This window comes from Pistacia vera, unplaced genomic scaffold, assembly GCF_008641045.1.
Source record: "Pistacia vera cultivar Batoury unplaced genomic scaffold, PisVer_v2 Contig549, whole genome shotgun sequence".
NCBI classification, from domain to species: domain Eukaryota; kingdom Viridiplantae; phylum Streptophyta; class Magnoliopsida; order Sapindales; family Anacardiaceae; genus Pistacia; species Pistacia vera.
In genome coordinates, this window is record NW_022196389.1 from 990,863 (window position 1) to 1,051,810 (window position 60,948).

The 60,948-nt window shown below is 38.5% G+C and overlaps 5 protein-coding genes across 5 annotated transcripts; 2 read left to right on the top strand and 3 right to left on the bottom strand.

The window, feature by feature from the left end:
* Positions 1-15,243: 15,243 nt before the first annotated feature.
* On the bottom strand, positions 15,244-16,308 carry LOC116107866. Its single transcript, XM_031394145.1, has 2 exons — positions 16,031-16,308; positions 15,244-15,913 (listed from the first exon to the last, which is right to left on the bottom strand). The coding sequence occupies exons 1-2, from the start codon at positions 16,306-16,308 to the stop codon at positions 15,244-15,246; spliced, it is 948 nt and encodes a 315-aa protein (XP_031250005.1).
* A 16,263-nt stretch (positions 16,309-32,571) lies between these two features.
* LOC116107867 (codeine O-demethylase-like) lies at positions 32,572-38,521 on the top strand. Its single transcript, XM_031394146.1, has 4 exons — positions 32,572-32,845; positions 37,404-37,653; positions 37,800-38,119; positions 38,193-38,521. Exons 1-4 carry the CDS (start codon positions 32,702-32,704, stop codon positions 38,427-38,429), a joined length of 951 nt encoding a protein of 316 aa, XP_031250006.1. The 5' UTR covers positions 32,572-32,701; the 3' UTR covers positions 38,430-38,521.
* Positions 38,522-44,047: 5,526 nt separating this feature from the next.
* Positions 44,048-44,590, bottom strand: LOC116107869 (arogenate dehydrogenase 2, chloroplastic-like). Its single transcript, XM_031394147.1, has one exon. The coding sequence runs from the start codon at positions 44,588-44,590 to the stop codon at positions 44,048-44,050; it is 543 nt and encodes a 180-aa protein (XP_031250007.1).
* A 3,381-nt stretch (positions 44,591-47,971) lies between these two features.
* Positions 47,972-49,539, top strand: LOC116107839 (codeine O-demethylase-like). The gene is made up of 4 exons (XM_031394124.1): positions 47,972-48,299; positions 48,433-48,680; positions 48,817-49,138; positions 49,212-49,539. Exons 1-4 carry the CDS (start codon positions 48,048-48,050, stop codon positions 49,446-49,448), a joined length of 1,059 nt encoding a protein of 352 aa, XP_031249984.1. The 5' UTR covers positions 47,972-48,047; the 3' UTR covers positions 49,449-49,539.
* A 1,583-nt stretch (positions 49,540-51,122) lies between these two features.
* LOC116107838 (pyrophosphate-energized vacuolar membrane proton pump-like) lies at positions 51,123-60,730 on the bottom strand. The gene is given in 14 exon segments (XM_031394123.1): positions 51,123-51,401; positions 51,698-52,955; positions 53,873-53,917; positions 55,222-55,402; positions 55,490-55,549; positions 55,646-56,056; positions 56,444-56,774; positions 57,137-57,223; positions 57,752-58,131; positions 58,214-58,788; positions 60,485-60,499; positions 60,502-60,538; positions 60,540-60,649; positions 60,652-60,730. Coding segments are annotated over 13 exon segments (3,561 nt in total). The 3' UTR covers positions 51,123-51,401; positions 51,698-51,705.
* Between the last annotated feature and the right edge of the window lie 218 nt (positions 60,731-60,948).

The window sequence follows — 60,948 nt, forward strand, 5'->3', positions numbered from 1 at the left end:
AGAATGTAAATTTCCAATTGTAGTCGTGTCAGAAATTTATCCTATAAGGCAGTAACCTACGATAGGACGTAAGAGGATGCAAATGGGTAAGTTATCTTTACTCTCTACATTTTTAGGATCGCGGTTTGGGTCTCTTTTTGGTATCCCTTCCTATTTCTCCTCTAACCTATCTTATTCTCTCTATCCACCGCATATAAATCCTATATATCACTCGTTATGATATTTCTTCTCCCTCTCTTATTCGCCTCCTTCAGACCTCAGGAGAAACAATTATTATCTATCAGACATTAATAACCCTGGAGTTTTGTCACCAACAATTTCACAAAAACAAAAAAAAATCAAGAGTCTACTAGAAATGGCCTCTAAACGGTTTAGTCCACAAAAAAAGAAACATAATGAATGACAAACAGGATGTGAAATGTAAATCTATCACAAATTGAGATAGGTTTAATCTAAAAACACAAACTCATACCTTCGTTAGGCCTATTAACTACAGCTATAAGATTAACAGCTTAATAAACTTTGGGTGTTCTCACGAGGCATTTTCAGGTCCCATGACTGCTTCATAGATTTCAATGGCAATGAACTACCATAGTGACATCCGCCATATCCGCATTCAATTTACAGCAACCGCAATATTTAAACACACGACCATCTTTGTTCTTGACGCAATGTTTTCATTTTAACGGATACCACAGCTGGGATTCCATTGACCAACCCCTGTTGGCAATCCTATTTCTTTAGATATATTCTGTGGGGAAAACCTATCTCTGATGCTCTTAATTGACATGTATGTGATGAAAGAAGCATTCGGCTGCTTTGAAGTCCGTTCGACGCCAACTTAGGACTAGATCAAAGCCGCACTATGGAAAAGGAGGCATAATGAGTGCGTCTGATGCTCGTGGGTTGTCTGATGTCACTCAACAACATATGCGTACAGGGGGTTGAGAGACCCCCGGATACGGTGCGAGTCTTAAGTCAACGCTTGAACTACAGAAAGGAGCAAGTATCCAGAAAGGTGGACGAACCGAAACATATGGAGAAAAAAAGACCTACCCAAAAAACCGTTGAAATATAACGCTCAAATAAGATTGATCTAAGAGGGGAGAAAAGAAGAAGGCTCTTGTGGCGGTGTGAAAGTATCAATGAGGCATTCAGTGACTAACATAAAAATTGGGGACGCATGTCCCATTGTCACCAATAACGGCATAGCTTGAATAGATTCCACTAGCGGCGACCATTATTGTCTAGTTAAGTCAGAACCATTCCACAAGTTCCCCCTCCGTGATACAGCTTTTTGCTACATGTACATTTCACCAAAAATAATCCTCAAACTGTACAAGATCTCTACATTGCCCATCCCAATCCACCTGCAATGCTGTCACCGGGGGGGTCCATATGTCTTTACAACAGAGACAGATCACTATCGTCTCTGAATCAGAACTGAGCTTCATTCTTCAATCACTGCCCTCCCCCCCATCACCAGCATCCTATCAAATCGAACCATGGATAAAAAGATGCATAAACCGAAAGAGAGCAAAGAAAAAAAGGGGACTGAACTTTTTCGTATCGTACCCAATATAGGAGAGAATAAAAGGCAGATTTTGGGAGTGACCCAGCCTGGAGGCACTAATTTGCAGGAATCTTGCTCCGTATCAACAAGCGTAATTACAAAATCAACGTCCTAAAGTTTTTTCACTTAAACTTCAATTTCGCGGTTTTGGACGAACAAAATTGCTGAAGCTCATTCCAAACATCATGATATGCATTTTCTGCCTTCATTAGGTAAGCTGCATGAACTAGGACAGTGTGGAGCTGGTTCAAGTCGTTCTTGCGACATAATATCTCATCAAACCCCTTATTATAAGGAGGGAAAAGATTGTCAACAAGGAACTTTATTTTGGTATGGAAAGCGGGGGGGGGAAGTCGACTTGATGTCTTGTAGGACGCACTGGCCAAACCACAATGCGCGTCTTACATGGGACGACATTTGGCAGTCACCCCTTTTTATGTGCGCTCCCTAAATACTGACAACTAAATACAATTTGGTTGCCAGGTCTAGTTGTCCATTTTTACACAGGAGCCAACTTGATCAAAACTATAGTTAGCCAGCATTTTGGCCCGGGGTTGTCCATGAAGAAAAACCTTCTGAATAAAGGTCGCAAGCATTTCGAATCTCCCTGGTTTTTACATAAGCGCCTCATGAGGCATTCAAAACTCAGGACTGCTCCGGCGACTGCAATTATTATTTTACTAATAGCATTAACATTTCCATGCTTCCAAAACAACATCCGTCTGCAAAGTCCCAATGGAAAATGTTAGTATGTCCAGGCAATCAGCGTAAAACATCGGTGTAAGGGTGCTGGGTCTTTTTATCTCATCCTCACCAACCTAAATTCATCCTGATAAAAAGGGTTTCAATATTTTCACCTTAGCTATAAGGCAAAAAAGCCAGTAATCAAGCTGTTAAATATGTCATCACGCGAAAAAGAAAAAAATCAGGTCGCGGGGTGGGGTGAAGTGGTCACTGACCCTGAAATCATGTCTCTCGATAAAGACTAAACTACTAAGCTATCGATTGACCTAGCTTGATTCTTGCAATACCAATTGATTAAGTACTGAGCAAGGAGCAACGCTGGTTAAGGTCCTATAACCCCTTTCTAGTTCTAGAATCACACCTCTTGGGTGCATCAACCACACTAAGTCTAATCTCTCAGAAGCAAATGAACGTTATGCATAATGAAAAAAAATGCATAGGAGTAAGTAACTAAAAATGTTTAGAGACCAACACCCTCTCTGATCATATTTTCTCCAACAATAGTTGTCTAGCCGTCTCACCAATCCACCTTACAAGGCCATCATTATCATCTATAGGAGGTAACAAGCAATTTGGCCTACAAATAACACCAGATTCCTGTATTGGGGTTTCCATTAACCATCTCTTCAGCCTCTTAATGGCAACACTTACTTTTCTCTGTTTTAACCAATCCAGACCAATCAAGTGTTGCAGGAAAGTGATCACATTAGCCGCTAACAACCAACAGCAACCATTTGCATTAAACATTCCCTTGATCTCCATATCGTTTCTCTCTACACACAGCCTGTAATCAAACACTTAAATTTCACGGTATTGGGCTAAAACCCACTTCACACCGCCCCAAAACCGGCAAACCGCTCGAAACCGAAACCTTTCAATAATTACAGAACCATTGTAGGCGCAAATATATCAAGGGGGGGCGTGGGACATTAAATCTGATGACACCAGAAGATTATTTTCAACCGGGCTTAGGTCTGGAAATCACTTCAATATACGACGGAGCTCTTCTGGTGCCAGCCTAGAACGCTGATAATACCTCTATGTCATGTGGCGCGGAATAGAGGAGGATAGGTGAACAGGGACTCGGGGAAGGAAAAAAGGATGATGGGGAGGGAGTAGGGGGGTGAAAAAGTGAAGTGTGCAATTGAAGAATGGGTTTCGATTAAGTCATGCATACAAAAGTACATGCTCCTTCAGAGTTAAAGCTAAAGACCTGATTCGACGACTTTTCTTTTCGAATTAATTTAGCAAGTGAGGATCGTTTCAAAGGATACAGGGGTTTTTTGAAAGAATATATGAGGGGGGGGACGAAACTATCTCATTTTTGGAGCTTGTAAGATTTGGTGGTGGTTGTATAATATGAGCTAGACTAATAATAAAACATTAAGCTTTCGAAGATGGTTTTTGAGAGCTTAAGACGAACGAATGGGATCCTGATCTCATAAGGCCCATGATGAAAGAGTGTTTTTTGGGGGTTTGTTTTTTAATGAGCTAACTAAAGTAAGTCATTGCAAGGCAAATGCTTTACAGGAGATAAATGTTTGACAAATTATACAAACAAACAAACAAACACCTTAATAAAGGTTTTTCAAAAATTTGGCAACTTAATCTCAGGAGGGGTGTATACCATCCTTGGGTTCCTAGGTGGTGGGCCAAAGCACCTTTATATTTTCGAAAAATTGTTCACTTGAAGGTTACCAATGTATCCAACGTCAGAGGGGTTTTTGTTCAGTTTGAGGTGGAGCTTCTGTTATTAATGTGCTGTCTTATAAACATTTGGTAATCTCTGTTATGATCCCAATGCTTGGGAAAAATGTGGAAACAATGAATCTCCAGATCAAAACTAAATTCTAAAAACCATTTACAAATTCTGACACCAAGTTTGACCTAGGCTTTCACTTATAGCGTTTTCAGAGTGTTTTTTCAGTTTGAGGTGAGCTTCTCAATTATGAATGTTGCTTCTTATACCATTGTAATTCTCTGTTTATTGACCCCAATTGCCTGTAAACTTTGGAACAATGAGTATCCCTGCAAAACTAAATTCTAAAAACAGTTACAGGAGTCAATGATCTTGACCACATTTTGGGTTAGGACCACATAGCTGGTATCCAATGATAGAATTTAAAAAACATCACAAAATAGCATGACTAGCCAGAAGCGAGTTTTCGCAATATCCCTGGTTAATACCATCGGTGGGGGTGAAACCTCCAAACAAGATAAAAAAAAGAAAAACACATGACAAAGAAAGCATTTCAAAGGGTCCATGGGCGATAGTAGTGTGCGTGTATTGGGTATTTAAAAAGCACACGTATGAAACATTTCCCTTCATTCCAGAAGTCACACATCGCATAGTTCTATGGGTGCGAAATCCATAAAATAAAAACATGTCTATGTATCCAAGAATAAGGTAAACTATTAATTTGCATCTCACTAACATTTCTATGCGTCCTTTTACATTGCTTTAAAGAAAAAATACAAGATTAAACCAAATTGTAATATATTTATATGTGGGCACGAGTTAGCCTAATTCCCCGATCTGGTAGGGAAATCTTCTGTTGAATATAAAGACGTGCCGGGAAACTGGAAAAAAACGGGGGAGGCAAAATAAAAAGGGTTCGTGATCGGAAGGGGGTCAAGTGGGGGGGAAAAAAAAAAATGAAGTACATAAAAAAAAGTTCTTTAGTTTCTTTGCAGATACGGGTCGTGTGAGTTAAGATTAATATTGTAAAAACAACATTAAGGTGCCCAGTGCGGTGCCTTTCTAGTTAAAACATATTCAGCGGAGCAAATACCCAACTAGCTAAACACAACACATCTACTGTATCAATTTGTTATTGTTTTATTTATGAGGTGGTGCGGTGGAGACTAATTCTTAATGGTGTGGTCCAAAGGCAAAAAAAAAGGGGGAAACGGGGGCGGAGCAAAAAAAATAAAAAAGAAGTCGAGGGGGGGGCGGGGGAAACAGGGGGAAAACGCGCAGTCTGTAATCAAAAAAATAAGTCAAATGAAGTGTCATAATAGAGGCCTATAACGAGTCCAAAATAATAGAATGGAATCAATTAGAAAGAGAAAATTGTAGAGCTATAAGGAACGTTTCTAGTCTTTCAATGCATCATATTCTATTATCTAAGTCTAGAGAATTAATGACAATATTAGATAGACCTTGACTTGTTTTCCTCGGTCCACAATATAAAATATTGGTAGCATGCTATGGAGCTGGACTTCTTTCAATTAAATTTTAAGTCTAAATAATTATCCAAATGGTGTGAAATAAGGGACAGCTGGTTATGGGGAGGAGTCATATAGTGTTGTTTACACACCTTCGTTTGTTGTGTAATTGATTACCACATGGGGTTCCTCTTAATCTTAGCGGGGTTTAATCCTAGTGGAACCCAAGCAAATTTGTTAGATAGAGAGTCAATTGATAGAATTTAAGGTAAAAAATCTTATGCGAGGCATAAAGGGCTGGGGGGGGAGCGGATTGCAAAATATGTCGGGTAAGGGGCGTTTCCGGATAACTACACGACAAGCACTCGCAAAGTGAACTAGAGTACACACGCATCTCCCAAGGAGGGGCGTGAGGGTAGGGGACGGAAGAAGCCCCCTTGTTTTAAACAACCGCACGAATAAAAAGCGGGGAAGGGCAGGTACTACTCAACGAAGGGGGGGGGACACCTGTTAGATATGGTTAGTGCGAGAAGGAGACGGAATAGGAAAGCGAAAAGCAACGGGACAAATCAGCGACGCTTAGCGAATAAATAAATGGGAGGTCAGTGGTCTGGACAGTTACAACGCTACAAAAGAAGGGCACTAGTGGCAAAGCAACATTAATAAACGAACAGACCCTCAAGAGGACGGAACAGACCACTGATCATCAAGGTGGGGGGGAGGGACGCTACGATACCCTGCTCTCTCCAGGACTCGCTGCCTATTCCTTGCATTCAAAGGGACACGGATGGAGCCGTACCCTCGCATGACACACCAGTATTGTTCCGACAAGATTAGTATCTTTGGATCTGACAGGGGAGGGGCACGCCAGGTTGATACACAAGTGGGGGGCAAAAAAAAAATGTGTGGGCGGTGAACACGGGAAAAAAAAGGGGGCAGTGTAGCAGGATGAGGGCGAATTCGCATCTAGTCGAATTGACCCCTGACCTACGAAAGCGCGAAGCAAACGTGATTTATTTTAAAAAATAACATATTAATAATCAGGAAGAACGCGGTGTAAATACTATAATAACCGCACAGTATAAATTGGGACGAAATTGTTCCCATAAACGCGAGTGTCAAATTAGTCCTCAAATTAAAGAGTTTATTTAGTATTTCAAAATGCAAGGCAGGGAAAGGTAGGCCAAAAAATTACCATTATATCCATAAAAACTTGTGATATGAAAAGGGGGGAAAAAAAAGGAGAGAAGATCTCCAAAACAACATAGACCTATACAAATTACAAATTACCCTTATATACTTTTGGAAATATTACAAAACCCGCCCTAAGGGAAAACGCTATGTGACTGCGACATCGAAAAAGAAAACAAGCTGGAAAATCTTAGATACGCGTCGCTTCGGCACACGAATTCTGGGTCTGCAGATGATCTGACGGCGTGATAACCAAGAGTGACTGAAAACGACCAGAAAAAAGGTAACGGGAAAACAGAGCAATTGCGACGAATGCAGAAATTGGGCCGAGAGGAACGGAAACAAAAGGGGAGCGTAGACACTCAGGAGGAACGTGAGTTCTTTCGGGGGGGGGTTATACACGATGTCATAAGTCAGAAGCGGTGTGCTGAAGAGAAAAGTGGAACCTCTGGAAAGTAGAGGGCCCTGAGGCAGGCTAACAATCGACAAAGACAAGCGACCTACAAGTGTATTGAAGCGACGAACAATAATCATAGCTGGCTCTTTCAGAGCAGACACGGAGACAAGCTGAGTATAGAGGATGTATAGGCATGGGGACGCGTAAAAAAGCGTGTGCGAGAACCTCGATGGCTGAAGCTCAGATGGAGGTGGACTAAAAACTCTCTCTCGGGATCACGCGATAAACACATGGCGTTGTCCACAGGCGCCGGAAGAAAAAAGGTCCTGGGAAAGGTAAAAAAAAGCTGTGGGTAAGGAAGAAAAAAAAACAATATAATCCGGCATAAGCCCCCCAGTACATCGCCAATAGACCAGGCCCGGCGTTCCTGTGTATTTATGGTGCGGTGTATCCAATCTCAGACCGTGACACCCTAGAGAGGGGCTTTAATGAATCTACAGTATATGGATTCGGCACACCTAACTACAATTCTGCATATGTTTAGCTCCTAGATAAGAGACACAACTCCCCTAAGGGAAAGCACCAAATAAACCGGGCACACGAGGACGTCAGAAAGTGGGGGTCGAAAAAGAAAAACAAACTACTTTTAGAGGGTACTGCGGTGCATCTCGAGACGGAGAGGATGAAGCGGATTTGCTCGAATGGCGATATTAGCTGTGTACACACAAAGGCACACACATGACCCTAGACGACAGGGGAGGAGGAAAAGGAATGGGCCGGACAGGGGTAGATCCCGCACAAAAGATAAATAAATGAGTCAGTAAACGGTAACCAGCAACAAACTTCGGCCTTGATCTCAGTGGGGTGATTGCATAGCTATAACGGAACATTAAATGCAACCAACACCGTCTACCGTGGCGATTGGAAAGGGGGCATGAGAGGTGGGACAAAAATAAAAAAACAAATAAAAAAAAAATACTGGTATTAATTTAATCTCCTTTCTACACAATTTCTTTAAGGTGCTCACAAACAATTAACTTTAAGCATGCATTCAAGCTGATTAACTTATATTGCAAAGCAAGAAAGACCATAAGAAATTGGAAATTATAAACAAAAATGAAACACAAGGGTGTTTTGTTGAGGAACCAACTTGGGACCTACAACAGCTTAAGACTGACAAAGGGATTACTCTCTATAGAGCGCTATCTTCACATGTACAGGGTTTCAATCAGCTCAAAAGAAAAAGACCCAAATTCCTACAAGAAAGGGAGCACCAACCCCTCCCAGTATAGTAAAAAGCAAGAGTATAACCATGAGAAAAAGATTTAAAAAAAACACAAACAACCCTAAAAGAGGGCTCTACCTATTAATTATCGATTTGCATGTAATTTTTGTCGCGAGGGGGGGGGGAAGAATCTCCTCAAAAGTCTCGGTAAGCGGGATCCACACAAGCACCACAGGAAAAAAAGACAAGTAAAATATCGCAGCTCTTGATTCTCAAGTCATGAATCTTGAAAGTCAAAATATGACGAATCACAAATAAAAAACAAAGCATAGACCTCTCAAAAATCGCAAAAAGAGGTATCGGGGGCGTGGGGGGGGTCGATCGAAGAAAGGGACAAGACAAAACAAAAAAAGAGATCGCATGGGGGGGAAAAAAATGAGAACGTCGACCGTCCATACAGTTGTTCGACAGACTAAGGGATAACCTTATCTCGAACATCTCGGAGGGATAAGAAATCAAATCTGACGATCCCAATGCAATCACTAAAATCACGAAATCGCTTACCAAGCTGATGGCAATCCCAGATTTCTCTCTACTTCCTTTGGTGTAAACTTGTATAAATACCCCTTCAAATATGAGAAGGGGTTAGCAAATTCCAAATATGAGACTTTGGGTGTGAAGTTAGAAGACACTTGTTCCAGGGAGGCGACATGGGAAAGAGCCCATGGGGGAACAAGTTAATAATGGTCGTGGGGGGAATCTTGCATATGACTTAGTACATAAAAGAAACAAAAAATGAAACATAATTCATGATCACTTAAACCCTTTCAAGTACTCATTAAAATTAAGAAGAATATCATACATACCATGGAATACATTTAATTATTCATGGAGATTATGTAAATATTCCGTTCCGAAAATAAAAGTGAAACATTAGATCTTTTTTGAGATTGGTACTAATCTGATCTAACATGTACAAAGCGAAAACCTCATTCTCGATTAAAAATTTATGAAGCATCCAATGAATTAGAAGCATCAATAGAATCATAAGAGTCTAAGTGAAACAAACATAATCATATGAGATACGGAATACTCATTCAAAACAGACAATAAAAATGAATTATTGTGTCAGAAATTTTAATCGGCGAGCATACGATGATATTCTTCATATCTTCCTAGACATTTTTCAGACCAAAGACATTTTTTCAATTTTCCACAAGCATGAGATGCGAAGGCCATTGTGTTTCAGTACACAAACTCATAGATGCTCTAGGATCTATCTTCCTGCATTAGGATTTTCATCTTGACAAATAGTAAAATGTTCTCCGCTAGAATAGATCAATAGGTACAGAAAAGGAAAGAACCTAAAGTTACATGTGAGTATTCAATGTTATTTTAGACCAAGAATAGACCACCAACCTAATAGTTTTCATGATCTTGTTGGATCCTATACCATTGGTCATTTGTCACATAAAAAGGACTGATCGCCATCTAATTGGCTAAAATTTCTTTGAATCTTGGGTAAGTATTGAGGCTATCCTCATCACAAGTTGGATTTCGCAGGAAACATATTAGAACTTTACCCTTTGAATAAATGGGTATAAACTTTGACATATCGGAAAATTTACAAGAAGGATACTGATATAGATTGATCTCGACCAGATTCCAACATGATGCTTCCTCTCACATATCTCAACACTCTCTTGTGCTGCCTAAAATGCAGCACACTTGGGTGCTTATAAACCTGGAAAGATCGCTTGCTATGAACATGAGATCAGGCTTAGTAGTTGTGAATACAACAAACAGCCCCAGACTTTTGTATTTCCCTTCATCCGCTCTCTCTGCACCATCATTTTTACTCAACTTAGGTTAGCAACCAGAGGTGTATCTACTGGTTTACAACTTTCCATGCAAATCTTTTCAATACCTCTTTCATACCTCTGCTGGCACACGAAAATTCCATTTGGGGCTGACTTATCTCCGTGCCAAAAGTAAGTCATGCCTCAAGTTTCATTTCAAACTCATATTCATGGCTGTCTTGAACAAATTAGTTCTTAGAATTCTCCAAGTAATCAGAGGTCTCAACATATAAAGAAACTACTTCAGTCTACTTTCTGTCTTCCTAACATAAAGTGTGTTTCATTAGGACTTCTAACATATCAAGGCTGCTTAGATAATCATTCACTGAGCTCTAGGTCCTGCTTTAGGCCATAAAGCTTCTTCACAGTACACTTTATCTTCTTCACCCCTTTACTTGATAACCTTCAGGTTCTCCACAAAGATTTCCTTACTCAACCCATTTAGGAAGCCGATTTAACATCAAGCTGGAAAATTCCAGCCAAATTGGGGCCCATAGCAGAAGAAGTAACTGTATAGTCATGTCTAGCCACCGGAGCATGTGTCAGAAAAGTCCACCCCTTGTTGCTGTGCAAAGCCTTAGCCACAATCTTGTTTTATGTTTATGACTGATCCATCGATTAACCTTCAACTTGTAAATCCATTTTACTTGGATTATTTTCCTATTTTGGTCTTCAACAATTCCAGTTGTTTTTCTCTATCTTGATATCCTCCGACTTCATTCCTCCAGCTTCTATCAGCAGCTTAGCATAACCTTTGGTTCAACCATGCCATTATACTCCTTGCATATACGTCAACCAGGTTCTAGTCCCCTAACCGAAGGCTCTTATCCTCTTCATTTCAGCTTCTTCAATCAGATTCTCGGTTGGCTGCTACAGTTGCAGTCTACATCAATCTTCTTATCCTCCCAATTCCAAACTGCATTTTCATCCACTTTTATCCCTTGTAATCACAATTTCTTTGACTCAGGGATGTACACTCTGTAACCTTTGGATGTGCTGTTGTATCCTATGAATATACATCTCCCTTGTCATCAAGTTTAGTTCTTTTGCTTGCTGGAACTATAACATAACATATACTCCCAAATGTCTTCAAGTTGCCCAATGCTAGTTTAATTCCACTCCAGCCTCACGGGAGTTTGGCTCTTGATTGCTTTAGTTGGCATCGTGCAGGAGATAGACTCTTGTATTGAAAGCCTCACCAGAATTCTTGGGAAGCTTCTTCTCTACCATCATACACCTTGTCATCTCCTATGATGGTTCTGTTTTTCTTTCATTGACCCCATTCTGCTATGGGGTGTAAGGAGTGGTAACTGGTGCCTATTCCAGCCTCTTGACAGATTGAACAAATTTTTTGATGTGTATTCTGTTCATATCACTCTTATGGCTTTGATCATTGTTCCAGCTTGATTCTCCACTAGCAAGATTTGAACTTTCTGAACTATAGCAGCTACTTCATTTTTCTGCTTCAGAAGTAACCCATGTCATGCGTGTGAAGCATCTAATAAGAGCACAAAGTACTTGCTCCCACTCATGGTTTCAGCTTGCATAGGGCCACAAACATCAGTTGTCAGCTGGAGTTTTCCAGTTGCTCTCCAGGCCTTATCCAAGGAAAGGTGGCCTCTTAGCTTACCAAGTTGGCAAGTACTGTAGAGGCTTTTCTTCTCTTCAATCTCAGGTAGGTCCAGAACCATATTTTTGTTCCTTAACTCTTTGAGACCATTATAGTGAAAATGGCCAAGTCTTTGTCCAAAATTTCAATTCTTCCAGCCTAGATGACAGGCTAAGTTGCTGGTTTTTCCACTCAACCGAGAAGCTTTTTCCAACATTTTCATAACATTAATTCATTTCCTTCAGCATCTAATATAGTACACCTGTTTTGAAATGTAGAGAATAACCCTCTTCTAACATTTGCCAACACTCAAAAGTTTTGACTAATTTTTAGGCACATAAGACTTTGAGGGATAATTTTAGTACCTGCCAAATTGGACACCACATCTCCTATGCCTTTGACTCCACAACATCACATTTCCAATTTTAACTTTGGAATTAAGTTGTCCAAGTTGATGAACTTTGCAAGTCTGCAACCATGTGGTTGTTGCAGCCACTGTCATCACCAGGCTTCATTTGATTTGTGTTGTGTAAACGGAGGCCTAAAGAGTTGTTCAGCCTCCTGACTTTGCTACTGATCTTCTCCAACCCGAGCTTGCTGTGTTGCTGGCTTCCTTGTTTCTTACAACCTTTTCTATGTGTTCAAATTGTTTGCACCTCTACATTGTATCCCTGGTCTATACCAGCACCTCCTCTCCGAATGTCCCTTTTTTTGCAGTGAGTTCATTTTCTATGTTTGTTTGTAGTTATTTATTTTTCCCTTTTTTTGGTTGTTTTCACAATGAATAACTTCAAAGTTGGCATATGCCAGATTATTAATTTCAATATGATGGATAAATACAAATTAAAGTGCTAAATCCCATCTATAAAGTAATGCTTTTGACAGAGAGGAAAAGTGTATGAAAAAATAAAAGTGATTGTAAAGAGTACCCTATAGCTGGTTGACCATGAGTTAGGAGTTGGATTTTACCTTCAGCTTTCTTACTTCGATCTCTTTGGCTGGGGAGAGTCCGGCGATGAGAGCCTTGTATTCGGCTCCATTGTTGGTGCACTTGAATCTACATCGTATGGCCCGTTGGATGATATCTCCTTCTAGTGTAGCAGGTACAACACCAAGCCCGCTCCCAGTCACGTTACTTGAGCCATCCACTGAGAGAGCCCACTTTGAAGGCGATCTACTATTCATGCACAATAACTCTTTTTCCGCTTGGACGGTGGTGTTTGGGCTGAAATCAGCAATAAAGTGTGCCAATGCTTGGGATTTGACGGCGGTGCATGGTCGGAAAGATATGTCGAATTCACTAAGCTGTACGGTCCATTGTGTGAGTCAGCCTGAGAACTCTGGCTTATGGAGTATCTTCTTCAGTGGGAAGGAGGCGAGTACGACTATGGAGTGGCATTGAAAGTATGGTCTGAGCTTCCTGGACGCATGGACGAGGGCGAGTGCCAGTTTCTCCAGCTGATTGTATTGTGTCTCCACATCGACGAGTGATTTGCTTACATAGTAAACTGGTAACTGCTTCGCATTATCTTCCCGAACTAACACTGCTGAGATTGCTATCTCTAAGACTGTCAGGTAGGTGTAAAGCTTTTCTCCAACCACAGGCTTGGAAAGGAGCGAGGGAGAGGTTAGGTAACTCTTTAACTGTTGCAAGGCCTCCTCGCGGGTGGGGGTCCAATCAAACTTCTTGGATTTCTTTAGTGTGAGGAAGAAATAGTGGCACTTATCAGTGGATCTGGAGATGAAGCGGCTCAAGACGGCTACTCAGCCTATGACGCGCTAGATGTCTTTGATGCAAGCTAGTGATGGTATGTTAAGGATCGCCTGGATTTGGTCAAGGTTGGCTTCTATCCCACGCTGAGTTACCATGTATCCCAAGAATTTTCCTGATGAAACCCTGAACGAATATTTGGCTGGATTCAACTTCATGTTATACTTTCTTAAGACGGCGAACACCTGGCCGAGGTAGTCGAGGTGTTGCTTTGCCATGAGGGACTTGACGAGCATGTTGTTGATGTATACTTCCATGGTGTCCCCAAGGTGTTCGGCGAACATTCTGTTGACTAGCAACTGGTAGGTAGCCCCAGCGTTCTTGAGGCCAAACAATATCACTTTGTAATTAATAGTAGGTCCCCCTCTCCGTGATAAAGGTTATTTTCTCCTGGTCGTCCGCATGCATCAAAATCTGGTTATACCCTAAGAAGGCATCCATGAAGCTTAGGAGTTTGTGACCTGCTGTCGCATCGATCATCATGTCGATAAGTGGGAGTGGGAAAGAGTCCTTAAGGCATGCTTTGTTTAAATACGTGAAGTCTATGCAGACCCTCCACTTTCCTTTCTTTTCCTTCACGACTACAACATTTGCTAGCCAGTTAGGATAGTGGACTTCTCTGATCAGCCCATTATTCAGTAGTTTATCAATCTCCTCATTGACAATCCGGTTGTGTTCTGGTGCGAATTTTCTTCGCTTCTACTTTATTAGAGGGTGATCTGGATCTACTCGGAGGTGGTGGAGGATTGCCTCGGGCTGACTCCTATCATGTCTGCATAGGACCAGGCGAAGCAGTCCTGGTTTTGTTTAAGGAATTCTATGAGTTGCTCTCTTATCTAGGGCCCGGGGTGAGAGCCAACCTAGGTCTTTCGGTTGGGGTGGTTCAGGTGTATCTGTGTTTCATCCAATTCCTCTATGGATAGTTGATCTGGCTCAGTCGAAGGGGTTCGATGAGACTGTGGTTGCTATGAAGCATGGCCTTTGCTTTTGAAGGTATTTTTGTAGCAGTCTCTGGAAGCCTTAGGATAGCCCTTAATTTCTCTTACTCCCCATTTCGTTGGAAACCTTATAGCTCGGTGGAAGGTGGATGGAACAGCTCGCAGTCATGGATCCAAGGTCACCTCAAGATAACGTTGTATGGTGAAGGGCAATCGAGCATAAGGAAAATGGTTTGCTTGTTGACTCAGCTAGTGTAAACAGGCAGAGCGATTTCTCTGATGGTGTACTTCTGCTTGGAACTGAACCCGACTAGTATGTTTGGTCATCTGCTGATGTTTGTTTCATCTAGTCCTATGGCCTTCTTCAAGGAAGAGAATGTTTGCCGAGGATCCTCCGTCTATGAATACTCTCTTGACCAGGATGTTGACAATCTGGAGGGAGATGACTAGAGCATCATGATGAGGGGTGGCAAGGGTCACTGACTCGTCATTTTCAAACTGAATTACCTAGTTGGTGTGCGACTAAGAGGGCAGATGGATGGATTTGACTTCAAGGTAATGGTTGGCTTGGGCATAGTGCTTGGCCGAGGAATAGCTTACTCCAGTGATCTCTGACCCTTTAGAGATAATAGAGCAGAACCCCTTTGGTGTAGGTTCTCATGGAGAAGGAGATGTTTTCTTCGAGCTTCTCTGGGTGACTATATTCCTCTCTTTATCCGTCAATAGATCTCAGAGATGTCCCCTCTTCACTAGTAATGCGACTTCCAATCATAGGGCGATGCAATTTGTAGTGTTATGACCATGGTCACCATGGAATTCGCACCACTTGGTCGTGTCCCTCCTCACTTTGGGATTAAGCTTGTTCAGCCACTTAACGGTAGGTCCCATCCCTTTCATGATTGCAACAACCTGAGCTGGTTCGACGTTAAGGTTAAACTCTGGAACTTTGTTTTGGTTCGAAACAGATGGTCTATTGTCGGCTTTGGCTAGCTTGTGGTCATATGGTTTTTTGACTTTGTTCAGATTACGTGGAAGGGGTTGATAATGGGGCTCAATCGATCTAGACTCTGATCTTCTATCATTCCGTCTTTGGTGATGGTTATCATATCTGGCATGCCTCATCTGGTTCATCTCATCTTCTTCCCACCTTATTTGAATCATAGCTCTGGCTAGGGTTTCTTCCATTGTGATGCAGCCGAGCTTCATTAGGTCTTTGTATAGTTCTCCATCTAGGAGGAGACCTTTTCTGAAGGTGTCTACTGTCATCTTTGGATTGCAAGACCGGATGGAGATATTTTCTTTGTTGAATCTGTTGACGTATTTTCTCAGTGGCTCCCCCCTCTTCTGGTAGACTCTGTATAGGTCGGTCGATAGCTTCTCAAGTTTCTTGTTGCTGGCGAATTGTTCAATGAAGGTGTCGACGAGTTGGGCGAATGAGCTGATTGTATTGTTTAAGAGATTAGTTTACCACGGTAGAGCTGGGCCGAAGAGGCTTGAGCCGAAGCTCTTACACATGTAGGCTTCCCTTAGTGTTCGGGGTATCGAGACGATAAACATCCGCTGCTTGTAGAAGGCTATGTGGTCATCTGGGTCGGTTGTGCCGTCGTAGGGCTTCATGCTGGGGATGGTGAATTTGTGAGGCATCTCGGCTAGCGCGATTGCATCCACAAAGGGTGAATCGGCATAGCAGTAAGGTTGGCTCTTTTTGGTTGGGATTGGCACTCCTGGTATGCGCCTCATCGCTGCCTTTATGTCAGCTAGTCTTTTTGCCAATATCTGCTCCATGGGAGAGGCGAAGACCACTAGGTCATCCTGGTTGACTCGGTTAGTCATATGATTTGCACTCGGTGCGTTTTGTGGGTCAATCCACGTGGTGTAACCTGACGGATCATTTCGTCATGTGCCGCTTGGTAGCCCAGATCTCCATTCATTCCCTCCGGTTGGGTGGCTTCCGTTGTGACCGATCGGGTGTTTCGCCCCACATGGATGGTTAGAGGGGTTATTTGTGATTCGCTCAGTCCGTTGGGATGGTTGGACTCGAGCAGGATGGTGTGAAGGAGAGGGAGCCCGCTTGACCTGCGAGGATGAGTCGAGCCGAGTGGGGTTTAGGTAAAGATGGTTGACTGAAGGTGAGATGGGATGGCAAGGATGGGTGGCTCTCGTTGTGGCGGGCTTTTTGTCACTTGGACGCCTTGATCTCGTGCTTGAAGTGGATCAACCGAGAGTGGTTCTATCGGTAGCCCCCGTTCACAATGATTCAAGGCTGAATCATCCACTAATGAAGAACATAGTTGGCGCGATCTCGTATTCGAGATCGTTGGTCTCTGCTCTGGAGTTTGGACAGGTTGCATAGAAGGAACTGATGCATGCAACCGATTAGGTTGTATTTGACAAGGCAGAAGCTCAAGATCATAAAACCGACTTACCTTCTCTTTTAGAGACTGGTTTTCAGCCCTGATGGAGGCGTTTTTGGTCCAGATGGCAGTGTTTTCAGCTTCCAGTGCAGTCACCTTGTCCGAATGCTGTTGCATATGGGCAGTTAGAGCTCCCAGTTTGGCCTCAAGGCTAGGGTTACTGTTATCAGAATTTTCAGCCATAGAAAGTTCTTTACGTAGCAGGGTCTGTGAGACGAATGATTGCCAAAGGCCCCACGGTAGGCGCCAAACTGTAGATGTAAAAATCTACCTTTACGAAAATAAGGACTGATCCCGTGAAGTTAAGGCCACTAGCGATCTGCTGCACCCGCACACGTAAGAAAACAAGCGTGAAGCAGACGGAAAACACCGGGGTTGTGTTTGTCGTAGGCACTCCGATACTCAAGTCAGTAAGGCTGAGTGAGGCTAATTTAGTGAGGGTTAGGGAGAGAAAAGGTTACCAGAAGTCTAGTCGGAGAATGTAACTCTGGTTGTAATGCGAAGTTGTCAAGAGCGGGAACTTCGGGGTCTGAAGGTGTAATGTCTCTGTCCTTTGTGAGAGGGTTGACCTTTGTTTATATAGTGACTGCAAGGTCTTCGAATCCTGATGGGATTGGGAATCCTTGCAGTGCTGGTTTTATGAAAGAGTGGAGCCTTTGGCTCCCTTACCTCAGTAGGAAAAGGAGTGCTAGGATACGGACCTTAGATGAATCAGGGTAGTGATTGACTTCTTTAGTAGAGTTCAAGTAGTAATATAGTTCGTAGGCGGCTCTGGGCTCCAAGTTGATGGTAAGTCCAGAAGTTGTTTTAGGATCAAAAGGCCTGGGTCCAAATAAGCTGGCCGTGAGGCCTAAACGGATCGAGCCTCTACTAATTGGGTCCGAATGGTGAGCAACTAGGAAAGCATACCAGACGGGCCTTATCTGCAGAACTTTGTTGTGGGCCCAATCGGAATTGGGCCCTAGCTTCCAGCTTTGTTGAAGGTGTCTTCGTCTCCCTCATCACAGATTTACATAATTTTCATTTTCTTCCAAAACAAAAAGCAAAGACAATAGGAGCTAGCTGTTGGGAACATTCCCACCACCGCTATAAATTTTTTCTTGTTTTACAACCAAACCCTTAAAGCCTTAAAGATCACACACATACAAATAAATAAATATAAATATAAATATAAGTTAATAATAAAAATAAAAAGGATCCCATTCAAGTTATTTTATTCACCAACTCAAAAGAGCATTCTCCAAAGCATGAGATTCAAAGCAAAAGATTGAAAGTTAACCTTTCCTTTTACATAATCCGTTAGCATGTATATCTCTCTCTTGTCTAGTTACTTATTCATCATTGAGAGAATTTGGTACACTTTTTATAATGAAATTATAAAAAAAAAAAAAAAAAAATTATTTGAAAAAGAGTTGGATAGAAAGCAAATTAGGGCTTTGAAAAATATTTGTTTATGATAAGAAAGGGTACATATATATATAACAAACAAACACACAAATCACAAACAGTAAAACAAATAAGAGGTACACACGATTTAATATTCATACTATATATGTTGTATGTTGAATTTAATTAATGGTTGAGGTATTAAGTTAATGATAGAAGACAATTCACGATATATTATATAGGTTCTATTAATTACATCTTCACTTGAAAATTTTTGTATTAGACATTTCTTTCATTTCTCAAGAGTGAAGTATAATTAAAACCTACACTTTCAGCCTCCTTATAATACAACTTTCCTACAATGCAGCCTTTGCCAGAAAATGTTATATGCTCAGTGACACTTTATAGTATCGATGTATGTTACATGTTTCGACGCTATTGGATCCTGTTGAAACAATCAATGGTAAAGTACAATTTTTTTACCTACCACATTTGTGATTTACCTGACCCATTGAGTTTGTAGAGTGTTCAATAAACCCTAAGGATTGGTTGAGGTACACACAAGCTGACATAGACACTCCCATCACCAACAAAAAAAGTACAATTAATGATCAGTACTTAAAAATTCTTACATATACATAGATAAATGCACATAAATATATGTGCATTTATGTGAAAACAAAAAAAAATAGAAAGGAAGAAAGCTCAAAACTTCATCTTCACCATTTAAACCCCAAAAGATAAACACTTCCTCCTTTCAAACAAATCCATTTAATTTTTCTCTTTATACTTTCTCTCATAAACCATAAACCCTAAGCGATCAAAATTTACTCATGAAACCAATAACAAGAACACAAAATGAAAAAACTAAAACATACCCAGTTGAAATAGAAGCTTCATCTCAAGNATTTTTCCATGTAGGCAAATTGTCCGACACTTGGCTGTATTTTATTGGTGCTGATTTGGATTCTTGACATTTGGCTAGATGTTATTGGTCATGATGTGATATAGATTAATGAGTTGGATTTGATAGTATATGTGGCTTCATAAAATTGGTATTTGATATTGTTTATTGTTAATGACAGATATTAATAACCTTATTGATTGTTGTTTGTTATACATATTGTCATTTATATAGAGATAAATTTATGTGAATCTAAGGGGTCTTATACGTTGTATGTCATTTACAATACATTTATGTGAATTTGAAGGGTTTGTAATACGAATGGTTTCATAAGTTTTTCTTTTGTTGGCATGTGTTTTGTGTTGCTGTTTAATATAATCTGTTAAAGATATTTATGAGAATGTAATTGGGACATTCAAAAGGTCTAATTATATAATCCTGAGACATTGGCTACTTTGAAGATGTAGAATTCCTTTGTTTTTACATGTAAGAAGATTGTTAGACACGTGGCTGCATTTGATTGGTGATGATGTGGATTCTTTTCTTTACATTTGGTTGGATGTTATTGGTGATGATGAGGAATATTTGGGTGATTAGGATTTTTTGTTATACATGGCTGAATATAATTAGTGTTGATATGTTTTAGTATTTATGAAACATATTAATAAATTAGCAATTACACTTTTTGGGCATCCCAAGGGTTTAATCTCTTCACATTCGCTTAAATTAAAACGCTTGATAAAAGAAAATGCTAGATGTACAAAGACTCTTACAAATAGTCTTTGTGCAAAGTGATGTGACATCTACCACACCACTAGTTTTACATCAATCTTCTCTTTCTTTTCATAAACTGTTGGTGTGACAGCTGCTACTTCATTTTGTACAAATATTCTTTGTATGAGTTTTTGTACATCTAACATTTCTCTTTGAATTAACTGCAAGAGAAAGAGAGTTGAAGTTCTTTTTTTCTATTTTATTTTTTCTGAATTGTTTGGATGTAGATGCTTAATTAACTTGGCATTGAGGCATTTGTGGGGGGCCAACCTTGGAAAACCTCTTTCTGAGGCTGCTTTGCAATGCTTCACATTGCCTTTTTCAAAACCCAAGTTTCAGGTGGGTTGTAATTTCTCATCCCATTTAACAGTGAATAATTTGAAACAAACTTGCATTAAAATGTTTCCAAGGTTGCAGTGATGGAGACTAGTAGTTATCAAATAGAAATTCCCAACAAGTATTTTTGCCCTTCAGTGAGTAGGCTTGAAAGAATTGTCTAAAATTGCCCATGTATCTCTGTTTGTTTTTTATGGATGGATACACAGAGATACATTATATGCATTTATATTTTCCACCTGATGAATTTTTGGCAGGTTCTGCACCCTCCTCTTTTATTTGGTTTTATCCAGATTTTTACATTGTTGATAATGAATAATTATTTGTGTTTGTGATGTCTATTTTCAGAGTAGAAGCACAACTCACATTTCACATGCACCTACTAAAGAGATCATCTGGGTGGAAAATCAACTATAGGTAATGAAGTTTAATAATTAACTCTAATACATTAATATAACTTTTCTCAGTCTTACTTCCTTTTGCTTTTGAGTGGATAAGAAATTATGTATAATAATTTGATATATAGGTAAATTTATTTTTTTCCTACAGCCAAATATATAATTTATATATATTGTTGAAGTTCTGATAGTTTGTTATTCTGCTCCGGTACTTGATGTTGTCGATAAGAAAACGTGGAATAATATTCATGACGAGTTCAAAAGGCAAACATAACTCAACTTCAATAACAACCAATTGAGAAAGCACCTAGATGTTCTACGGACACGCTACTATATTCTAAAGTCTGCTTATAATCAAAACGACTTTGCTATTGAGATATTATTTACTTAGATTGATAAAGTTTGCTGCATTTTTTTCATGTTGCGCCTTATGAAACAAAGGTTATTTACTTCCAGAGTGTTTGTATTTTCATCCTTAAACTCCTCAACTTGGTGTTTGTTTCATATTTATGTAGCATTTATTTGAACAAAAGATAAGAGGTTCTATTGAGATTAGTTTAATGAATGGCATTGGCATTATAGACGTAAAAATCTATTTGTACGAAAAGGGGGTCTGATCCCGTGAGGTTGAGGCCACTAGCGATCCGCTGCACCTACACACGTAGAGAAGCAAGTGTGAAGCAAACGAAAAACACCGGGGTGGTGTTTTCCGTAGACACTCCGACGCTCAAGGCAGCAAGGCTGAAAGAGGCTAGTATAGTGAGGGCTAGGGAGTAGAGACGTTACCGAAAGTTTAGTCGGGGACTGTGACTACGGCAGTGATCAGGTGTGAAGGTATAATCTAATCTATCTCCCTTGTGAGAGGGCTGACCTCTGCTTATATAGTGATTGTCTGGTCTCCCAGTCCTGGTGGGAGTAGGAGTCCTAGTGTGACTCTGATACAAACCCTAGAGGAATTAGGGCGGTGGTGAGCTGTCTTACCAGTGTTCGAATAGGAAGGTGATCCTGAACAGGAAAGTAACATCGAGTAGGAAAGTGACTTGAACAAGAAGGTGACCTCGAATAAGAGACTAATCTGGAATAGGAAAGTGATCTGTGGGTGCCGTGGGCTCTGGACTTGCTCATAGGTCCAGGAAGTGAACTGGGATTTGGAGGCCTGGACCCGATGGTTTGGGTAGACTGTATCTCGTATCAAATGGGCCTAATCCAGATAGGGCCGCATCGGGATTGGGCCTAGTCTCTTCCTCATTCAGTCCCGTTCTCCTATTTGGGCCAAGGACGATTTTTGGCCTTAACAGTTTGCCCCCCACTCTCTGAGTTAAGTTTTTCTTAAGTTAGAGAGTAGGAAGCGATCGAGGCGCACTCGGCCTCCCTTCCTGGATGGCCGATTGTCGGCATAGCTGACTAGTTTAATGTAGGTGATTCGTAGTCAAGGGTCGCTCGGTATCAAAGCTGGTTCGGAATGTGCAATCATCCCAAGAGGGTGTGCTCGATCGGTGTGAAGGGTCGAAGGGACTGAGATAACGAGACTTCTAGGGCTCACATGCTCGTTCGGTGTGTCTTGTCGACTGGAGAAGTGAACTAAAATCCCATGACAGGTGTATCCGCTCGACATGCCGGGTCAAATGAGTTGGAGACGATGTTAAATTAAAGGTTCGTTCAGTTAGGGTACTCGGGTGATCGAGTGGGATGGAATCGGCTCGGCCGGCTTGTTGGACAGTAAGACTTGTGCTTGTGATTCAACGACGCTCTTTACTGGATGCCAAAGGGCCAAACAAAATGCACAAACATTTGACCCATGGCTGCCCACTCGTCCGCTATGGAAGACCGAATGGGCGAGGCCTCTTGGCTTGATCGCCTCGAGGGTGAACTAGTGCTAGACTGCTCTTAGCCAATCGCCCTGATTAGGAGAATCTCCTGGACGTGAAGCATAGGAGTGTCGGCTTCATTGCGGGAGCTGGCCTATTGCAATGTGCTGGCTCGGTCAGGTAGGAAGGGCGATTGAATCTTTAGACAGGTTAAGTCTGTGTGTTAATCGGTGGCGTGGGGTGGGTTGAGTGGTGATAGTCAAAGTTTGAAAAGACCGGGTCAGTCGGTCGCATAGGGAAAGTGCTGATCCAGTACTTGGTTCTTGGGGAGTGAGGATGGTGGAGTTCAGTTGGTCGGTCAGCTGGGTAGAGTGGAGATCCAATACTTGGTTCCTGGGGAGTGAGGATGGTAGAGTTCAGTCGGTCAGTCGGGTAGAGTGGAGATCCAATACTTGGTTCCTGGGGAGTGAGGATGGTGGAGTTGAGCGGTCGGTCGGTCGGGTGGAGTGGAGATCCAATACTTGGTTCCTGGGGAGTGAGGATGGTGGAGTTGAGTTGGTCGGTCGGTCGGGTAGAGTGGACATCCAATACTTGGTTCCTGGGGAGTGAGGATAGTGGAGTTGAGTTGGTTGGTCAGTCGGGTAGAGTGGAGATCCAATACTTGGTTCCTAGGGAGTGAGGATGGTGGAATTGAGTCGGTCGTCTTTTCGTGTTGAGTGAGATCCAATACTTGGTTCTTGGGGAGTGAGGATGTTGGAGTTGAGTCGGTCGGTCGGTCGGTCTGGTAGAGTGAGATCCAATACTTTGGTTCTTGGAGATGGATGGTGTAGTTGAGTCGGATGGTCGGTCGGGTAGAGTGGACATCTAAACTTGGTTCTTGGGGAGTGAGTGGTAGGTTGATCGGTCGATCGGTCGGTAAGTGGACTTCAATACTTGGTTCTTGGGAGTGAGGATGGCAGAGTTAAGTCGGTCGGGTCGTCGGTCGGTAGAGTGGACATCCAACCTTGGTTCTTCGGGAGTGAGGATGGCGGAGTTGAGTCGGTTCGGGGTCGGTCAGGTAGGGTGGAGGTCCATCACTTGGTTTTTCTGGGGAGTGAGGATGGTGGAGTTGTCGTATGCTTGTCTTCTGATTTTGGTGCAGCCGTGGCTAAGTTGTGGAACTCTCTATTGGTTTGAGTCGATGCTTGTCGATTTTGAGGTGTAAGAACCCTTCACTTGGTCTGCCGACTAAATGTGTAGCTTCATGAACTGGGCAGGGCCGATCGAAGGTGTGGATCCACGAATCGGCAAGCCGATCTAGAGATGAATTTGTGGATCGAGCAGGGTCAATTCGAAGGTGTAAATTCGTGGATCGAGTAGGGTCGATCCGAAGGTATAAATCCGTGGGTAAAACGGGTCGACCCAATAGTGTAAAAAATCCATAAATCGAGCAGGGTCGATCTGAAGATGCAAATCTTGTGATCGGCGGGTTGATCTGAAGGTATAAATCCATGTGATCGAGCAGGGTCGATCCGAGTGTAAATCCGTGAATCAAGCAGGGTCGATCCGAAGGTGTAACAAACTTTGATCGAGCAGGGTCGATCTGAAGATGCAAATCTGTGGATCGAGCAGGGTTGATCCGATGGTGTAATTACGTGATCGAGCAGGTTGATCAGAAGATGCAAATCCGGATCGAGCAAGGTCATCTGAAGGTGTAATAAACATCTTCAGATCAAGCAAGGAATCTGAGATGAAATCCATGATTGAGCAGGGTCGATCCGAATGTGTATTATGTGGATCAAGTAGGTCGATCTGAAGATGCAAATCTGTGGATCGAACAAGGCCGTCCGAAGGTGTATTATGTGGATTTAGCAGGCCGATCCAAAATGCAAATCCGTGGATCCAGCAAGGTCGATCCAAAGGTGTAATAAACATTTGATCGAGCAGGTTCGATCTCAAATGTAAATCCGTGGATCAGCAGAGTCGATCCGAAGGTGTAATTACGTGAATCGGTAGGCAATTTGAGGATGCAAATCCGTGGATCGAGCATGGACGATCTGAAGGTGTAGTTATGTGGATCGAGCAGGGTCGATCCGAAGATGCAAATCCATGGATCAAGCAGGGCGCCGATCCGAAGTTGTGAAACTCATGAATCAGGCAGGGCTGATTCGAAGGTGTCAGTTGCGGAATAATGCTTCATTGAATTCAAGCCGTGAAACCGACTATTATGAAGGCAGTGGATGGGCCCACTCATCCTTTTTAAATAAAATGAAAAGACAACAAATATTAGATTGATTTCACCTAAATTAGTATCATGGTTGGATTGCGTTCCAACTGTTGCTGATGTCTTTGCCTTGGGAGTTTGGAGCAGGTAGGCACCATTCCCTACTTCTTTGGTGACCTTGTAGGGCCTACAATCGATTTGAGCTCTGGCCTCCTGTCGTTCTGCATTCAGTCATACGGCGTGAATTGTCTGATTCATCTCATCTTCCTCCCACCTTATTTGAATCATTGCTCTGGCCAAGACGTCTTCCATCGTGGTGCAACCTAGCTTCGTCATTTCTTTGTATAGCTCACCATCTGAGAGGAGACCTTTTTTGAAGGCGTCTACAGCTGTCTCACGTTACGGAAGTGATGGAAATCTTCTCTTTGTTGAATCTGCTGACATACTCTCTCAGTGGCTCTCCCTCCCTTGGTATACTCTATATAGATCGCCGACGCTTTTCGAGTTTCTTGCGCTGGCGAACTGCTCCACAAAGGTGTCGGTGAGCTGAGTGAATGAGTCAATGGAACCGTTCGAGGGATTTGTGTACCACTAGAGTGCTGGACCGGATAACCTTGAACCAAAACTCTTGCACATGCAGGCTTCCCTCAACCTCGAGTATTGCGACAGTGAACATCCGTTTACTTGTACGAGGCTATGTGATCATATGGGTCGGTTGTGCTATCGTAGGGTTTCATGCTAGAAAGAGTAAACTTCTGGGGCATGTCAACTAAGCGATCTCGTCCACAAAGGGTGAATCCGCGTAACAGTGAGGCCTGCTCTTCTTGGTAGGGACCGACATTCCTAGGATGGCCTCATCACTGCCTCTACATCAGCCAACTCTTGGCCAGTACCTGTTCCATAGAGAGGGGGATACCACTAGTCATCCTGTTTGACTGGGTCACCATTGCATTCGTCCTTCGCATATTCCGTCGGGTCATCCCGCGCGGTGTAGTCTGGTGGATCATTTATTCGTGCACACCCTGGTAGCCGGATCTCCGTTCATTTCCTCCATCGAATGACTCCCATGGTACTGATCTAGTGTTTCGCCCTACATGATGGTCAGGGGGTTGTTTGATATTCATTCGGTCCGTCAGGATGGGTGGGCTCGAGTGCTATAGTTTGGTTGGGTTGGCCGTTCAACCCGTGAGGTGAGCCGAGCCGAATGGTGTTTGTGTGGGGATGGTTGACTGGAGGTAAGGCTGATGTGTAGAATGGGTTAGTCTTGTAGGTGTGGGCTCTCTGTCTCTTGGGCGTCTCTTGATCTCGAGACTGGGGTGGATCGGTCCTTTCCTCCATGAGTCAGGATCGATTTGTCGATCACCGATGAACTTAATGGACGTGGCCTTTTACCAGAGGCCGAGGGTCTGTGCTTTGAGGTTTGGAGAGTTGCATGGAGGGAACTAGGGCGCGGAATTGATTGAGGTACAGGCAAGGCAAAAGCTCTGGATCATAGAACTGACTCACCTTCTCTTTAAGAGACGGTTTTCTGCCCTAATGGATGCGTTTTCGCTCCGGAGTGCATATTCTCGGCTTCCTGTGCGCCATCTTGTCTGATTTTGTTGCATGAGAGCGGTCAAAGCCTCCAGTCTAGCCTCGAGGCCGAAGTTAGCATTGTCCGAAGGGTCAGCCATGGAAAATTCCTCTACGTAGCAAGGTTCTTCGAGCTGATGATTGCTAGAGGCCCCATGGTGGGCGCCAAACTGTAGATGTAAAAATCTACCTATACAGAAGGGGTCTGATCCCGTGAGGTTGAGGCCACTAGCGATCCGCTGCACCTACACACGTAGAGAAACAGTGTGAAGTGAACGAAAACACCGGGGTGGTGTTTTCCATAGACACTCCGACGCTCAAGTCAGCAGGCTGAAAGGGGCTAGTATAGTGAGGCTAGGGAGTAGAGATGTTACCGAAAGTTTAGTCGGGGACTGTGACTACAACATGATGTAAACTCTCAAGTAGGAGCTTCGGGTGTGAAGGTGTAATCTAATCTAATCTCCCTTGTGAGAGGTTGACCTCTGCTTATATAGTGATTCCTGGTCTCCCAGTCCTGGTGGGAGTATGAGTCCTAGTATGACTCTGATACAAACCCTAGAGGAATTAGGGCGTGGTGACTGTCTTACCAGTGTTCGAATAAGAAGTGATCCGAACAATATAACATCGAGTAGGAAAGTGACCTGAACAAAATGGTGACCTCGAATAGGAGACTGATCTAGATAAGAAAGTGATCTGTAGGTGCCGTGGCTCTGGACTTGCTCATAGTCCAGGAAGTGAACTGGATTGGAGGCCCGAACCCGATGGTTTGGGCCGACTGTATCTCGTATCAAATGGGCCTAATTCGGATGGGCCGCATCGGAATTGGGCCTGGTCTCTTCCTTATCAGTCTCGTTCTCCTATTTGGGCCAAGGACGTTTTGACCCTACAGCAATAGCATCTTGTAGTCTCAGAATCACTGGATCAATTGTTGTATCTGTGATATTTTTGTAACATTACTGTTTATCTATGTACAAATATAATATGGATGGTTAATGTGTTAGTATTTGGTCTGGAACCTCCAATTTGATAGCTATACCAGGTGCTTTGATTTCGGATACATACTTGAGCAGGTTCTGCACCCTCCTCTTTCATTTGGTTTTATCCAGATTGTTACATTGTTCAAACAAACATGGATCAAGTCACTTTCATAAATAACCTGCGCAACTTGATATAACCAATTTCATAAGCAACCCGCTCAATGCAATAAACTTAGCTAGACAATCAACATTAACCTTAGCAATTCAATTCAATATTGATATAATGAATACCAAATAATCGAGATTAGTATTTTGAATTGGGATATTTCTCTTAATATACCGAGTTATAATCCAGTTCAAGCTTTCAAGGGCAAGGCAACCAAGGCAATTGCCTTAGGCGTCCCCTTAAGTTAAGGCCTGTAAAATTTAATTCAATCTTCTTCTTGAGTTAAGGCAAATATATCCATATTGTATCTTTAAAATTAGACAAAATTAATATTACTCACTAAATATCAACGATCTTGATAGGCTATTAGGTTAAAAAATTTGTTTACACACTTCATTTTATAAATAGAGTATAATTTAATATATTGTCTAATTATTATTTTTTTAAACTTTTCCTTTTATAAAAATTTAACATTTGAGTCTCTCTTATGGAAAATGAAGGAGTTACCTTGGAAAGTATTTTTCTTCGTAATATCATTGCATAGTTATAATATAATCATTCTCTAATGTGAATGCTATAAATCTCAGAGATTCCTACTTAATATATATATTATTATATATATATATATATATATATATATATATTATATTATATATATATATATTATATTATATATATATATATATAAATATAGAGAGAGAGAGAGAGAGAGAGAGAGTAGAACCTTTATATAATCATAATATTATGACTAACTAAATTTATTACTATGAGAATGTTATAACTTAATAAAGGTATAGTTACAAGAATTGTTATTTTGATTAAAAAAAATATTGTTTTGATTTCTTATTTATAATTTATGTTTCAGTAGTACAAATAAATTAAGTGAACATATTTGACAACTTCACCACATTAATGAAATAGATATTAATGTTTTCTTCAATCATCCAAATGAGCAACAAGCCGTCTATACTTTAACTGAAGAAGAAATCATTATTGGAATTAGACAAGAAGAGGAAGGAGATAATATTGAAGATGATAACGAAAATGCCAAAAGTTTCATGTCAAGAAACTCTAAACATACTAGAGAAGCTAGAAATATTTTGGCTTCAACAAGAAAGTATACATGCTGGCGACTTATTACGTACCCGCAAGATAAAAGTTATGGTAACAACGCTAAAACATAAATCACTGTCCCAAACAACTTTAGATAAATATTTTATTTCATCTTAAACCTTTAATGTAACATAGCATATGTTTTTTTACAATATACATATAATTATTATTATGTAGAGGTAAGTTCCTTAAAACGGGACCTAGAAAAATTCTAGCTTATTACAATGTGAAATTTATTCTTATTTATAACTGACCCAAGTTGAGACAAGATTTTTTTATGAATACATGGAGGTTATTCTTATATAGAGTATTACTATAGAGAGGTTCTACTGTATATATATTACTTGTAAAATCTAAAATATTTGAAATATAACAAAGTAAAATATTTTTCTTACAATTTTAATCAATTTTTAATGCATATATAGTATTCTCTTAATAATAAAAACACTTAGTTATAAAATTAAACATATGAAGGTTTAAATTAAAAAGTTTTGCTTAAGTCCCACGACCGTTGTGATCACCTTGAATTTTATAAAATATCTTAAAGATTGTCATGTAATATGCTCTAAATTAAATGTTTTCGTGTATTAAAAAAAAAGGAATGTGATTTAATTTGTAAGGATAGTAGATTGTAACATTAGGTTATTCCTCATTATAACTAACATAATTAGGAAATTCAATATATTACGGTATTTCCAACCTATATAACGTCTATATAACTATAGTAGATCTCAAGCAATTGAAACATTCAATTATTCAAATAAAGATGGGTTAAAACAACTTTCTTAAGCAACTCGCGCAACGCGTTAGCTGCTTATAAGCTAATTTTCATAAGCTCAGACGAATAAGCTCTAAATTGCCCTCATTACATTTATTTTGAATTTTTAATACCCGACACATAAATTTATGTTATTTATAAAACCTGATAACAATTTAAATCATTCAACAACCCTCACAAGTTTGGTCTAATCTTTGAGCACCAGCTAGTTTCTTTACTAGCATCATAACCTCCATTTATTTGAATTCTGATATAAAATGTTCTGTCGCCCCTTAGTCAGCTAAATGTAAAATTACATTTAAAATATCAAACTATCCTCCCAATAAAGTGAAAATATCAAGTTTACATAGCCAACAGTTAACTTTAACGGAAAAAGCAACTACCTATATAATAACTAAACTAACGGATGTTCAAAGATTAAGCCAAAACTATGGGGGTTTACTGAGATAAGCCTAAAATATTTTTATTTTATGGTACTTGAAGTGAATTAATGTCATTACCCCTAACGGGACGTTTGGTTGGGGGTTATGTGAAATTACTATAGTTATTTCATCTTATATTACTTAATTATCACATTTGGTTGTCAAGTAATATAAGATTTCGGTAATCTTCAAATACCAATAGTAGTTACTGTTGATAATATTGGAGGTAATCTGATTACATTTATTTTCTTAGGTATTGTAAGATTACAAAGATAATCTTTTTTTTGTTATAATTCTATCCCTTATTAATATAATTTTAGGACAATAATACCTTTATTTTTGAATTAACTTACATGAATATGGCTTTTATTATGTCACCCTAATTAATTAACTTTTTGGACAAAATTACCCTTGAATTCAAAACAAATTGCAGCCCACCCAAGCTGCCACCCCCACCCACCTGCCGCCGCCAACTGTTGGCAACCACTGCCGATGGCCAGTCGCCGCCATTGAAACGGTGCAAAAAAGGCTAAAAATGGCTGTCATGCACTGATATGGCCATTTTCAGCCAGAGATCTAGCCGAAAATAGCCAGATCGTGACAGATCTGGCCGAAACGACCAGATCGATAGATCTGGCTTCAAACAACCAGATTAGATCTGGTCGTTGTCTGGCCATATCTGTCACGATCGGGCCATTTCCGGCCAGATCTCTAGCCGAAAATGGCCATATGGCGCACAAAGGCCATTTCCTGTCTTCTGGGTGTCATTAGGTTGATGGCTGCCGGCGACCAACAGTGGCTGGGTTAGTGGGGGTGCATTGTTGATTTTCCAAACTTTTATTATGGGGTTGTTTTTGTCAAGTTTTTAAATGTAGGGGGGTTATAATAATCCAAATAATAGTCTAAATAATAATATAATAATATTTAATTAGAAGACAATTCAGTCATTTAAATAACATACCCACTAATTTATTCCCCCCAACTGAACATATTAATAAAACATACACATCAATTTATTCTAACTAATCAAACACATTTTCTTAAAGATTCTCAGCAATCTTCAAGGTAATCTAACTTTTCAGTAATCTAACATTCCCTAAACCAAACGCACCATAAATATAAATACAAAGCTAAGAAAGGTGGTAATGGTTCCTATAGTTAGATTTGTGAGTGAACTTTTTTTCTTTTTTTTTAAATCATCAGAGGTGTTCGGATCAGCTTGCATACATCTCAACAAATTTTTTGAGACCCTAAAATTATTAATCGGATAAAAGCCTTAATGGTCACTTCTATTATTGCTTGAGAGATTCAAATTGAGGAACTCATGGGACATATTTTTCTCTTTTGGTTGAGGGAACTTTTGTTGGTTTGTCTTTGGTACAAAAGTGGATGATAATGCCCTTGTCAATATCACTTATCTTCTATCAATCACTTAATCAACTCCAAGGTGGCAGCAAACTAGATACATATCATCCCAATTATTGATAATATTATAAAGACTTGTGTGGTTTATATTATATGGCACACCCTCTTAATATATAACAATTTTATAAGAATTTGACTATGTTTGCTATCTTGAAATGCACGATAATACATTTAAAATTATACCATATGTTTTTTTTTTTTTTTTTTTTTTTCTGGGATATTCTATTAATAATAATTTAAAAAAATAATAATAATAAAAAAGAGATTTAACTTATCCATCAAACGAAATAATTATAAGCCAATGAGTTAAGCAAGCTTATGCTTAATGAGCAATTAAGATTACATAAAACCAAAATTTTCCTAAATTAGAAGTCAATTTGAAAATGTCTCCATCCCTAATGATTTCCTAGTGTTAAAATTTATGAAACCGGACTGTTTGAATGGATCGAAAGCTAAGACGAAAAGAGAATTCTCCTCAAGATGAACTCTTTAATTTATAATTTCTTCTACTTTCAAGAGAAAAAAAATGAAAAATACTAATTCATTCACACAAAAAATGCTTCTTTTCCTTTGTTTTTAAGTCAACTCTTTCTCTCATTTCGATATGTATGAAATAAATAATTTTTATCTTATTTCAAAGTTTACTCTACCAAACCCTAATTTAACCCAAACCCATCAAATTCAAACCGAATGTGTTCGGACCAACTTATGCGTATCTCAATTAATTTTTCGAGACCTTGGAACTATCGACTAGGTAAGAACTTCAATGGATAGCCCTATTAACACTTGAAGAGGAACTTGAACTCAATACCTCTTGAGTAATACATCTAAGAACCCCTATCAATCCGTTCGACCACCTAGAAATAGTTCAAGCCTAAATCTGTTAAGCCCAAACTCCTGTTCCTATACTATTGTTTTTTTTTTTTTTTTTCTTTTAATAATCTTACTATTCTTCAAAGCAAAGTAACCTCCCAATAGAAATCCTGATTCCGAAGCTAGATTCTAGAGGTATTTAATTAAATTATAAAATTTAAGGAGTTTAAAAAAAGTTGAATAATATTGGGAGTAGTATTCCCAAAAATCAAAGTTTTTGGGTATTTTACTGTTTAACTTTTTTGGGAATACTAAAAGTAGTATTCTCAATTGGCAACCAAACGGAGCCCATCATTCTGGTGTAGAATTAATTAATTTACTCAGCCTGGCAAAGTTGAGCCGTAATTGGACTTCTGTTTAGGCTTTGGGCTGCATATATTGATGGGTTATAAAACTCAGACACAATCCAACGGTGTAACAACAACATCAACCACCAAAACCCATTACTGAATAATGCGAGTGCTGCAATGTCAGCTTCTGAAAGGTGACATGAATAGACCACACAAATTTCTATAATTGGATATGAAAGATTCCTTACGCTGTTGGCTCAGTTTTGTCCTAATGTAGAGAGTGCAATAATGCAGCCATCTTTTTCCTTGTACTAGTCATCTGATAGTGTTATCAAATTTCGTCACCAAGTTCTCAGAACTCAAAACTCTTGTGATTCTGCCAACATCATGGCTGAAGCTTCAATTCTCCCCGCTGAGGTTTTGCGATCTAAGCATGTCCAGGAAATGGTCTTGAAAGGCGAAGAACCACCGCCAAAATATGTTTGTAGAGATGGTGATGCAGTCATGATAATTTACATAAGCATTTCAAATGTTTTCTTTTAAAATACAACTCACCAACTGTACATAAAATTGCATGACAGTAATAAGTCACAAGAACCAATCAATTATGGAAACATCTTCTTGCAAGTGTAATACAAGAGTGACTGTAAAAAACCTTTAAGTGTTTTCTCATCCGATACCTTTAGAAGGTGAGCCACTTTGCAGAATCCTGCATGATATCTATACAGACATTCTTCATTTATTGTTGGTTTCATCCCACTCCTACAAGGTTTTGGCCTTGTAAGAGTCCATTGCCCATATGGCCAACGAATGCATGTAATTTAGCGCTCTAAAACAATCAATGGTGGTCCAAGCTTCAGGGGTTTAGAAAGAATAACTACGCAGAAAACAGCAATAAGTCAGTCAATTATCAGGAACAAATAGTTCTTGAGCAGATATTTTTCAGTGTAAATTATGCAGAATGTAAAGTTTCCAATTGTAGTCGGCAGAAATTTGTCCTAAAGGCAGTAACCTGATGATGCAGGATGTAAAGGAAGGATGCAAATGGGTATTTAGTCCTTATCTTCTACATTTTAGGATCGAGTATTTGAGTCCTTGGTATCCCTTTCTTGATTTCTCCTCTTAACCTATTAATTTCTCTCTATCACCCTATATAGAATCTTATATTATCTATCTATGATATTCTTCTCCCCGTCCATCACCTAATATTATCTACTAGACATTATAACTACTGGAGTTTTGTTCAACAATTCACAGCATCAAGAATCTACTAGAAAATGGTTAAACAGTACATCCACCAAAAAAAATAAATGAACTGACAAAACAGATGATGAAATGAAATCTATACAGATTTGAGATAGATTTAGATCTAAAAAACAAAAACACATACATTAGTTAACAGCCTATTAACTAAGCTATAAGATAACAGCTTTAAATAAACTTAGGGGTTCTTACACGAGTGCATTTTCAGACCATGCTGCTTCATAGATTTCAATGGCAATTTGAAATCCCATATCGACCAAATCCCCACGATCATCGTTAAAGCAACTGCAAATATAACACCAGACCATATTTTTCTTGACTGCAATGTTGTCATTTTAACTGTTCCAACAGGTAGATCCCATTGACCGGCCCCTATTGTGCATCCATATTCTTTAAGATATTCTAGGGAAAAAACTTCTCTAAATGCTCTTTTTGCTTTGTCTTCATCAACTATCGCTGAAGGAGCACATGCTCGTGCATAACTACATTAGAGACACACCTGGTAAGTTCTAGTCTTATCAGATCTGAACTAAAAAAGAATATATATTAAGAAACAGAAACATGTGAAACACTATAAATAAATCAAGATATATCAGGCCTGGATGATTGAGAATATCAATGAATGAAGTTAATCAGTTGCAACATACCATTGTCCAGTAAACTGATTAGCTTGAACAGATGAACTTGAGCAGCTACCATTATTGTCATAGTTGAAGTAAGAACCATTCCACAATTCCTCATATACAACTTTTGCTAACTGAAATTTACACCAAAAATAATCCTCAAACCCTTAAGATCTACTACATGTGCAAATCCAAACGCAACCTGCAATGCTGCCACCTCCAATATATGTACTTACAACAGAGACAGATCACGTATCGTATGTCTAATCAGGAAAGCTATCATTCTCAATAATCCCCATCACCATCCCTATCAAATTTGAACAGATAAAAGTGTTTACTGAACCTTCTGCTTACCGTAACCAATATAGAGCGTTTGGGCAGCTAGATGAACTTTTGCAGGATTCTACTCCGAAAAAAAGTTTAATACTCACTAAAGTTTTATCACGTAAACTTCAATTTCGCTTTTGGACCAGAAATTGAGGAAGCTCGTTCAAACATTCACTATAATTTTCGGCCTTCATTAGTAACTGCATGACTAAGGACATTGTACATTCAGTCGGCTTCACATTTCTCTCCACCATCTTATGAAGGATTTCAACAACTTTTGGTATCTCATTATTCTTGAGGAAACCAAACATAAGAGTAGTAAATGTGACTACATTTGGAGCACAACCTTTTTCCTCCATATATGACAACAACTCATGTGCCATTTCTAGTTGTCCATTTTTACACAGCCCATTGATCAAAATGTTATATGTTACAACATCTAGCACCAGGTTTCCATGAAGACAAAACTTCCTAAATAGGTCCTAAGCAATTTCGAATCTCCCTGTTTTACATAATCCGTCAATGAGGGAACTCAAACCTTCAATGCTAACTGCAAACTAATTAATTACTAGAGTATTAAACATTTCCAATGCTTCCAAAACACATCCATTCTTGCAAAGTCCATCAATGAAAATGTTATATGTGTAGGATTCAAGTAAAACATTGTTAAGTCGCATCTCACCAACTAAATTCTGTGCATCTTTCACCTTAGCTATAAGAAAAAACCCAGTTAACAAGGTGTTATATGTAATCACATCAGGCTTAATTCCTTCTGAAATCATCTCTCGATAAAGACTAAGAGCTTCATTGACTTCTTTATTCTTGCAATACCAATTGATTAAAGTAGTGTAGCAAACAACATCAGGCCTATACCCCTTTCTAGTTATAGAATCAAACAACTCCCTTGCATCACCAATTCTGTCTGCCAAGCAATAACCGTTTATCAAAATGGTGAAAGTATAAATGGTAGGAACCACACCTCTCTGAATCATATGTTCCAACAATAGTTGTCTAGCCTTCTCAACCAATCCAGCCTTACAAAGACCATCAGTTATAATACTATAAGTAACAACATCTGGCCCACAAATAACACCAGATTCTTTATTCCCATTAACCATCTCTTCAAGCAACTTAATGGCAACACTTATTTTCTCTGTTTTACACAATCCACCAATCAAAGTGTTGCAAGTGATCACATTAGCCCTACAACCAACAGCAACCATTTGCTTAAACAATTCCATTGATTCCATAATCTTTCTCTCTACACACAGACCTTTAATCAAACAATTAAAAGTCACGGCATTTGGGCTAAAACCCTTCTTCAAAATCCCCCCAAAAACCGCAAAACTATCCAAAACCCTTTCAATATTACACAAGCAATTCATCAAAACATTCAAAGATCTTAAATCAGGAGACAACCCAGTTGAATTCAACAGCTTATATAGCGAAATCACTTCATGATAATGCTTCTTCTTAGCTAGTGCACTAAACAAAGTAGTGAATGATGAAATTGGAGAAAGGGGTTTCATATTAATCATGTAATAAAAAAAGTACAATGCTTCATTCAGAGTAAAGCTACCTGATCGACAATTTTCTTCGAGGAATTTAGCAAGTGAGGATCGTTCAAGGGGTTTTTTGAAAGAATACGAAACTTCATTTTTGGAGCTTGAAGATGTGAGGTTGTGTAAGTGAGCTAACAAAAATAAAACATTAACTTTCGAAGATGGGTTTTGAGAGATTGAAGACGAACGAAATGGGGATCTGAATCTCAGAGCCATGCATGAATTGAAGAGTGTTTTTGTGGGTCGTTTTTTCCGAAGTAAGGTCATTGCAAAAGGCAAATGCATCAAAGAGAAATGTTTTGACAAATTTCACAAACAACCTTTAAGGTTTTCAAAATTACAAACATATGTCAAGTATTGATCTTTCCTACTCAAACCACCTTTATGATTTCGAAAATGGAAGGTTAAAAATGTAAATCCATATTCAGGTGTTTTTTGGTTTGAGGTGGTTTTCTATTAAATATACCAAAATCGATATTTCACATAATCGAATGTGATATATTAAAAATTCAAGGGATATTATTTTTTACTTTTTAAAAGTTACATGAATAATGTTTCGTTATCATGTTAATAAGATTATTATACTAATTATATTGCTGAAATATCTATATTACTAAAATAATAGTACGTATAGTTTAATATAATTATTAGTTTTGTATTATACAATAAAGTTATATTGAGAGCCTTGAAAGGTTTAATATAATAAAAATAATCAAATTTATAAAATAGTAAAAATCTCTACTGTTAAATTATAAAGGTTAAAATAATAGAATCAATGCAATTTCATAAATATTTATTAATTTTATAGATATATGTTCTAGCGGACTAATAGTTTATTAATAACGAGGGAAATTTTATTATTTCAAAAATCTTAAGTGAATTTCTATAATTATAGTGAAGCTCAAAGGAGTTGACTTGATGTCCTTAACACTTTATAATACTATTGTAATGTTCTACATTACCTTATCCACAACGTGCACTATACATTAACATATATGATCAGCACATATCAAGAGATTAGACAGTTGCACATACACGTATCTCAGTAAAGAGCTTCTGTTATGAATTTACTTCTTATAACATTGTAATCTCTATTTTGACCCCAATTGCTTGCAAAATTTGGAAACAATGCTATCCATCAAAACTAAATTCTAAAAACAGTTTCAAATCAGCACTTTGCTCATGGGGTTGCTTTCAGGTTCAAAATTCTTGACTTAATGAAGAAGTAAACTAGTTTTTCCTGGGTTATAAGGCTAAGTCTAATTACATATTATGCTTGTTCTATGATACATTTTTTTTTTTATGCATTTTCAGGCAGTATGTCATGGGATTTCTAGTACATTCCTAGATAAATTTCGCGAAGTTTCAAGGGAATACTTCGAACAGCCCATGGAAGAGAAGAAGAAGCAAGCGAAAGGAGTTGAAGATTTCGAAGGCTATGGAGCTGACCCTGTACCTGAAGAAGGCCAATTCTTGGATTGGTCTGATAGGCTCTTCCTCGAAGTATACCCAGAAGATCAAAGAAATCCTAAATTATGGCCGGAAAACCCAGAATCTTTCAGTTGCTTTCATGCTCCCCATGTCTGAGGTTGCTAAATACAAATATCAAGATGACATCAGAAAATTTCTGAAATTTTTGCTCATCCAAATTCTTGATTGTTTTGCTATTTTTGTCACGTATGAACCATTACAAATTACAAATGCGCAGAGGTATATTAGAAAAATACTCTATAAAGATGAAAAAGGTAACAGAGCTTACTTCCAAAGCCATGGCTAAGTCATTAAACATAGAAGAAAATTGCTTCTTGACACAGTTTGGCGAACGAGCACAGTACAAAGCAAGGTTTAACTACTACTCGCGTTGCCAAAGACCTGATCTTGTTCTAGGCTTAAAACCACATTCAGATGGATCTGGCTACACCATTATACCGATGGATGCAGAAGGTCTTCAAGTACTCAAAGATGAGCAGTGGTTTACAGTACCTAAAATCTCTGAAGCTCTCCTAGTCCTCATGGGCGATCAAATGGAGGTCTATATTTCTGTTAACTTGTTTCATAATCTAAAGTTGCAGTTTCATTTATTACCAAGCGAATGACTTGCAGATAATGACTAACGGGATATTCAAGAGCCCAGTGCATAGGGTGGTGACTAGCAAAGAAAAGGAGAGGATTTCCGTCGCTATTTTCTGTTCACCTGAAGTAAACAAAGATATTGGACCGGAAGATGGATTAATCAATGAAGAAACACCAAGATTATTCAAGAAGGTGAAAGGGTACGCTGATATACACTGGGGATACTACCAGAAAGGACAGAGAGCACTTCATGTTGCCAAAGTGTGATATTATACTGTACTGTTCTGTGTGTTTTGTGCAAATTGATAGCTGCATAGTGAAAGAAATAGAGCGTATTTGATATCAAAGAAAACAAACAATCACACACAAATAACCAACACTAAAGAGAACGAACACGCACGATTTATCCTGGTTTGCCCAAGACTGGACTACGTCTAACATGGTCAATATTTACAATGAATGTACCCTAAACCTCTCTTGTTACAATGAATGTATTTGCTAATAAATTGCTCTCACACACTCATACAAGAGAATAACGTCTTTATATACTAGGTTTATTAAGAGAAATCTAATACTACTAGGATTCCTATTCCTAAACCAAACCCTATATGAGTTTTATTCCTTAGAAAAATCCTATAGCAGCTATTCATGGTATAAACCCAAACCGCTTATGGGTCGGAGGCATTGCCCCCTACCCACTCACCAGGGAGCAGAGCCTGTAAAACCCCTCCCCAATTAGGTACCTTCTGAATATCCCTTAATGAGAATCCAGAGAATTCATGTCTAGGGAATGAGTTGTATTTAGAAAACATCTGCAAGGATAATAATAATGTCCAAAACATTACTATAAGATGTACTGCAGATCAAAATTTGTACCTTCAAAAATAAAAACTTGAATTCATTTGGGCATCAATCAATCAAAACATATTAATGTCATTTTCATTCAGATGGTAGAAGCTTTAAAAAAGTGTTTCAAAAACATTTGTCATTTACATTATTTACATCAAGATAAAACGTCAGGATGACAATAAATTATCTCCCCTCACGCATAGCCTTGCTGTCTCCAGCATCCTTCGCTTCAGGATTACCTATAAATTCAACCATGAAAGGGCGAGCGTTAATCGCTCAATAAGGAATGATCCATTTAATACCAAGTGTGTTATTTGACATTCATTCAAACACATTCATTCACATACCACGCCTCTTTTGCATCCAAGTATGGTTCCTTTTCTTTACTAACTCATATACTTTTCATCATCTTCCCCATTGTCATATAAAACATCAAGTATACACATACAAATGAGTATGTAAATATAATGCACAGACATCACATGTCATGACATAACATCTAAATATCATCTAACATGAGTACAAATCATCTCATGATGTAAATAACATCATAACTCATGTAATACAACTAAATGCATATGAATCATTTAACGTCTAGCCGATCAAACTTTTCTTAGCGTCTTAAGCACTTCATACTGTCTAGCCTCAAATTCATCTAGAGCTCATATCATCGGGAGGCATGCTTACGCGTTATTTAGCATCTAAAACATATATTCTTCTTTCCTTCAGCCAGAATATGAGGATATGCTTACGCATTAATTAGCATCTAAAGCATATATTCATCTTCCCTCTCATCTATCCTCAAATTCATCTAAAGCTCATATCATTGAGAGGCGTGCTTACGCGTTATTTAGCATCTAAAACATATATTCATCTTTCCTCAACCGGTATACGAGGATATGCTTATGCGTTTTCCATCCTATCTATATGCATCTCTAACATTTTATGGCATGTAAATACATATTGAAGTGAGCTTAATACTTTTGATTCATCTATGGATTATCAATCCATTTACATTACCTCTTGCTCACATTCATCACCTTGAAACATATATTACATTGCATCTTCATGCCATTTCATAACATTAATCATGCATTCGCATCCATGACCATGTATATCTTTCAAAGATTATCTAACTAATAGGTAAACATTAGTTCATGGTTTAATTACAACAATACATTAATAATCAATTCATAATCATAAGAATTGATCATGTTAAATCTTAAACTTTAATAACCAAAAGTTTATCCTGCAGGTCATTTTCCATCCATTTCTCAAATGAATTGGCTCTTGGCATAAACATAAAAGTTATAGGGCTATGTCTTATCTTTCTAATTCTTTAAGAATCATCTCATTTCGATTTTTATATGTCAAGTTATGGTTGAAAAACTAAAGCATGTTTAACATAACCCCTAAAATTGCCAAATCCGAATTTTTCATATTAAACCATGCCATTATCAACTTCTATTGACAATTAACAAATATGTCAACTTATGGATCAATTAAACCTCCTCTTAATAGTCTTTAACATCTTAAAGGAATGGTAAAACCTCATTCCCATGATTATCCATTATTATTATAACATTGTAAGTTAATGCAAACAACGCATCAATACTTCTAATAGCAACCATCCAATACCATGTGGCCTCCAATACTACAAGTTTTACCACAATCAACATCAATACTTCATTTTCTTCGATTAAACATAACAACTCATAAAACATATATGGCAATAACTTCATGTATAATGAATTCAAGGCAATAAATAACATTAATGAGTTCAACTATGTCACGCCCGAGGATCCACACAGGAATGTCTCTCGGTGCCCACACAGCTGGCCTGATGGTACTCACCATGCTTCCCAATTGACTATAGCCCCTTGGTCTTGGGTTCGAGTGGTGGGGGAGGCGAAAGAAATCCCTTAAGGGGGGGGGACAGTACTTTGTGAGTCACGTACCTGTGTGGGCACCGAGAGACATTCTTGTGTGGATCCTCGGGCGTGACAAACTACATGTGCCATCAACTAATTCTATGCCTTAAAGCCTTAATTTAAGGTTTCATTAAAATCTACAAACCCTAGCATAATTCTTAAAGTCATGGGACGTTCTTCCTTACACTTTAAAGAATTCCCCCACCAAATCCTTTGTCTTTATCTTCTTAACACCTTAATCCTACATATATAACTTTATACCTCAACATCTACCTCAAATCTTCAAATCACATCAAAACTAGGGTTTTTAATCCTTACCTTAAATCTTTCAATTTGAAGATCCAAAGCTCCTATCTTGTTCTTCTTGAAAAATTATGTAATACTCCTTTAAAACTTAAAGAGGGAAAGCTTGTTTCATGGAAGATTTGAGAGTCTACTCATCCTTAACTTTTGCAACGCTTATCCATAGGCAAAATGACTATTTTGCCCCTAATACCCTTTTATGGATATTGATTCATACCGTTCCAAATGAATTGATTATTTTGCACTTTGTTAGATTTTATGGTTTTTAACATAAAATTAACATCTAAACGACTATTTTGAGTTGGGAACATACTTTTGACATCTTGGGTATTACAGAGTCCCCGCTTGGCAGCGGGACTTGTATGCGTCTGCTTCGCCCCTTATTGTTGAAGTAGTAACCAACTCCAACACTTATCTTAGTGAAATCTCTCCTTTGCATCCTTTTTAAGGATGATCCTTCACTGGTATAATTATGTATTGCTCTAAAAATTAACATTCAAACTTTCTCTCAAAAGATCAAACTTTGTTATACGTTTTCTAAGTGCATTTAGTACACTGCAATAAATTATATGATTTTGTATTAACTATGAAGGCCAAATTAAAGGCACAGTCTTGTTCCTCGTCTCTACAACTTATTTTAACCAAAACGCCTATTTTTCGCTAATCTCAATTAGCTCATTGCCTAACCACAACTTCCAACAAATGATTAACAGTATCCTCGTTTTTCTTCCCGCACATCCTCCTCAGTAACCTCCATATTCATAACACTCATTTTTCAGCATGCAAGACAATTTGCACAAAGGTAGTGATTTCCTTGCCCCTTGTTCTACATCACTAACTTTACACCAAGGTCTTGAAATTGGAAATGCAATAAAACAATAATCTTATAGCAGCCATCTTATTCAAGTACCCCCCAATCGTCCTAATAGATTTGCCACTCAGCAAAAATGAACTGGGTTTCTCAGAGGATAGCAATGTAAAATTAGCCAGCCTATCAGTATTAGTTTTTTACTGATAGATGCTCCACTTTCCTCGAGCATGATACAAATAAAGGCTCCATAAACCTCAAATAAAGACCACTCCACACCACAGACATGTCCTCTATCCTAGGAAGTTCAACAATTGCTTAGATGACTTTCACAGCAAATTCATAAGAATTGTGTAAGTTAAATCCTAGAGGAAAAAAAATAAAATCCAAGAAAAGGATTTACCTTTCATTCTTTCAAGATGAAGTTTATCATTCTATGACAATACTTAACATACTTGCTTGAAAGTTTAGCTACAGGCCATTACGAGGAACATTCTCAAAAGACTTCCAGGATAGCTAAAGTGAGGGAAACTGATTTGAAGGTAAAATTACGGCAAGCAAAGCAATGAATTCTTGCCGATCTGAAAAGAAAGCATCAAATGACTTCTGATATTAGTATATGTAGAATAGGCAAACCAACAGGAAGATGATTCTAGTTCTTTTCCCTTTACATTAAATTCTATCAGCCAAGAAGACATTAACAATGAACGACTTTGACATATGTGATAGAGTAAAGAGATTAGGAATTCTACAATTCAAACACCTGGTTCTGATCTTCATTTCTTACCATTAAGAGAGAGACTAATAATATTGGACCGCCATCAATCAGGTCTCATTATATACAAAGTGGCATATTGATCAACTAAGTTGATGCAAGAGGAGAACAAAACTCCCACATAATGTTTATTTTAGCCTCTCTATTAGGATCCCACATTGAAAGGGAAAATTGTGGGCATGTAGGTTATAAAGGCTTGGGCACCCTCCCTTGGCAAGTCAGTTTTCCAATAAGAGTTCTATATAAGCCCATGAAAGACCCATGATCCAACTCAAATTGTTGAGTTATTGGAGTGGGTTCGTATCAATTGGTATAAGAGCATGATCTTGCGCACGCATGGTAGGCTGACCTTGAGCCCGGGCTACTACCCCAAGGAAAGGGGATCCGCGAAGTCATCCAAAGGGTAAAGAGGCCGACATGGAGCCCACGCAGTAGGGCTCAGTGGGCCCCCTAAGGGGTCAAGAAGAAGAGTTGCTGACAGGCTTCTAAGCAAAGTAAGACCCAAAGGGAGGGCAGTAAAGGCCGATGAGGGCAGGCACTCTTAGGAAAGAAGACCAACGAGGGCGTTGGGTCTCGAAGCGTAAGGGAATGTTAGGATCCCACATTGAAAGGGAAAAGGGTAGGCATGTGGGTTATAAAGGCTTGGGCACCCTCCCTTGGCAAGCCGGTTTTCCAATGAGAGTTCTATCCAAGCCCATAAAAGACCCATAGCCTAGCCCAAATTGTTGAGTTATTAGAGTGGGTTCCTATCACTTTCCATCCCCTATTTCCATTCTACCAAAGCTCATCTCCGAAACTGTTTAATGGAACACAACCTCTCCATCCTTTATTTCCATTCGATCAGCTCTTCTCCAAAATCAGGTACCCAAAAAGGAACCAAAAAAAAAAAAAAAAAACTACAAATTGAACGGCTAAGAGAAACCAAATTCAAAGGCACTAAATAAACCAAACGACAACTAATTGAAACCTAAAAGAAATCATGCAATTCAGAAAGCAAGTCATTGAAAATTTCCTCTTATGATGCATTATCCATACATTCTGGTCTGATCACTTATAATAACTAGCTAAGACAACTACACTACCTAACAAAATTAAAAGAAAAAAAAATAAAAAATCATATAAAATCAGTAGTTTGTAAAATTCTCCTTCCTGTTTAAGATCCTTCCAGTCTTTTACTCTTCTCATCAGAAGGTTCCACCACATCATCACCACCGCGAAGCTACTTCATTGTCGACAAAAATCCATCCTCTTCCTTACAATTCAGAAACAACTGCTTTCTATAAACCTGAAGCAGCCGCCCAAACAAATCCTTCTTAATAGACTCAAAGGCCATATCCAACCTCTCCAATTGCTCCAACAAATTCTGGTTATACATAAACAACCCATAATACAAATCAAGGACATCTCCTTTCGTATTCTTCACCAAATTCAACAATGCCTCATACACTTTTGTGTTAACTGGCGATGACTCAACTCCAAACCTCTCCAACACTCTCCCCATTGTATGTGTCACAAACTTTGACCCTGCAGCGTACTTATCATGTTCAATACAACTCATCTTCACCATTCTGCGACCTTCTTTAGCAAAAATGTCAAGAAACCTCTCGACTCGACTCAATCTTTCCTCGTCATCTCCAATTCTAACTTTGTCATACACAAAAGGAAGACCAACCCACGAATCTTTTCCACTCTCTGGACCAAACATCGGATGTGTACACAAGATGTCAAACTCTTCTAGCAAATACTTCAAGAAAAGATTCATAGTTAGATGTGCATCAAATACCAATATGGCAAATCATATCAATATTAGCATATACGACTTTTCCTGCGCAAGGTTTGCCTTTGTGACTTTGCCCACCCAAAAAGTTTCAAAACACCACTTTCCCGTCCAAAAATTATATTCAGTTTATTTTAATTCCTTAAAATTTAACAACACTTAAATTTCTGTCATTTTTTAAACCTCATAACAATTTACATTATTTCCATAACGTCCATAAGTTTAGCCTAATCATTTTAACACCCGCTAGTTTTGTTATTACATGGTATAAGTTCCCGTGTGTTTCAATTTTGATAATAAAAATTAGTTACAACTTACAATGCAAAATGTCTTGTCTCCCCTTAGTCAACTTACTATAAAATTACAGAACCCCTCACTATCTGGTCAGACAGTACTAAGCAAATTAGCAAGCCGTTAAAATGCAATCGTCGGAAAGGCACACAACCAGTCGAGTCTAGTTGGTCATGCACTGATCTGTCGTTTCTAGCCAAATCAATGGTCGAAAATGGCTAGATCTATTATGGCCGTTAGCGGCTAAATCTATTCCAGCGTTGTGTGACATGAATGTGACCGTTAATGGCCAGGTCTATTCTGGCCAGATCCATGGCCACAAATCTGGTCGTTTCCAACCAAAATAGATCTAGCCATTTTCAACCAGATCTATGGCCAAATCAGAGTATGACCGATTAGTACGACCAATTAGATCCAGTTGATCATGCGTCTTTCTGGCAACATTAGTCGACGACGGTCGTAATGGTGGCCAGCGACCGATGGTGGTGGTTGGCAGGTATATAAGGGCACTACTGTCTAAAAACTTAATTAATTAGAGGTAACATTGTAATGACAGGTTCATGTAATTAATTTCAAAAGGGCATTATTGTCTAATATTTTAATAGTTAAGGGTAAAATTGTAACAAAAATAAGATTACCAAGTAATCTTAAAAATTAAAATACCTAGAAAATTGTGGTATTTAGATTACCTCATATATAACCAATAATAATTACTATTGGTTTTAAAAGATTACTGAAATCTTATATTACTTAACAACTAAACATAATAATCTAAGTAATATAAGATGACATTAACTCAATAATGGAATATAAACCCCAAACAATCGCCTCCAACAAAAAAAAAAAAAAAAAAAAAATTGTTATTTTATGCCTTTATGGTACTCGAAGTGAATTAATGTCATTAACCCTAGATATAAATACAAAGCTAAGAAATGTGGTAATGGTTAGCGTGGTTAGATCGGTAAGTAAACCTTGATTTGTCTTTGGTATAAAAGTGGACGATAATGACTTTGTTAATATCACTGATCTTCTATTGATCAATTAATCTACTCCAAGGTAGCAGCAAACAAGATATATATCATCCCAAATTCCCAATTAGAGGTGCGCATTTAGGATTGGGTCCAAAAACCCAGCTTAAAACCCAGGTCCTAGGAGACCTGGTCCCAAAACGGGACCAAGCCTAAGGAGAAAGGCCTGGTCCCTCCACTCGGCCCTCCCCTGGTCCCAAATTTTTTTACATTTTTTCATTTTTTTTCATTTTAGTCCCTTATATAATTACATAAAACCCTCTATAAATTTTGAAATAAACATAAATTATAGGAGTTAAAAGGAAATATTACAAAATTTATTTAAAAAAAAAAAATCTCCGGGCTCTAAAATATTTATAAATTTTACCTCTGAAAATACTAAAAACCCCCTACAAAATTTCGTTTCACCCTAAAATATAAAAAAAAAAAAATCAGAGGGGGGAAAAAGAAATTTTTTAGGCCTAGGACTGGTCCGGGTCCTAGAATTGCTATGGGTCTGGGACCCATGAGCGACTGGGCCCGTTTCGGACCAGTCCCAAACGGGCCCTGGTCCGAAACGGGCCCAAGCCTGAACCTGCTTATCCCAATTATTGATAATATTATAATAAAGACTTGTGTGGTCTGTATTATATAACAATTTATAATAAATTGACTATGTCTGCTATCTTGAAATGCACGATAATACATTTAAAATTATGTGTTTTGTTTTTTCGAATATTCTATAAAAAAATAATAATAAAAAAGAGATTTAACGAAATAATTATAAGCCAATGAGCTATGCAAGTTTCTGCTTAATGAGCAATTAAGATTACATCAAACCAAAAATTTCCTAAATTAGAAGTCAACTCTTAACATTTTTTATTTGGAAATGTCTCCATCTCTAATGATTTTCTAGTGTTTAAATTTATGAAATTGGAATGTTGGAATGGATTGAAAGTTAAGACAAAAAGAGATTTCTCCTTAAGATGAACTCTTTAATTTATAATTTCTTGTAATTTGGAGAGAAAGAAAAAAAAAAAAAAAAATACTAACCCATTCACACCAAAAATGCTTCTTTTTGTTCTCATTTCGATAAATTATCTAAATAATCTTATCTTATTTCTAAGTTTCGCGACGTAACTCTAATTTAAACCAAACTCATCAAATTCAAACCTATCAAGCCTAAATACTGTATAAACTAATGTGGCATGTCATGTCAATGCCACGTGACATAGGACTCACATTACTTAATATTATGTCAGTGCTATATGGGTTCACATGCATTGGGACTAGGTCCATTTTGGTTGGGACCGATCCTATAGGCTTAGAAAATTTTGAATTTTTGTTTTATTTATTTTAATCCCTATATTAATTGTCTATTTCAAATAAAATAGAAAGGTTTTAGATATTTACCAAGGGTTTAAACAAAATTGGGCGAGGGGAACCGGTCTAGGTAAGTCATGGAGGAGGGACCAAACCTGGACCCAAGCCTTCCTCCATGGGCTTGGTCTTGTTTTGGGACCAGACCTTATAGGACCACTCTTGATGAGAATTGGTTTTTTGGGTCTGAACCCAAGTTCCCACCTCTACATGTCAATTTGTAAGAGAGTTTGTACGTGTAATCTTGTTCAATCTTGTAAGCCTAAACTCATGTTCCTATACTATTGTTTTTTTGTTTTGTTTTTTTAAATAATCTTATAATTCTTCAAAGTAACCTCCCAACAGAAATCCTGATTCCGTAGCTAGATTCTAGAGATCACCATTCTGGTGTAGAATTAATTAATTTACTCAGCCTGGCTAAGTTGAGCTGCAATTGGACTTCTGTTTAGGCTTTGGGCTGCATACATTGATGGGTACAAAACTCAGACACAATCCAACAGTGTAACAACAACATCAACCACCAAAACCCATTACTGAATAATGTGATTACTGCAATGTCAGCTTCTGAAAGGTGACATGAATAGACCACACAAATATCTATAATTGCATATGAAAGATTCCTTACGCTGTTGGCTCAGTTTTGTCCTAATGTAGAGAGTGCAGTAATGCAGTCATCTTTTTCCTTGTACTAGTCATCTGATAGTGTTATCAAATTTCATCACCAAGTTCTCAGAACTCAAAACTCATGTGATTCTGCTAACATCATGGCTGAAGCTTCAATTCTCCCCGCTGAGGTTTTGCTATCTAAGCGTGTCCAGGAAATGGTCTTGAAAGGCGAAGAACCACCGCCAAAATATGTTTGTAGAGATGGTGATGCAGTTCATGAGGTTGCTGCTCCGTTTTCTATGATTCCCATAATTGACCTTAGTCTTTGCGCGTCATCGACTCCTGGTATGGGGCAACAGGAAGAACTGCAGAAGCTGAAATCAGCACTTTGCTCATGGGGTTGCTTTCAGGTTCCAAATTCTTAACTTAATGAAGAAGTAAACTAGTTTTTCCTGGGTTATAAGGCTAAGTCTAATTACATATTATGCTTGTTCTATGATACAATAACCTATAAGTTCTTGTAATTTTTTTATGCATTTTCAGGCAGTAGGTCATGGGATTTCCAGTACATTTCTAGATAAATTTCGCAAAGTTTCAAGGGAATACTTCGAACTGCCCATGGAAGAGAAGAAGAAGCAAGCGAAAGGAGTTGAAGATTTCGAAGGCTATGGAGCTGACCCTGTACCTGAAGAAGGTCAATTCTTGGATTGGTCTGACAGGCTCTTCCTCGAAGTATACCCAGAAGATCAAAGAAATCCTAAATTATGGCCAGAAAAACCAGAATCTTTCAGGTGCTTTCATGCTCCCCATGTCTCAGGTTGCTAAATACAAATATCAAGATGACATTAGAAAATTTCTGAAATTTTTGCTCATCCAAATTTTGCTATTTTTGTCATGTATGAACCATTACAAATTACGTATGCGCAGAGGTATATTAGAAGAATACTCTATAAAGATGAAAAAGGTAACAGACCTTACTTCCAAAGCCATGGCTAAGTCATTAAACATAGAAGAAAATTGCTTCTTGACACAGTTTGGCGAACGAGCACAGCACCAAGCAAGGTTTAACTACTACTCGCGTTGCCAAAGACCTGATCTTGTTCTAGGCTTAAAACCACATTCAGATGGATCTGGCTACACCATTATACTGATGGATGCAGAAGGTCTTCAAGTACTCAAAGATGAGCAGTGGTTTACAGTACCTAAAATCTCTGAAGCTCTCCTAGTCCTTATGGGCGATCAAATGGAGGTATATATTTCTGTTAACTTGTTTCATAATCTAAAGTTGCAGTTTCATAAATTACCAAGCCAATGACTTGCAGATAATGACTAACGGGATATTCAAGAGCCCAGTGCATAGGGTGGTGACTAGCAAAGAAAAGGAGAGGATTTCCGTCGCTGTTTTCTATTCACCTGAAGTAAACAAAGAGATTGGACCAGAAGACAGATTTATCAATGAAGAAACACCAAGATTATTCAAGAAGGTGAAAGGATACCCTGATATACACTGGGGATACTACCAGAAAGGACAGAGAGCACTTCATGTTGCCAAAGTGTGATATTATACTGTACTGTTCTGTGTGTTTTGTGCAAATTGATAGCTGCATAGTGAAAGAAATAGAGCGTATTTGATATCAAAGAAAACAAACAATCACACACACTTAACCAACAGTAAAGAGAACGAACACGTGTGATTTATCCTGATTTACCCAAAACTGGACTACGTCCAACAGAGTTAATATTTACAATAAATGTACCCTAAACCTCTCTCGTTACAATGAATGCATTTGCTAATAAATTGCTCTCACACACTTATACAAGAGAATAACGTCTTTATATACTAGGTTTATTAAAAGAAACCTAATACTACTAGGATTCTTATTCCTAAACCAAACCCTATATGAGTTTTATTCCTTAGAAAAATCCTACGGCAGCTATTCATGGTATAAACCCAAACTGCTTATGGGTCGAAGGCATTGCCCCCTGCCCACTCACCGGGGAGCAGAGCCCTAGCCTGGCAGTGGGACCTGTATGCGTCTGCTTCACCCCTTATTGTTGAAGTGATCGCCAACTCCAACACATAGGAAGATGCTTAATTTAGATGTCACAACACTTATCTCAGTGAAATCTCTCCTTTGCATCCTTTTTAAGGATGATCCTTCACTGGTATAATTATGTATTGCTCTAAAAATTAACATTCAACTTTCTCTCAAAAGATCAAACTTTGTTATACGTTTTCTAAGTGCATCTAGTACACTGCAATAAATTTTATGATTTGGTATTAACTATGAAGGCCAAATTAAAGGCACAGTCTTGTTCCTCGTCTCTGCAATTTATTTTAACCAAAACGCCCATTTTTCGCTAATCTCAATTAGCTCATTGCCTAACCACAACTTCCAACAAATGATTAACAGTATCCTCATTTTTCTTCCCGCACATCCTCCTCAGTAACCTCCATATTCATAACACTCATTTTTCAGCATGCAAGACAATTTGCACAAAGGTAGTGATTCTTGCCCCTTGTTCTACATCGCTAACTTTACACCAAGGTCTTGAAATTGGAAATGCAATAAAACAATAATCTTACTCCCCAATCGTCCTAATAGATCTGCCACTCAGCAAAAATGAACTGGGTTTCTCAGAGGATAGCAATGTAAAATTAGCCTATCAGTATTAGTTTTTTACTGATAGATGCTCCACTTTCCTCAAGCATAATACAAATAAAGGCTCCCTAAACCTCAAATAAAGACCACTCCACACCACAGACATGTACTCTATCCTAGGAAGTTCGACAATTGCTTAGATGACTTTGACAGCAAATTCATAAGAATTGTGTAAGCTGAATCCTAGAGGAAAAAAATAAAATCCAAGAAAAGGATTTACCTTTCATTCTTTCAAGATGAAGTTTATCATTCTATGACGATACTTAACATACTTGGCTATTCTTGAAAGTTCAGCTACAGGCCATTACGAGGAACATTCTCAAAAAGACTTCCAGGTTAGCTAAAGTGAGGGAAACTGATTTGAAGGTAAAATTGCGGCAAAGCAAAGCAATGAATTCTTGCCGATCTGAAAAGAAAGCATCGAATGGCTTCTGATATTAGTATGTGTAGAATAGGCAAACCAACAGGAAGATGATTCTAGTTCTTTTCCCTTTACATTAAATTCTATCAGCCAAGAAGACATTGACAATGAACGACTTTGACTTATGTGAGAGAGTAAAGAGATTAGGATTTCTACAATTCAAACACTCGGTTCTGATCTTCATTTCTTACCATTAAGAGAAAGACTAATAATACTGTACCGCCAGCAATCAGGTCTTATTATATACAAAGTGGCATACTGATCAACTGGACTGATGCAAGAGGAGAACAGAACTCCCACAGAGTGTTTATTTAGTCTCTCCATCCCCTATTTCCATTCGATCAGAGCTCATCTCCGAAACTGTTTAATGGAAGACAGCCTCTCCATCCTCTATTTCCATTCGATCAGCTCTTCTCCAAAATCAGGTACTAAAAAGGGAACAAATAATCAATTAAAAAAAAAAAAAAAACACAAATTGAACAGCTAAGAGAAACCAAATTCAAAGGCACTTCAAATAAACCAAACGACTAACGAATTGAAACCTAAAAGAAATCATGCAAGTTCAGAAAGCAAGTCATTGAAAATTTCTCTCTTATAGATGCATTATCCATTACATTCTGATCTGATCACTTATAATAACTAGCTAAGACAACTACAATACCAAACAAAATGAAAAGAAAAAAAATTAAATAATCATATAAAATCAGTAGTTTGTAAAATTCACCTTCCTGTTTAAGATCCTTCCAGTCTTTTACTCTTCTCATCAGAAGGTTCCACCACATCATCACCACCGCGAAGCAACTTCATTGTCGACAAAAATCTATCCTCTTCCTTAGCATTCAGAAACAACTGCTTTCTATAAACCTGAAGCAGCCGCCCAAACAAATCCTTCTTAATAGACTCAAAGGCCATATCCAACCTCTCCAATTGCTCCAACGAATTCTGGTTATACATAAACAACCCATAATACAAATCAAAGCTATCTCCTTTCGTATTCTTCACCAAATTCAACAATGTCTCATACCCTTTTGTGTTAATTGGCGAAGACTCAACTCCAAACCTCTCCAACACTCTCCCCATTGTATGTGTCACAAACTGTGACCCTGCAGCGTACTTATCATGTTCAATACAACTCATCTCCACCATTCTGCAACCTTCCTTAGCAAAAAAGTCAAGAAACCTCTCGACTCGACTCAATCTTTCCTCGTCATCTCCAATTCTAACTTTGTCATACACAAAAGGAAGACCAACCCACGAATCTTTTCCACTCTCTGGACCAAACATCGGATGTGTACACAAGATATCAAACTCTTCTGGCAAATACTTCAAGAAAAGATTCATAGGGAACTCTTTGACTGAAAGAACATCGACAAAAAGTGTACTTCTTTTCAACCGCTGAAATGGGATAGATTTAAGCATACTTTCAGTGGAAAGAATGGAGGTAGAAATGAGAACTACATCAGGGTGAAGTTCACAAAGGTCATCAATGTCGGAGTAGAACTGAGCGTTGAATTGGGGAGCAACACGGGAGTAGTCTGAGCGAGAGTGAGCAAAAAGAGTGTGATTTTGGCGGGAAAAGGCTTTGGCAAGGAACTGGCCGAAGTTGCCAAATCCGATAATGGCAATCTTGAGAGAATTGGATTTAAGGTGCTGGTAGCGGAGATGGGATTCGTAGTCGAAAGGTTGCGCGGCGTCAAGGGCGCGAATGGAAGGGAGGCGTGAGGAGCCGGGGCGGAGGGGTTTAGTGATTGTGGAGGAGGGAATAGGAAGGAAAGAGCGGCGAATAGAGAGAGAAAAGGAGGGAAGAAAGGGCGGTGGTGGTGGGGTTAGAGGGAGAGGATATGGGGCGGAGACAAACATTTTTTCTGCTTTGTTTTGTGGGGAACTGAAAAGAGAGAGTTATCTGAGTGTTGCAGAGAAGAGACAACACAAGAGTGAAGAAGACTACACAAGAGGAGTGTGGGGTGACGAATTTCGTTACCCTTTAACGAAACTGAAACGTGAAAAATAAAAACTGTACACCACATCAATAATTTATTAAAACGTGTATAGTTAGTTGTGCATCAAATATCAATACGACAAATCATATCAATATTAGCGTATACGACTGTTCCTACCCAAGGTTTGCCTTCATGACTTTTCCCACCCAGAATAAAGTTTATATTTTGTTTACTATCTAGAATACTCTTTTTTATTCAGCGGCCAACTGAGAGAAAGCTCAATCTAAACTATTAGAGTTTTTGAAAAGGAGATACTAGTGAGTCTTTTGATGGTGATTAGGATTGTTAACAAGTCGAATCGAATCGAGTTTTTGGCTTAACAAGTTTAACTCGTGAAAAGAAAAAAAAATTCAAGCCGAGTCTGAGTTTTTTATTTCCTGACTCGGCTCAACTCGACCTATAAAAAGAAAAAAAGATTTCGAGCTTGGCCTGCAAGTCAAGTTAACGCCAACCAATAAAAGCATGCAATTTTTTTTTAAATTTGGTGCAGATTTTTTCTCTCTCTCTCATTTCTTACTTTTTATTTTCTCTCTCACATTTATTACTCTTTCTCCCATCACTTCTTTCCTTATTGATTTGTTTCTTCTTTTCTCTCTCTCCATACTATAATGTTTTTCCCCTCTAATTTATTATAAATAATGCTACAATCATCAAAGTAGTACACCGAATAACGTGATAAAATTTTGATTGTCGACTAATATTAAGTTAAAATTAATCAACGATCAAGATTTTATCAAGTTATTCAATACATAAATTCGGTGCACTTGGTAACTGTATTATTTTTCATTTATTATTGATTTGTTTCTTCTTTTCTCTCTCTCTCCATACTGAAATGGCTCACGGTTTCTCTTTCTTTCTTTTTTCCCTTTTCTTTCTCCCTGGCTCTCTCCCGTCTCCACCAACACTGAAGTTATTCTCTTCCTCTTCTCTTTTGTTACTTATTACTTTTGGCTTTCTCTTCTTTTCTCTCCCTCTAATGACACCTATTTTTTCCTATTTTCTCTTTCTTTCCTTCTTTCTCCTTTTTTTCCTATTTTCTCTTTCGGTCTTTCATTCTTTATCCTTGTTTCCCTGCACTCTCCACCAACTCTGATTTATTTCCTTCTTCCTCATTGTTTCCCTGCACTCTCCACCAAATCTGACGCCAACAACTTCCCTAAAATGATTTGGTTTCAGGGGAAAGGATTTAGTCGTGTATTTAGGAATTTTAACGTCAGGGTATTCTTTGTCATTTTTACAAACTTTTTGTTTTAAAAATTTCAGTTTAATCCCCTATACTTAATAAAACCCCTAATAATTCTGTTGTAAACTTAGAAGAGATGATTACACGTTACACAATTCACTCGATTACCGACAGTTGATGGGAAAAAGGTTTTAGTGAGTGATGATTGAAGAAGAGAATAATGATGACATAAGATCGCTAAAATGTTAGAATCTACCGATGATTAGTTAGAAATTTGAAATATAAACTTTGAGTGAGAAAATGGTATTTTGAAACTTTTTAGGTAAAATAGTGTCATCAAGGCAAACCTTGAGCGGGAAAAAGTCATTTACTTTGAATAGGTCAGTGATTAACTTCAAGAGTCTTACGTCTCGTCTCTTGAGGCATAAAATGAGACTGGTGTTGGGTAGAAGGTAGAAACTAGTGGCTCACGTTAACAACAGAAATAGCAAATTCACCTACCTTATTGATTAGAAATAGAAACTAGTTGCTCACGAGCTTCATATTTTGGGCACCAGCTAGTCAGAATTCTTGAAGTCATACTCACATCGGAAAAAGACAAAAATAAATACCCAACACAGCTAATCAGTACAAGCGCTCTTTCTTGCTTAAATGGAGTCCAGTACAAGTGCTCTTTCTTGCTTAAATGGAGTCCAAATGCTCTTTCTTGCTAAAATGGTGAAAGGTGAACCTCACAGAAGAGTTAAAGGTGGAAGTTGTTCTAAAAGACTACATAAGATAAAAATTAAAAAAGACCCAAAGACATAACACCACGGCACGGCCACTCCCCTGAAATGTAGAGACTCAAAACATTTTCTTGCCATCATTCTAAGCATCTCAATTATCATCATTATCCCCGCTTCAAAAATAGTATTCACTAAACTAACCAAACTAACTTCGAAACCCCATTACTGTTTTAGCACAAAAATTGACTTAAAAAGCAAAGTGTCTCCATGTTTTTATGACCCTCTTCAGCGTTGTACTTTTTGGTTATCCCTGCTTAGAAGATCTTGAAAAGCAGGCCACCGTGAGTGGCAAAGAAAGGAGCAAACACCAGTGATTCAACAGCCATGAGCTTGATGAGGATGTTTAGCGATGGGCCTGAAGTGTCCTTGAGTGGATCTCCAATGGTGTCGCCAATCACAGCTGCCTTATGTGGCTCGGACCCCTTAGGTCCGAGGGTCCTTGCATGCTCAGAGGCACCGGCCTAACAATTCAATCACAAAATTTTATTACCAAAAACCAAACCCAATCAAGTATAAATCAGATTTAACACATTTAAATATACACTTACCTCGATGTACTTCTTGGCATTGTCCCATGCACCACCAGTGTTAGATGCAGAAATTGCGACCTGTTGAAAAAAATACAAGAGAGCAACAAGTGTTAACGTATATGATTTTAAACACAAAATTTTCAACTCCTGGATAATTTAATAGCAGATAATTACCTGGACACCAGAAACAAGGGCACCTGCGAGCACACCAGACAAGGTTTCCACACCAAAGAAGATTCCAACAATGAGGGGTGTTAGCATGACAAGAGCACCAGGGGGAATCATCTCCTTGATGGATGCATCAGTGGAGATCTTGACACAGGTAGCATAATCAGGTTTGGTGGTGCCCTCCATCAGACCTGGGATGGTGTTGAACTGCCTGCGAACCTCCTCAACCATCTTCAAAGCAGCACTTCCAACACTCTTCATTGTCATGGCAGAGAACCAGTAAGGAAGCATAGCACCAACAATCAAACCAATGAAGACCTTTGGGGTCAAAACATCAACGGTAGAGATAGCTGCACGGCTGACAAAAGCACCAAATAGAGCCAAAGACACCAGTGCAGCTGATCCAATGGCAAATCCCTGAAGCCAACAAATTTCTTTAGTTAAATAATGAAATGTAAATGGTTAAAGCATCGGACAAGAAATATACTTCGGGGTTTCACATCAAATTCATTAGCAAAAGGTAACAGAAACAAGCACAAAAGAAGGAAAACTAAATAAAAAAGGTGGTCAGCTACTTCAACGATTTTTGGCAAAACTTAATAGAAGGAAAGAAAGAGCTCTTGTGCCCTTTTTGGAGCACCAGAACGGCCCTTTACTGGGAATACTAAAAGTTCATAAGTATACAGTAATATTAGGTTGCTGAAAAACAGATTTCCAATTAGCACGCACAAGAAGATCCTAAAAAAGAAAGAAAAGGAAATCCATCCTCCAGGTCAAATATATTCCAGAAGAATATCTCAGTACCTTTCCAATGGCAGCAGTGGTATTCCCAGCAGCATCAAGGGCATCAGTTCTCTCACGAATGCGGTGGCTCATTCCAGCCATCTCAGCAATACCTCCAGCATTGTCACTTATGGGACCATAAGCATCAATGGCCAAACCAGTGGCAATAGTGCTGAGCATTCCAAGTGCAGCCACTGCAATACCATACATGGCAGCAAAGCTAAAACTAACAAAAATGCTGACCGCAATGGCAAAAATTGGAATGATTACGGATTTGTATCCCAAAGCAAGGCCAAAGATAACATTGGTGGCAGCTCCTGTCCTGCAGGAATCAGCAACGGCTTGCACAGGGCTGCATATCAAGCAAATATACTNGCATTGTCACTTATGGGACCATAAGCATCAATGGCCAAACCAGTGGCAATAGTGCTGAGCATTCCAAGTGCAGCCACTGCAATACCATACATGGCAGCAAAGCTAAAACTAACAAAAATGCCGACAGCAATGGCAAAAATTGGAATGATTACGGATTTGTATCCCAAAGCAAGGCCAAAGATAACATTGGTGGCAGCTCCTGTCCTGCAGGAATCAGCAACGGCTTGCACAGGGCTGCATATCAAGCAAATATACCATCAAGAACAAAAACTTGAAGCAACAATAAAAAGCCAACAATTAAGTCTTAATTTTTTTTTTTTTTTTTTTTTTCAATTTTACCTGTATGCATTGCTAGTGTAATACTCGGTGACAAACCCAATGATAAGTCCAGCCCAAAGACCAACACACACACACAAGAACAGTTGCCTGCAAAACCAAAAAAAATGTTAGTACACGGATATAAAATCTCTTAAAAATGCATACATCTAGAACTGGCCAACTGAATTAGTTGATCATTAGGCACAAAGCAATTAAAAAGTAAAAAAATCCACATTATTTTTGACTCAGTATTTCAACAATTCAATACCCATGTAAAACCATGCAAACAAATGTTTGGATACAGTTCATAGTGTAGAATATGAAGATCAAAGTATACTGTCTGAAATAAAATCACATGTAATATCCTAGCCATAAAAGTCATTTGAGGAAATTTGGAGCCTATATAAACCCATAATAAGTGCACATTTACCAACACAATTTTGGTCGCCTCACATACTCACAACTGTCTCATAAACTGAATAAGCTAGCTATATGGAACCAACCACCTAGATATCTCCGAATAGATTAAAAAAAAAAAAAAAAAAAACAAATATTATTGATGTTCAGATAAGACACAAAATATCACTTTTCACATAACATGCTAATTTGCCAAAGAAGAATTATTTTGATTCTTACCAGTTTTTCACAACCTTCTGAACCCCAAAATTGTAGATTGTAAAGGAAGAAGGCAAGCCAACCCATGAGACAATTGCAATTCCAACAGTCATAAGAACAGTAGAGATTATAAGCTGCTGCTTCAATTTTGGTTCAATATCTTTGACGGCCTTGATTTCAGTCAAATCAGTGGCAAATAGAGTAGTGACCAAACAGACAATGATACCAATCGAACTGATGAGCAGAGGATAGAGCATAGAAGTGAAATCATGGTTGATCCCAAAAGATGATATGGAAGCAACAACAAGAGCAGCACATGATGATTCAGCATATGAGCCAAAAAGATCTGAACCCATTCCAGCGATGTCCCCAACGTTATCACCAACATTGTCTGCTATGACCTAAAAGAATAACAATTTAAACATATCAGTAAAACCCAAAAAACAAACTAAAACTCAATTTCAGAAGTGATCTATTGCTTACGGCAGGGTTTCTCGGGTCATCTTCTGGAATGTTTCTTTCAACCTTTCCTACAAGATCAGCACCAACATCAGCAGCCTTGGTGTAGATACCACCACCAACTCTCCCAAAGAGAGCCATGGAAGACCCACCAAGACCATAACCAGTAATAGCTTCAAATAGGCCTTCCCAGTCATCACCATAGTACAGCTTGAAAAGATTGATAGCAATGAACAGCACCAAAAGACCATTTGCTGCAAGGAGGAAACCCATCACTGCACCAGATCTAAATGCAGTAATAAAAGCCTTGCCAACACCCTTCCTTGCTTCTAAGGTTGTCCTTGCATTGGCATAAGTAGCAATTTTCATCCCAAGGAAACCGGAAAGCAAAGAGGTGATGGCGCCAAGCAAGAATGACACAGTGCTGAAAAGTGCAGTGGCAAGAGCGGGCTTGCATGTCTTCTGCTTATCATAAGTGCAAGGTTGGCTCTTGGTGCTAAAGCCCTCAACAGAACCCAGAAAAAGGAAAATCAAGGCTGCAAAAGCAACCATGAAGACTCCGACATACTGATATTCAGTAAAAAGAAAGGATGTCGCACCTGTTACATCAAGACATACATAAGTATGATACGATGAACAAAAAAATAACATACTTTAGAACAGACTGCAATTTCAGATAATCATTAAAAACAATACTGACCAAGATAAAAAAAGAGAATAAATGCATAGATCATGTAATTAGCCCAACAAAAATCAGATTAAGTTAGAGTAACTCAAATGGTAAACAACCAGTTAAGAGGCAGACAAACTGAGTTGACTACTACGGAGGAAATCAAATAATAGTTAAAAAAACCGGGTCAACTCCCATATAGCAATATCTGCCACTGAAATGGTGTCCCCATGCATTAAGAGCCAAATTTAACTTAAGATAAACACATTCATCACAATTTCTAAAACTAAAAATCCAGAGATCTTATTAAAATCCCATAAATATTATAAAAGAGCAATGAGATCTCGCGATACAGACCGTATGTACACATAATACAAGACAAATGGGAGCACCAAAGAAACTGGTTCTCAACCCTTACAAGCATGGTCATAATTCATCAAAATGATGATAGCTTAAACGGAAGATGTCATATAAAAATGTTTTTAACAGGTTACCAGTTACATGTTATGAGCCTAAGTACATGTTTAAAATGTTATTAAATCTGACAAAAAATAATCAATCTAAAGTACTTCCTAATCTGTAGAAAAATCCTAAATATGTTGAATTACACAGTACAAGGCACAGGACACTTAAAACAGTAATTCAGATTCTCATCAATAACATTAATTAATATAAAAAACAGCCAGTAAACTTAATTAGAATAAGACAAAAAATATTCAAGAGCTAGAACCAAGAAGATAAGAGCTGCATAAGCTAATATACAAGTCCCCAAATAAAACATATACAAGGGAACACAGAATATCTAAACCAGATTATTTTATTTAATCCCATGTTTTGAAATGTAATTAAAAAATTAAAGATGCCCACCTCGAGTCACATACACATCCATCTTAATCCTAATCTAATCTTAAGATCTACTATCAGTTTCACCCATGTGTGCAACACAAGTTGTGATAATAACACCCAAAAAGCCAATTGACATTAATTACATAAAGACAAAAGCATCCCATAAGTACCCCACCCATTATTACGACATCGTACAGGTAAAATAGATCCAACCAATATAAAAAAATATATATATTAAAATAAATATCTCATAAGTCATAATTTAATTTAATCAAAAAAATAATAATAATCTGAAAAAACAGATCTGGATTTTTCCAACACTGAAAATAAAAAAAACTACGTCGTTTCGCTCTAAACAATTTCAATCCATTTGTTTCTTCATGAAAATTTGATTTATGTTAACGAAAATTGTGGTAGCACCCCAAAATCAATTTAAAAGACAATTTGTTTATAAACGTCTTCTCTTTTTTTTTTTTTTTTTTTTTTTTTTTTGTTTCCAAATTCACTTTCTCGGGCAACCAACAGCAAGTAAAGTTAATTCAGCCAAACTGAGGTAAAATCAAACCCTTAGAGTAATCTGTAACTTAATTCCTAGCCACCTACAAAAACCAAGCTAAATTATCAACACTTCAACTTTCTTTCTTTTTTCCTCCTTTTCTAAGACAGCAAACATCCCAAAACAACCAAAACGAAAGAAAATTACACAAACAAATCACTAAACAAACACACAACCAGATCTAGAACAGAAACGCTAAGATCCCCACTCAAACAAGACCCACCTTCCGAGATAGCTTTTGAATTTCAGCACACTTGACAACAACACTCTGGTCGTAATATCCCTTCCTCTTCCTCGATCAAATAATCATTGAACCCATTCTTCTTGTTGTTACTACTCGGAGTCCGCTCGTGCGTGACTTTCACGCGCGAAACGATTCCCCACTGATGAGGGAGAAGATGATGCCGACGACGGCGCAACCCGGCACCAAAATCTCCGTTCCCACTCCGAGAATCGTAGGCGACCCCATACCGCAACAACAACAACACAAAACACAAAAAAATGAAACCGAGGGTTCGCGAGAGAGAAATGAAAAGAATTGAAATGAAGTTGTTTTTTTGAAGAAGATGTTAAGGTGGTTATATATATAGTGAAAGATGGAATTTTTAGGGAACACAGAGATAGGTTTTATTACACGTACGTAGTATTGACGTTGTTATTTTAAGACGTGAGATATTCACCGTTGGA

Bases quoted from the DNA above. Each gene is read 5' to 3' on its own strand.
- LOC116107866 (XM_031394145.1), bottom strand. From the start codon at position 16,308: ATGACTAACCGAGTCAACCAGGATGACCTAGTGGTCTTCGCCTCTCCC. The intron at 15,914-16,030 runs GTTTATCGTCTC...CAATACAATCAG, and splicing joins GCCTTCTACAAGCAGCGGAT to CTCATTCGCCCAACTCGTCG.
- LOC116107867 (XM_031394146.1), top strand. From the start codon at position 32,702: ATGGCTGAAGCTTCAATTCTCCCCGCTGAGGTTTTGCGATCTAAGCAT. The intron at 32,846-37,403 runs GTTTTCTTTTAA...ATGCATTTTCAG, and splicing joins TTTACATAAGCATTTCAAAT to GCAGTATGTCATGGGATTTC. The intron at 37,654-37,799 runs GCTTTCATGCTC...AAATGCGCAGAG, and splicing joins AAACCCAGAATCTTTCAGTT to GTATATTAGAAAAATACTCT.
- LOC116107869 (XM_031394147.1), bottom strand. From the start codon at position 44,590: ATGAATCTTTTCTTGAAGTATTTGCTAGAAGAGTTTGACATCTTGTGT.
- LOC116107839 (XM_031394124.1), top strand. From the start codon at position 48,048: ATGGCTGAAGCTTCAATTCTCCCCGCTGAGGTTTTGCTATCTAAGCGT. The intron at 48,300-48,432 runs GTTCCAAATTCT...ATGCATTTTCAG, and splicing joins GCTCATGGGGTTGCTTTCAG to GCAGTAGGTCATGGGATTTC. The intron at 48,681-48,816 runs GTGCTTTCATGC...ACGTATGCGCAG, and splicing joins GAAAAACCAGAATCTTTCAG to AGGTATATTAGAAGAATACT.